The sequence below is a fragment of the Peromyscus maniculatus genome, chromosome 17 (genome assembly GCF_049852395.1).
Source record: "Peromyscus maniculatus bairdii isolate BWxNUB_F1_BW_parent chromosome 17, HU_Pman_BW_mat_3.1, whole genome shotgun sequence".
NCBI classification, from domain to species: domain Eukaryota; kingdom Metazoa; phylum Chordata; class Mammalia; order Rodentia; family Cricetidae; genus Peromyscus; species Peromyscus maniculatus.
Window position 1 is genome coordinate 62314759 of NC_134868.1, and position 71754 is coordinate 62386512.

The 71754-nt window shown below is 47.1% G+C and overlaps 2 long non-coding RNA genes across 3 annotated transcripts in view; both read right to left on the reverse strand.

Annotated features, from left to right (window-relative positions):
- Nucleotides 1–22245: 22245 nt before the first annotated feature.
- On the reverse strand, nucleotides 22246–24151 carry LOC143269127 (uncharacterized). The gene is made up of 2 exons (XR_013045493.1): nucleotides 24014–24151; nucleotides 22246–22741 (listed from the first exon to the last, which is right to left on the reverse strand). It is a non-coding gene; the product is annotated as an uncharacterized LOC143269127 (long non-coding RNA).
- A 42176-nt stretch (nucleotides 24152–66327) lies between these two features.
- LOC121823470 (uncharacterized) overlaps nucleotides 66328–71754 on the reverse strand; it is a 6402-nt gene continuing 975 nt past the window's right edge. The window contains exons 1-3 of one of the 2 annotated variants that reach the window (XR_013045438.1): nucleotides 70780–71754; nucleotides 69644–69798; nucleotides 66328–68745 (exon numbers count right to left, since the gene is read on the reverse strand). The exon at nucleotides 70780–71754 is cut by the window's right edge and continues 975 nt beyond it. This is a non-coding gene — a long non-coding RNA (uncharacterized LOC121823470). Of the gene's footprint in view, nucleotides 68746–68856; nucleotides 69799–70779 lie in introns of those variants that run through there. The other variant, XR_013045439.1, reaches the window with a different exon arrangement.

The window sequence follows — 71754 nt, forward strand, 5'->3', positions numbered from 1 at the left end:
TAAGAGACAATGGAGACAGACTGCCTAGCTAGTTAGTGGTATTTGGAAATGGCTCAAAGAGAGTCAGAGAGTTTTGGAAGAAATAGCAATAGCTGATTTGTGTGTCTCTCTCTGTGTGTAGACCAGAGGTTGGCATTGAGTACAATTCTTCAATGTTGTGTGTTATGCTTTGCTTAAAAAAAAAAGAAAAAAAAAAAAGGCAAGGTCTCCCACCATCCTGGAATTGGTCAGTTAGGCTAGGCTGGCTGACCATCTCTAGCATTATAAATACTCATTCCCATGCCTGGCTTTTTATGTGGGTACTGGCACCAAACTCAAGTCCTCATGCTCACATCCCAGCCCAGGAGAGCTGTTTTTCCAGTCTGTCCACCAGACTCTGCATTGTCCAGTTTGACAACAAATACACAAGGTAGCTTTTTTTTGTTTTTTATGTCAGTGTTGGGGAGTTAAAGAAGACCTGTAGATGAATGAATTGGCCAGAGCTATTTATTCCCTTTCAAGCAGGGAGAAGCCTTTAACCGCACACGGCTTTAACCTCCCCCTGCAGGGGTCCTGCTTTACTTTCTTTTCTATTCTGTTGTTCTTTGGGCTTTGGCCTTGTGGGTAGTTTAATGATCACTTCGCACCCACTGCCCTGCTACTTCATCAGCTAACCTGACAAAGACACTGGGCGGAGCAAGGACGTTTTTCTTCTTCCTCCTGCTTTTGGAGGTTTTTGTCCATCCATGTGTGGGGAAGGAAAGGTGAGACTCACAGTGGTGGGAACACGTGGGTAGACAGGAGACAGAAGAAAAGAGAGAAGAAGCAGGGTTGGCTGTAGCTATCAGGACAAGAGGGTAGTGGCCGGTCTCAAACCGCTAACCTCGTATGGCCCCATAGCCTTCCAAAACAGTGTCACCAGCTGGGGACCGAGTGTAAAAACAAATGGGTCTGCAGTGGATGTTTCATATCCAAACCATAACAAGCACCAAAAGCAAAACAAAAACAAAAACCCCCAAACAAAAGAAAAGAAAACAACAACAAAAGAACAAAAGAAGGTAAGAGGTATAAACTTCAGGAGAACTTCTTTTAAAAAAAGGTTTTGACTAAAATCTATGCTTTTCAAACACGGCAATAAGAAGTCTCCCATCACAATAAACCTTTATATAAATTGTAACTAAAAGAGTTTTAATTTTAGGGAATGAAAAGACACCCCGGGAGTCTTCCTGCTGGAGAAAAACAAACCAGTTTATTGGACCCATTGGGAAACACATCAAGAGACCCAGGTCTGTAAAGAGCTGCATATGGCATCAGGCCATCTAGCTGGTCCTGTGGTCAGTCACCAACATGGCTTCCCACCCTGCAGTGGCAGCCTTTCCTAGCAGGTGGTGGAGAGTAGGGCTGGGGGTGTGCATGGAGGGTCATCTGTCACTGCTGAGTCTCTGCTGGAGTTGAAAGGGCCTGGGTGTCTTAACAACACTCATCCGTTGTCACTTTCAGCTTACACAGCAAATGAGGTTGCCGGTCACCCATTATCAGGTCCTGTGTCCCGGAGGACACAAGGACAGCAGGGTGCAGAGGCCGAGGCCCTGGGGGAGGCACCTGTCTTCCTCGTTATCAGTCCACACTGCCTTTCAACCAACGGCATGTAGAAAAGCCAGGCTGAGAACTTTCAGTGCTTGTCAAATAGGCAAACGTTTACAGGCAGCATCCTTGTAAGTGCTCTCAGAAGCCCATCACGTCTTCAGGTGGAGAGTGATTTAGAGTAATTAAATATAGTAGTCAGTGGGACAGAACACAGAAAATTACTAGAATAAATTGAATACGTTTTCCCACTTGGAAAAGAAAACAGACACCTTTGGTGATCTGGAGCACTCTCTTTAAGAAGAGACAATTAACTCCTTTTCTATCCGTTTCTCAAAAAAGATATTTAATGGCAGGGTCCTCTGCCTTGCAATTCAACATGGAGCATTTTGTCAATCACTCGATTTAATGACAGATGTTTGCATTTTCAGAACAAACTTTAAGAAAGCTACAAATCAGGTGTTCTCAATATTGTTATTTTGAGAGGGGAAAATGTTTATTTTCACCCCGTCACAGATGAAACAATAATCTGTCGACATAGCTGAAGAATGACCCAGAGCGCCGCCGGCTTGGAGAAGTATCCGTAATCAAGCTGGTGTTCTGCCAATGGAAGGAAACCACCCTAAATTTGGATTTTCTGGAAATTCAGGTATCAAATTGACTTTCTTGTGACTTCAGGGTTATTCTGGGTAAGTGAAATCTGAGTGCCTGTGGTCATCAGAAATGGTAAAAGCTCAGTGATTGGAGCTGTGAGGGCAGGAGGTGATGGAGAGCAAAAGGAACCCACCCCTGTTCACCCTGAGCCCCACCCACTTCTCCTATGGTCCCCTAGGGTAAAGCAAAGGACTCACCCAGTGTTTCGTGATCTTTTGACCTGACCAGCAAGGAGTAGGTGGAGGAAATGTAAAATGCACTTTTAATGAGCAGGTTTATCCCGGGCACAGCCGGCTCCACACTTGATTATATCTGTGTGGTGTGTTACCCTCCCCTTTTCTTTCTCAAAACCACTTGGAAAGTGCATGGTAACTAACTTTCTCTCATAAAACACAAGAGAGGCAGAGACAGTGAATCCCAGTCCTGGCAGCATCTCTCCTGAACCTCAACTCATTTCTAGTCCCCAACACAGAAAAACAAAATAAAACAACAACAAAAACCCAAACTGAAAAAACACCACAAACACACACACACAAGAAAAAGGCCACCTAGGTGTCAATTGTCATTTGTTTTCTGCGTCATCGTCAGCATGTAATAACCCAGGAACATGAAGTCTTAAGAAAGATGTTTTTAATGTAGATAGCTACATTTAGAAGGCAAAATGGATGATTCAACTGCTACAACAAGTGGATTTTCAGTGTGTTGGAATAGACTAGGTGAGTGTTCTAAGAACAAGCCCCCAAATGTTACTGACTTTAAACAACAAACTTGATATCGCTCTTGGGTGTCAGTGTCCTTCTGTATCCCGATGGAAACTGATGTCTTTTTTTTTTTTTTTTCTCAGAGCTGAGGACCGAACCCAGGGCCTTGTGCTTGCTAGGCAAGTGCTTTACCACTGAGCTAAATCCACAACCCCCTCCCCACCCCACCCCCAGCCGGAAGCTGATGTCTTGAACACAGCAGGCTTTGAACTCAGGACAAAAAGGTCTGTTTGACCTTGGGTAACCACCTCCATTCAGGGGTTGCTTTTAGAAATAGAAATACCGAGCCGGGCGTTGGTGGCGCACGCCTTTAATCCCAGCACTCGGGAGGCAGAGCCAGGCGGATCTCTGTGAGTTCGAGGCCAGCCTGGGCTACCAAGTGAGCTCCAGGAAAGGCGCAAAGCTACACAGAGAAACCCTGTCTCGAAAAACCAAAAAAAAAAAAAAAAAAAAAAAAAAAAAAAAAAAGAAATAGAAATACCTATTTTGCTAAGGCAGACATGGTCACCAGGCCTTTTCATTTTCCTTTATTAGGTGGTAAAGGAATAAAAAGTACAGCAGTCTTTGTTACTGTGATGGTACAGCTTCATTTGCTGTACCGAACCTCGACAGCAATCAGCTGTCAGGATATTTCGATAAAACGGAAGGTGGGGAATCTAAAATGACATTCGCAGTTGGACACAGTTCTGTTAGTTTGTTCCTGAGGAATGTTCATAGCCTCAATTCGTTTCTTAAATTTGTGATCTCGATAAAAAGCATCTGGGGCTTGGGCTGCAGCTCGCCCTTTTGTAAACACTTGTCCTACCATATATCAGGCCCTGGTTGCATCCCTAGAATGTTGGGGATCTGGGGGTGGGGTGGGGCAGAGGTAACACATCTAGAGAAAGATGGCTTAAAATGAACACGTTGCTTTAGGAAATGGACTCTGCTCTTCTGTAGGTCTCCCATTGGGCTAAAATGCTAGAGATGACTTTTCCTTCTTAGAAAATTTAGAAAGATTCTTTTTGTGTAACTGTTGCCTTTTCCAGCATGCCAGGGGGCTCTCTCCCAGCTCTGTGAATTGAGCTCAGCCTCACAGGGATGAGAGGACAGCCCTGCCTGCCACATCATCTATTTTTGTTTCACTAACTACATTCTGTAAAGACACTTCATAATTGCAACATAACAGCAGCTTTATGCTCCAACATAATGATTAAAGAATATCAATAATGCAGGCTCCAAGCAGAGCACAGACAGGACCATTTCCTTTTCAGTCTGGAGGAAGCCAAAAGGAGCTATCAATGAAGGCTACAGCCCATCAGCCAGCCTAGAAATCAATAGACTGAGCCATTGCACACACAGCACAATCCATTCAAACCATCCTGGCCTTTTTACCATCTCCAGGAGTGGGGATCCATCTTCCCAAATAGACTTTGATTTTAGAGCATTTTTAGGGAACCAGACAACAAAATCCTGTTCTCTCAACTGCTGCAATAGCGGAACAGTCACGAAGAAGTTAGGCATTTGAAGTTTATTTTCTTAGTACGAAGCAAACCACAGACTAGATAAAACCGTTTTATGACCCACATCTGGTTGGATCATAAAACATATGGCCGTACAGTCAAGAATGTGCAGCTGTGAGTACTGTAAACCCCCGACTCATGATAGCAACCTTGATAAGCACAGGGCTTGAGGCGAGGCAGCTCCCTGCTGCCTCCTTGGGTATTTACGATGTGTAGATGTTGGAACAAGGGGGCTTACTAATTAATCATGTGTCTTGTTGTTATTGTTCTTTGTTTGAATTGTTTTACTTTGTTCTAGATAGAGCTATTCTGCCCCCATAAAACTTCCATACTTAATATGTATGTCAGGATTCTCTTTTCTTTTCTTTCTTTCTTTCTTTTTTTTTAGATTTGCTTTTACTTTTAATTATATGTATGTCTATGTATGGGTATGTGCACACGAATGCAGGTTTTCAAAGTGTCAGACCCTGCCAGAGCTGGAGTTACAGGCAGTACTGAGGCATACCCAGTGTGAGGTGCTGAGAACTGAACTGGTGTCCTCTGCAAGAGCAGCCTGGACTCTTAGCCACTGAGCCACCGCTCCAGCCCCATATGCCAGGATTCTCGATAGCCGGTCTCCAGATAAATCCGATGGTTATTCCAAGGCCTGGGAAAATCTTAACTCAAATATTTTCATGTCTGGAAGAGAGGTATTGTGTTAGTAGGTGAAGTACAGGACACTTGCGAAATTGCCGTGGGGAAGGTGAATTCATAAAGAGGGTTCAGCAGTGCAACAGGAAGATCATATCTCCACACCTGGACAATTATTCTCCATGTCACCAGCATCTGGTACAAGCCAACAGCCAACTGCCGATCATTTATTTATCAGGAGAAGTGGGAGCACTGAACAACAACAACAAAAATTATTTCCAGTCTGTGACATAAAAACATGGTGTCTGCACAAAACTGTAATATACACTAACCTTCCTTTCTTTTATCAAAGTGGGTCTTATGTAGCCCAGGCTAGCCTTGAACTCATTATATAGCTTAGCTTATCCTTGAACTTTTGGTCCTCTTGCATTCATCTTCCAAGTGCTGGGATTGAAGGTGTGTGCCACCACACACAGCTATCCTCATCTGCATTCTTTTTTTTTTTTTTTGTTTTTTTTGTTTTTTGAGACAGGGTTTCTCTGTAGCTTTGGAGCGTGTCCTGGACTAGCTCTGTAGACCAGGCTGGCCTCGAACTCACAGAGATCCACCTGCCTCTGCCTCCCGAGTGCTGGGATTACAGGCGTGCACCACCACTGCCCAGCTCATCTGCATTCTTAAGAGCTGTCTTCGACTTACAGTAAACAGTGGAAGCAGGGAGGGGCTCTTAAGCAGCCCTGGCTTGTGTGTGACTCATGGAATGGTGGCCCCCTGGTGGCCCCCATCCTGCTTCTTGGAAATGTGGGGTGTGGTAGGTGTGGAAAGCAGCAAAGGCTCTTTTGAACCCCTCTGCTCCACCAAGGTGAGAAGACACCAGCAGGCTGTGTGAGGCACAGATGGATACAGGCTGGGGATGCATCAGTGAGCAGGGTAAAGGAGTTTCATAACTGCAGGAGAGCATAGAATGCAGAGAAACTGATGTAATAGATGTGTAAGTTGCACATAAGTGCAGCGGGTCCATGGAGTCCATGGGAGAGAAGAAAACGCAGTGTGTGTGGATGTGTGGGAGGAGATGACATAAAGTAGATGAGGAACAAGGATGCTATCAGTTGGAAGATGGGCAGAGAAGGCCAGCATGGGCACTGGCCACTTGAGCAATCATTTTAAGAGAGCAAAGGATGGTGCTATAGATACCTAAGAACAGCCTAACAGGAGGCACAGTGGATATTAAATCCTTCAGGGGTGTGTGTGTGTGTGTCTTGCTGTCTGTGGACAGTAAGAAAGTGGATGTAGAGTAAGCAGTGATGAATTTCATCTGAGTGATGTGAACCCATTTAGATTTGGAAGATATCCTTCAGGCTGTTGAGTTACAGAAACTCAGGGGTTAAAACAAAGCACATTATCTGGCTGCTAGGGTAGGAGTCTATGGGAGAGAGGTGGATGGGGTCAGGCTAAGGCTGTGGCGGCTGGGGAAACACTGGGTTCTTGGTGTATTTTGAAGATAGAAGAGTAAGATTTTCTTCTCAGCTGGACAATAGAGGACAAGATCGAGAGAGAGAGAGAGAGAGAGAGAGAGAGAGAGAGAGAGAGAGAGAGAGATTATCAAGTGACCTGTTGACTTCTGATGTTACCCGCAGTTAGACTGCTGCTGTGACCAGTGGTTAGGGTCTGCCCGGTGGTTTCCAGGTCTTGACATCTTATTCAAGAATGCTTCACTGCCTCCAACTAGGGTAGAAATATTGACTCCAGAACAAACTCGGGGAAGGCAATGGAACACAGAGACGGAAGGCAGGGTGTGGATCAGTGGTAGAGTGCTTGCCTTGGATGCATGAGGGCAGAACTGGAAAACCCAAACCCAAACCAGACCAAACCAAGCAAACAGCCACCGAAGGCCGGGGAGATAGCTCAGTCAATCAGGTATTTGGCATGCAACCAAGAAGGCCTGGGTTCAGTTTCTAGGACCACATTTAGAACATCAGGTGTGGGTTGTGTGCACTTGTAATCCCAGTGTGAGGAAGTTTCCTTAGGTAGCTATCTGGTGCTCTATGGCAAGCCAACATAGTACTTGGTGAGCTCCAAGCCAATGAGAGACGCTGTCTCACAAAACAGAGTGGTCACAGCCCTGAGGGATGACAACCAAGGTTGTTCTCTGACCTCCAGATACTCATGCATATGTAAACTCATGCATCTATGTACACATTAACATGCACACACAATACAATGGATAAATGGTTTACTAGTTATCTGGGGTCTTTAGTGAAATATTTCTCTTTAAAGGTATTTCAAAGTTGGACTATAAGTAGCTTTCATAAATGACTTAAAAGGGGTCCTCAGCTATAACTAGCTAAGGTTCTGTTAGTATTCCAGAATTCCTGTTCAGGTGAACATACCAGCACTCTGTGAGCCTTCAGAGGAAGCAAACTGCCCAGGTGGACTTCTTTGACAGTGCCAATTTGCACCCAACTCCTCTACATCCTTGCCGGTTAGGAAAAAAGGTTGAGTGTTTTGTCAGAGGCAAAACAAAATGTTTTCGGTTACCTCAGTGGAGGAGCGAAGGGCGAGAGGAAGTTGTACCTGTCTGGGTTTCCTGGCCCCATCTGTGGGAGTTACCTCCGGTGTTTGTTGATGTGGATCAGAGGAGGCAGTTGGGATGGTAGAATGGAATGGAGAGCCCACCTGAGGGGAAAAGATGAGGGAGCAGGGCTGTTCCTGAAGACTGTGAAGAATGTTTAAAAACACCAGAAAAAAAGATAAAGCTTACATTCCTAGATAGAAGATGGATAACATTCCTGACATCTAAAATGACTGGGAATTGCCAGAAGGCAGAGCAGGCCTCCCAAACGGCCAGTGAGAATTTCTGTCAAAATACCAGGCTTGCCTCTCAAGGTTGGCTCTGCCTAGCATGGAGAAGCCAGCGCACAGTGGGTACTAACTATGAGGGACTGTAGTCACACAACATGGAAATTCTACAAAGAGAAATGGAGCGAGTGGTTTTCCTTTGGACCCAGTGAGGTTCAACTCCCAGATTCTGTTCCTTGGGGGAGAAAAACTCTAAAATAACCCTTCCACATGGTCAGCACAGACAGCTGCTGGGTGTGTCTTCCCCTGGCCAATGTCCACAGCCCTAAGTGTTCAAGAAGTTGAGTTGTGAGCTTGACAAGGGTCTGTAGGCTGGCTTGTGGCAGTTTTATTAGCTATTGAGATCACATGGCTTAGTCACCCAGAAGGCGAAATAATGATGGTCTGAAGGTGAGAAAGTGGTTGTTCCTGTGATATTAGTGAACACTTTGGACAATAGCAACACAACACAACAAAACAAAACACTGCTGCATTAGCTGTGGAAGAGAAGACTCCTAAGACACAGAGAAATGTAAAATCCAAGGAGGCTTTGCCATTAGATTGTAGTTCTTGATGCTCTATTTAAAAACAAATGAACCTTTAAAATGCGTGCGGTGTTGGGAGCTGAATTGTGCGCCCTCTAAATACATATTGAAATCCCAACCTGAGTACCTCAGCATGTAACCGTATCCAAATACGGGTAATTAGGCAAAGAGGTAATTAAATTAAAATAAGGTTGTAGTTAACCAATATGATTGCTGTCCATTTGCAAAGACAAAGAAACCCTAGCAACATTCACACACAGAGAAAAAGACCGGGTTGAGAGGCAACCGAGGGCAGCCATCTATAGTCCAAGGACAGAGGCCTCAGAAGAAACCAGCTTGGCTGCCGCCCTGATCTGCATGCCGAGCTGAACTGGGAGAAAATGAATTTCTGCTCTTTAATCTGTGTGGCCCCAGGTATTTGTTATGGCAGCTGAACAGTCTAACCACGACTGTGTTATTGGGTGTTATGCAAACAAACAAGACAAAATGCCAGTTATAGAACCCAACTCCTGAATTTGGTGAACAAGCTTAAGTGTTAGATTTAATATTTAAAGTTAATTTAAATTAATATTTAAAAATAAATATTAAAATATTTATTCAAAATCACACAGGGTGGTACACATCTGCAATCCTTGCTCTTAGAGGCTGAGACAAGAGAATGCCTAGATCCAGACAAGGCTCGGCTACCTTGGGAGATCGTGTCTAAAACAAACAAACAAACAAACAAATCAAAAACCCAAAAGCCAGATGTGGTGGTAGATATTTATAAACTGAGACTGAGGCAGGACGATTACCACCAGTCCAGGCTAGCTTATGTTACACAATGAAAACTTGATTTCAAACAAAACAAAACAAACAAAGAGACCTAAGCAGTTATTGGTTATGACCAACTATCTTAGATTTGCACTGATAAATTTCCCACCCAATCTAGTGCCCAATCTAGATAGAAGGTGTCTGCTGTGTGCAAGATCACTCTTACTCCATTACAAACATTTTGTTAAAGACTTATATGTATCATGGCGTTGGCAGTGTATCATGTATCATGGCAGTCATATGACATGTCGGAAGTGAAGGGAGATATCTGCTGTTTAAGCATCAGTAATAAATGGTGTGAGTTGGGCTACAGAGCATTCCTCACAGAGCATGAACTGGCCGGGGATATGTGACCATTTTGGTTGAGATGATCTTTTGAATTCATGACTTAGATCCGAAGATAAGATTTGAACCCATGGAAATATCAGTCATCTACATGGAAGGACTGTTTTGCCCAAAGGCCCTGAATTTGGAGCTATCACAGGCTGTGTAGAGTAGTCTCGTGATCTGTGATGTTGGGGCTCACAGGTCCTCCTTGTATGGCTCTGCCCAGAGGCTCCAGCCTGGCTTCTGCTACCTGCCTTCACTTTGTACTTGGGGAATGTTCTATGCTGTCCTCATGGGGGAAGTACTTGGGCACCTCTCTGTGCAGCTTGGTACAAATTCCCTATGGGAACTCAACTTAGGCTGCAGTGTCTCTGGGGAAATGCTTGTTTAGTAAATCATAACATTGCACTTAAAAACACTCAGGTTTAAGCCGGGCAGTGGTGACACACGCCTTTAATCCCAGGACTCGGGAGGCAGAGACAGGCAGATAGATTGCTGTGAGTTCAAGGCCAGCCAGGGCTACAGAGTGAGTTCCAGGAAAGGTGCAAAGCTACACAGAGAAACCCTGTCTCGAAAAACCAAAAATCCCCTCAGGTTTGTGATCTTACGGTTCTCTCCAGACCAGAAGCCTGAACCAGCCATACTGGATTCAAATCAAGGTGTCATCCAGGACATGTCCTTCCAGGAGGCCCCAGGGAACAATCTCCTTGTTTGCTTTCCCACATCTGGAAGTCCCCAGCTAACAGCCCATGGCCAGCTCTATCTGGTCAGCAAGAGCAGGGAAGGTCTTCATTCAGACCACTGATACCCCTCTGCCATCCCCACAGCACGGTCCTCAGGTTCCTATCATCTTCATGTCCCCTCTTCCACAAAGTTCCCTGAGCCTGAGGTATAGTGGTTGTGTTATAGATGTTCCATGTGGGGCTGGGGACACCACGGTCACTTGCTTTTTGACCAGTTGTGGATTTTTGTAATAGCCTCTGTCTATTGCAAAAAGGAAGCTTCTTTGATGAGATTCGAGGGCTGCACTTATGATGGGTGTAAGATTGAGTGTTTAGAGCCAGGTGGTGGTGGCGCACGCCTTTAATCCCAGGACTCGAGAAGCAGAGACAGGCAGATCTCTGTGAGTTCAAGGCCAGCCTGGTCTACAGAGTGAGTTCCAGGAAAAGTGCAAAACTACATAGAGAAACCCTATCTTGAGAAACAAACAAACAAACAAACAAACAAAAAATCGAATGTTTAGGAGGCAGTTGGAAACTATCTTATCTTAGTAATATGGCAGTAGAAGGTTCTTCTCCAGGGTCCATCACTTCTCCAGCCACAGGCTTTGGGTAGGTTGACAGTACTGGGTGTGAGTTCCCGCCAAGTGATCAGGAAGGCTCTACATCTCATTGGACAGCTTTTGGTTGCCTGCAAGATGCATGTGCCACTATTACACCACTGGAGATATCTTGCTGGACCTGTCCTTATTCTGGTTTTCAGGCTATGAGGATGGACGGGCAGGAACGTAGATAGTAACTTTTGTCCCTTGGCATCTTGCATATCACTTTCTGACTTCATGAGGGCTCATCCTCGGGGAAGAGGCTTCCAGGTCAATACTAGCTTGATTTCTCCAAGTCCTGTAACCAAAGCATGTGGTTTTAAAACAATAGGGTCTTACTCTCATGCACTGGCAGGCAACCAAGAGCCATGGCACCAGCCAATACTGTTTTTGGGGGGTGTCTTTTGGATTCCTTCACCCAGCCCACAACCGGAAGGGAAATAATCTCTGCTTGGCACTGAGGGTTTTTGTAAGATAGCCTACTGCTCCTGGAAGGATTAGCTCACTGTGTAGATTAACTACATATTAAAACTATATGTGTGTGTATTTGTATATATTATTAGTGCATTTTTAAATAAGCTTATAAAATAATAGGTTCCCCCCCCCCTTTTTTTTTGAGGGCCATTGTTGGTGCGCTGGGTCTACCTGGGTCATCCAGGACATTGTGTATCACAGATGCTCTTACTTCTTCACCCATCCTTCACTCCCCTCTGCCATGTGCACAGGACTAGAGGATTAGTGTACGGACACCGTGCGGAGTGACATGAATCTGTCTGCTTTAGAGACGTCACCTACATTCTCCTGTCAGACCCCAGTGTTCTGGCCTGCTGCCTCCCTCCCCCTCTGTCTCTCTGTCTCTCCAGAGGCTCCTGCCTTTCTGCCATGCTCCCCTGCTCACCTTCCTTTTCTGGTGATTTCGAGCTCATCCCAGGTATGTTGCTTTTCAGTGTGGGTGCACAGCCTCCGTCCCCCAGTGTTTCACACTCACCACTACCTCAGAATTCCTCAAAGATATTCTATGATTCAAATCTCAGAGGTGATCATCTTCCAAACTGAAATAACCTTTTCAAAGGTGCACGGTCAGCTGCTGGGCTACCTATCCTGTCGTCTGAACCCACTGGCCTCACTTCTGGGCACACTGCAGTGTGTGTAGATAGATGGATCGGCTAGGGATGCAGGATAGCTGTAGAGAGCGAGAAAACCATTCAGGGAGATAAATGGCAGCTGGTCTTTGAAACGGCTGCTTGAACTTCACTTCTCAGATTGAAACCTTGTCTTCCCCTCAACATGCCCATCTTCCCACTGTCTCAGAATCTTTGCAAGAAATAAAAAGAAGACCAAACAAAAGTCCTGGGGTAGCTTTCACCTCAAAGGGAAGGAAACAGCTTTATTCTTTAGCCAAACATGAGTGACCATGGCTTGGGAATACAGATTTGGGTTGCCTCCAAAGACATGATTCCAAAGACATGACCATGGTGTCGTGAAGTTTTCACAGTAGGTACAAAACAAAAAGCAAAGCAGGACATCTTCCAAATATGTTGGTGAAGACACCCAGGGGGCAGGGTATAGCAAAGCTGGGGAATATCTGCCCCAGTGTTGGATATTATCTGGTGACAGTCTTAGCTTTGGAGTTGGTGGATGAGAGTGGTTTGCCAAGTTAGTACATTTCCAAAGGTTTTACCGAAAGTCACAAGGTTGTTAAGCTAGGCACGGAGTTGGGCAATGGATGTCTATTGAATCCACCAAAGATAGCCCAAGACAATTTGATTCTTGAGCTACAGAATTCCAACTCTCCACAATCATGGCATTCTAATCGTCTGTCTTTTCTGCATGTTTTCTGGGAGTTTCAGTTTCCAGCAATCAAATAGAAGGAACTGTGTTGTTCTCATCAAGAGTGTGTTGGGCTTGAGGCACAGTTCAGCTGTTGGAAGCCCTGGCTGATCTTCCATAGGTCCCAGGTTCGATTCCCAGCGCTGACATTGCAGCTTACAACCATCCGTGACTCCACTTCCAGGATATCTGACAACGTTTTCTGACCTCTGTGGGCACCTCAAGCCTGTGATGCAGGCAGAGGACTCATACACATAAAGTAGATAAATCTAAAAAGGTGCTTTCTTCTTTTTCTTTTTATTGAAGACAATTTTATACACTATATTCTGATCATGATTTTCTCTTTCCCTCACTCCTCCCAGATCGTCCCCACGTGCCCACCCACCCAACTTTACTCCCTTTCTTTAAAAAATAAACAAACAAAACAAGAAACACATCCACACACCCAAAAATCTTGCACAAAACCCACAAAATTGGAACCCTAAATACAGGACGAGTAAAAGGCTGCTAAAATAAAGATGCACAGGCAAAGCAGAATGAGATAAATAGTGCACAAAAACACCATTCAGGGAGTTTTGTGTTGGCCAAGTACTCCTGGGCATGGGGCCCACCCTAAAGTGTGGCCAATGTGCTCAGCGAGACTCCACTGGAGAAAACTCATTTTTCCTTTACCAGTGGGTATCAATTACAGATACCTTCTTGGTCAGGGGTGGGAGCCTGTGCCCACTTTTCCCACTCAGTGCTTGGACCCCATCTGGTTTGAACCTGTGCGGGCCCTGTGCATGCTCTCACAGTCTCTGAGTTCATATGTGCACCGGTCCTGTTTTGACTGGAAGACACTGTTTCCTCAGAGCACAATGTTTCTTTGGAGTCATTGATCACCTCTGGCTCTTACAATTTTTCTGCCTCCTCGTCTACATAGCTCCCTGATCCCTGGGAAGGGGAGTGTTTGATTGAGACATCCCTTTTCTGACTGAGTGCTCCCAAGTCTTCCTCTCTGCCCATTGTCCAATTGTGGGTCTCTGTCCACGGAGAAGCTTCTCTGGTGATGGCTGAATGAGACGTTGATCTATAGGTGTAGCAATATGTCAGTAGGAGTCATTTTATTGCGATGTTCAATCAGTAGAACAACAGTATTGGGCTTTTCCCTATGCCCATGGCCTATCCAGCCTTGGGTTCTTGGTCACCCAAGCAGTATGTTAGAAGCACCTTTGGAATCATTTACAAGGATGGCTTAGTCAACATCTGAGGTGGGTTGAACTTTTCCCCTTCATACCGTCCAAAGAGAGCAGCATCCTTCCATTGGCACTGGGGACATGTTGACATTGTCCCCCCTCTGCCACGGGTTGCTGCCATGGTGCTGTTGGCCTTAATGTCCTCAGAATGTGCCAGCAGCCTGTTGCTCTTACATCATTGTCTTTGTTGGGAGAACCTGGTGAAGGTGGAAGCGATCAGTATTCCAAGGACACGTGGACCACGAGCACCCTCCCGGGGTGTGTGTGCCACAGGAAAAATGAGTGGTGATGGATCTTCTGAAGCCGAGCACGCCTCTCCGCACACATTCCCTGACCTTCAAAGAAGGCTTCAGCTTTGATTTTGCAGGGGAGAGGTATAGAGTCAGAGGTTTCCTTCTTTGCTTTCAACACTACCTTCATGAAAAGGGTCTGTCAGTCCAGATGTTTAATGTCTTTTAAGGTCGGTTTCCCTGAAAATAATCAACAGAAATGAAGTAAATAAAGAGTTGGCCCCAACCCTTTCAGGTTGTCCTGAAGCAGGCCAGCTTTTTAGGAAAATAAAAATACGCGTATAAGCACACCTTCAAAACACAGCCGCTGCATGAGCCCCACGAGAAAGCTGAGTGGTTCACAACAACGACAGCCCGTGGAGCTCGTCCCCGCGTTTACCCTGTCACCGACTCACTAATTGCTAGGAAGTCGGAGACTCAAACGAGATCAATGCACATCCACCTCCAGCGCAGGCGACAAAAACCAGCTTATCAATAAACTGCGGCAACGCACGCGAGGAAAACAAATGAAATGCAGATCTGACAAATTAGCCCGGAGCTCCGCGCACAGTGGGATCACTGTAGGCATTTAGTCTTGCCACTTGCCCAGATGAAATCCTACTGGGAGTTAACCGCTGCCTCAGCACTGGCTGGCGGGGACTCATGAAAGAGACTCACCGACAGCACAGAATTCACAGCCCTTGCTTTCAAAGCAGCAGCTTGAAAAATAAATTTGTGTGTTAAACATTAAGATGAAGTTTAATACCCACTTGTTAGGAAGCTTTGAAGGGAGAAAATAGGATACTTTGTTCTGGAGCAGATCACTGGCTCGAACTTGACATCACTTTCATCACATTTCCTTTGAAAGATGTTTCTGACTTCACACTTGACCCCTCGGAGAAGATAAAAGTGCTGTATCCTATTGACAAAAACGTGTGTTTGTGCAAATTAAACACACCCTTGAATCACACACACACACAAAAAAATAGAGCTTAGTGGCTTCAAAAGTCAATGATTTAAAGCCAAGTTTAAAAACTCAAGCTCCCTGCCCTACGCTAATGAATGTGTTGATGAGTGCGCACCACATAGGTGTGATGTGTGTCTGTAATAACTTACACGTAGTTTCTTTATTTAGGATTTTCAGGATGACACGTAAGTCATTCTGGATGCATAGTCGTGCTTTATTTGTTGGGGAGCAAGGAAAGAGAGAGGACAAAGCCACACACGTGTATCCTTGTCATTAAGACAAAACTCTACAAGCCAGATACCGTATCCTAAGGAAACATTCAGGAAGATTTAAAAATCACTGACGTCTGGGTTTTCCCTCAGATAGTGTCACATACATCAGCCTGTTGTACAGTGCAGGGCAACAGGAAGTTGGAAGCATCCTAAGTGAGTCTTCCCAGGTAGCAACATCGAGGATTAGTGTGTATGGGCTCTGCATGTCGTCAGCATGAGCTCCAGGTTCCTCAGACTCGGACAATCACGTGTGTTTAAGGACACTTGACACCCTAGCTACAGCCTGCCCTTCTCACGCTGTGGGGAGCCACCACAGTCACTGGGAGGGCTGGCTGGTGTGTGTTGCCTGTTTGCACACGCCCCGCGGGAGCACACGCCACAGTGTGTGTGCAGCCTGATCCCACCGTCCTCTCTGTGTTCACTGCCGTGTCTACCATGTTATCGGCCCGCGAGGTTGAGGCAGCTCTCTGGTCTTGACGTCCTGTCCCCCAACAGGGCGCACGGAGATTAAGGACACGGACCTGCACCGCTGCACGGGATCCTTAGGTGGCTGCACAGCTGCACGGGGATCCCTAGGTGTGCAGGACAGGCCCCTCCCTCGTCACGCCTGTATTGGAATTCTGCAAGACGTGGCGACTTTTTCTCATTACCGAGGTTCTAACTTTTCAGGATAGCTTCTCTTTGTAGTTTTTAGCTATACCGATGTATTTGGGAGGATTCTGGTTTTCATGGAAACTGCCACATGCAAATCGGGAGCTGTGGCATGTTTACTGTGCCCATTTGTTAGATTTATTTTTTTAAAAAAGGAATTCATGTGTATTTAGGAAAATCTGTGCAGCTACCATGTAAAGCCTGGGATATTTTGCTAGATGCCATTGTAAAAAACATTTTGTGAACGTCATCAAGTATAACGATGTTATTCCTGGGGTTGAAGTAAATATTTAGGTTTTTAAAAAGTGGCCTACATTAAGGAAACACTAAGGAGTAAGAACATAGACATTATTCTCATGTAATAATGAATGTGCAAGCGTTAACATTTGGGGAATACTGATTTTTACTTTATCCAGATTTTATTCAGACTTTATTTAGGTAATGCAGTGTTTTTTTTTTTTTTCCGAGACAGGGTTTCTCTGTGTAGCTTTTCACCTCTCCTGGAACTCACTTGGTAGCACAGGCTGGCCTCGAACTCACAGAGATCCGCCTGACTCTGCCTCCTGAGTGCTGGGATTAAAGGTGTGCGCCACCACCGCCCGGCTGGTAATGCAGTTTTTAATACTAATTAGCATGTCAAATGGTTTATGGGAGTGGTTGACCTAGGGAAGAGTTAGAATTTCCCTTTCACTGTGGGTGTGCATACATGTGTGTACTGTGTGTATATTTGCGTGTGCATGTGTGTCTCTGTATGTGCACGTATATGTTTGCACATGTGTGTGTGTATGTGTTGTATAATATCCTTTTTTTAAAGGCTGTGTTACAAGAAGTTTTATGGAATGGCCATAATTCATCACAGATCTTTTTTTAAATGAAAATGATTTCAAGGAAGACAGAGAATTTTCTTCTCTTCCTCTTTCCTCAAACGGGACGATATTCTGCTCCCTAAAGTGGGATTTCTCGACGTTTACAGCACTGGCGACAAGGTCGTAATTTCTGTCATAATGAGATGCTGTTTAATAACACGAGGCCCCCCCACGCAGAAAGGCCCCCTCCCCCAGCATGCGGAGCTCATGGCCAGTATTCCCATTAAGTTTGGAGGGACTCTGAGGAGGTCACCTGTGCACACGCGGTCCCAGTGACGCTGAGTCTGTGCGTGTGCCGTGATCCGAGGCTCTTCACACTGTGGTTTAACAGGCAGATGTTTCCAGCCGAGAATTCTGGAAATTTCCAGCTCTTACTTTAGGGGATGGTGAGTGAGAGCTGCAGGTATTCACATGACGTCACGGCCGCAGCTGAGAATGAGGCAGTGAGAGGACTGGGTTTGAGTTTGGGAAATACATGGCTGTTTTTCTGGTTTTGAATTATGTCACACGCAAAGGGACTGCCATGTTGTGAGAAGAAAGATCATGTGCATGTGTGTGCATATGTGTGCGTGCATATGGGTGTGTGTGTATGGGTGTGTGTGTATGTATGTACATGTATGTACCTCTATGTATATATGTATGTATGTGTGTGTGCATGAATGTGTGCATGTATGTATATGTGTGTGCATGTGTGTGTGCCTGAAACCAGCTAGCCTTCCTCTCTAACCAGTATGTCACCTGGTGTGCTCACTTAGTGGATTTGTTAAGTCGTTCTTGTCCGTTCTGTCTGACCTGTCGTCATATTCAGAATGCTCCCAGCGTGAACACTGTTTCAGTTCCAGCCGTGGTGTGAACCCTCAGTAAGACTCCGTCCTGCAGCCCTTAGGAGTTCACGCTCTTGCAGAGGACCCGATTGGTTGGGTGTCTCACAACTTCCTGTGAAGCACGTTCCAGGGGATCTGACGCCCTCTCGTGGCCTCCTCGGACACAACAGCCTCAGGCGTGCACATATATTATGCTGATACTCACACATACAAACGTTGAAAATGGAATCTTTACAAGCAGTAGAAAACAGCGCACACAGGCAGTAAAAATTGCAGCACTCCTAACGAACGCGAGAAGGAAAGAAAAACACTGCTAGTTTCTCCGTGGCGCCGTGTGGCCTACGTGTGTGTCTCACGTCAGCTGTAACTCGGTGGACATGGTGACCGAACGCCTTCACACCCAGCCCCGTAGGCCGAGGGTTCGGCTGCTGTTAAATATGGTGAAAAACAGAATTTGCTATTTTTCGGGCAGAAAAGAACCAGGTCATCCATGTGAATTTTTAAATATATTCCGATTCACAGCTACATGCATGTAGATAACATTGACATATCAGTCACCTGTCTTTGCATACATGCGAGACGTGTAGAGATGGTGGCTAAGGACTGGGCAGAGCGCCCATCGCACAGGTGTGAGCACCCGTGTTTGGAGCCCTGGAACTACGTGACATCCGAGCATGGGGTTTCCGTGGCACGCGATGGGAGTGGAACCGGGAGGGTCTCTATCGCTCACTGACCAGCTCGGCCGAGACCTGGTCTCCCAAAATGAGGGGGCGTGCCACAGAGGAAGACACTAACGTTGAAGTCTGCACGTGCATGCATATACACAGGCACACACGTGTAGTCGTGTGCACTTTCTCACACATAAATAGAAGTGCTGCACAGAAGGACGGCACGCTGCGGGGTTGGTCCGCGTTTATCAGCTCACTTAGCTCAGTACTCAGCACCCGATACCTGCTACCTACCATGAAGTGATTCCCAAGGCGCCTCCTGCTGTGACGTCAGTGGGTCCCCCACACCACAACTGTCCATCCCCCCGCCACCGCCGTCCGTGTTCTGGTCTCACATGGATCGCGGGGGGCCGATGGTGCTGCCAACCGTCTGCCTCAGTTTACTCGAGTCTATGTTGTCTTAATGACGGTGCAGTCAGAGTCCGCAGTGCACAGGCCCAGGAAGCGGCCGGCAGCTTCATCAGCACCAAACGTCTCTTTTTTGGTATGGATTTTCTTTGTGGATTACTTTAAATAGTTCCAGTCCCTCCCATGCAGTTTGTGACGTTCTTTCTAGAGTGTTTCTAGCATAAAGGTACTAGAGATGTTAGTTTTTCAATCATCGCTCTGCAGTTGTAGATATTTCCGTTCCTTACTTAACATCTAAAATTTTGTTTTTAATTTAATTTTATTTAACATTTTTTTAACATTTATTTTATGTACCGACCACAGTTTCCCCTCCTTTCTCTCCTCCCATTCTCTCTCGCCCCAGACTCTCATTTAACCCTTTTCCCTACATTCTTAACATTTTAATGGTTTGTGTCTCTCTTAGGCAGATCTGCAGCTTCCTCGGTGGAGATGGGAGGTGTGGTCATTCCTTAAGCCCCTCCAGCTTGCCTCTTCCTCTGGATGGAGCCCAGGCGGGGAGGACTGCGTGAAGACACACAGCTGCTGCGGCTTTGATGTTTCCTGCCGCACATGGTAGCAGCTCCTCTTTTTTTTTCCTACCAAGACATTAAAGCCGGACTTGAATGTAAACAGCGTTGTGTACCTGCTTCATATTTAGGGTATATTCATCACCTGTCTGGAAACAGCCCCGGGCTCTTTTAATTAAGTTAGTCACTGACGTCCAGGAAATACCCCAGGTCACAGTTATCCTTGCAACTCTGGGAACTTATAGAAAGAAAAACAAGTCAATTACTTTTGGGAGTTTAAATTAATTTGATTTACACTTTGCTCCAGATGAAAGAGGCAGAGTGGGGTGGTACAGGCCTGAGAGCACTTTGGATGCCGATGCAGGGGTATAGTTCAAGGCCAGTCTGAGCTACCTGAGATCCTGCCTTAAAAAGCCAAAGCAAACAAAAGAATGGACGGGATATTTGTTCTTTAAGTCCGTTCTCCTCGTTACAAATGGAATGTTCTCTGCGCAACGCACAAAATTGGCACGAAGTAGCAGATGTACCTACCAACTTCAGACTCACTTTATTTATGCAGTTTCTTTGTTGAATATAATTATATATGAAATTCTTACAGAGATATTAAGTTTTTCTTGGAGAATTATTCTTGAGACAATTCTGAGGCTCTAGAGTTCTGTTAGACTGTTAGGAGGAGAGAGAACATGCACATACAAACATTCCTCTGAGTTTGTGATCTGAAAGTATCTCTGATGTTTGTAGCAGAAAAGGAACTCTAACTCTGACGTTTGTAGTTTGAAGCTTGCAGTTCAAAATCCCGCCTAGCCCGCACAGTGTCAGTGTTCCCAGATGAGCGGGACAGCCCTTCTGCATTCTCGATTTTCACATGACCAGACCCGTTCATAATTCTTCAGTCACTCCACTAGGAATGAGTGTGTCTTCTAATGCCAACCTGGGGAGGTCATGTAAGCGAGGCCCTTGCAGGAGGCCTAGGCGACAGGTCAACGGGGAAGTCTTGGCTTATCTTCCCTGGGTCCAAAGCATCATGGCTCTGTGCTCAGTGCTGTGGGGAGTATCAATCTCTCTGACGGTGCTCGGTGATGCCTAAGCATGAAGGTCAGCCTCGGGCATCCTTTCCACTTCACCTCATCTGTGTCAGGACAGACAGTGCTAGAGAGCTCAGCATATTCTGATGGCTGGCTCCTCCTGTGCCACTAGTGATGTCTGTGTATCACCTCAAGACACCGGCCCAGCACGGCAAGGATTTCTGTGGGCTTTGCTCTGTGGGCTTTGCTTCCTTGGTGCTCAGTCCCTGGTCTCTGTGGCTCTCCTTTGGCATGGCACCATTGTAGAGTGAAACTTTTCCAGGTGACGGCCCATTCCCCCCATGTATCCAGTAACAGAAATAAATGCTTTATGTTTCTCTAATGATATTTCCAACTGAGTAGAAATGTTATAATTATGAGAGATACTAACTTTGTGTTTATCAATATTTTCTTTGCTGTATATTAGCATCAAAAAGAACTGCTATTCAGTGGGGGTGAAATCCCATTAACTCCAGGTGTGGTGGCAGACACCTTTAATCCCAGCACTTAGGAGGTAGAGACATGCTGTGGGATGGTCTGTATGTGCTCTGATTGGTCAATAAATAAAACACTGGTTGGCCAGTGGCTAGGCAGGAAGTATAGGCGGGACTAACAGAGAGGAAGGAGAACTAAGAGAACAGGAAGGGAAAGGGAGACACTGCCAGCCGCCGCCATGGCAAGCAGCCTGGTCTATGTAGAGATTTTTTTAAGCTAAGTCAGGGCTACATAGTAAAACTCTGTCTTAAAACAAATGCCATTAATGATTTTGGTCAAGACAGAAACAGTGGAGCTCTCAAGATGGCTCATCAGGTAGAAGTTCTTGCCACACAGGTCTAGTGACCTGAGTTTGATCCCCAGAATCCATACAAAAAAAGGCAGATGTGGTGGCTTGCACCTGTTGGGACGTAGAGCCAGGAGAATCACCCAGAAGCTTGTAGAGCTGAAGCCTGGAGCAGGCATCAAGGGAGAAAGGATGAGACAGAACCCTAACTCCTGAAAATTGTCCTCTGACCTCCACACGTGTGTCATGGCTTGGCCAAGCCTGTGCTCACCTAAGCACCCCACTCCACACATTCTAATACATCAAAAATGTTAAAGCAAATTTAATAATACCCAGGACCAAAATGTATTCATCATGTGGACAGAGCTGGATCGCACCCTCCGCATGCGAAAGCATCTCGCTCCCTGCGTTCTAGTTGATTTCTTTGAAAGAGTCCAGTGTAATACTTTTGATTTTATAGGAAAAACAAGGAGTGGGAGTGGTGTTTTCCTGTCTGTCATCCCAGTGTGAATTTCCACAGTGGGGCTGGGGAGATGACTCAGTTGGTAGGATGCCTGCCTGGTGAGCTTGAAGCCCGATGTCAATCTGCAGAACCCACATAGGAAGCCTGGTATGGTGTGACGTCCTTGTAACCGCAGCACTGGAGAGGTAGACGCAGACGAATCCCATTCCCAAGGGCTCAGTGATTAGCCAGCCCAGCCTACCAGGTGAGTTCCAAATCAGTGAGAGACCCTGCCTTACATGCACGCACGCATGCATGCATGCATGCACGCACGCACGGACATGATAACTCCTGAGAATGACAGCTGGAGTTGTCCTCTGGTCTCCACAAGCACTTGTACACACACACACACACACACACACACACACACACACACACACACACACACACTCGGAGAAAGAGAGATTTATTTCTAAGATAGTATAACTCTTTTGCAAGTCGTATTTTCCCTTGAGTGAAAGAATTACGTTTTTTTAGTATTAAGAAAAGTACGAGGGTTGGTTCCTGGGAACACAGTGGCTTAGATCTCCAAGGGACACTGAGATAATGAAGGAGTAACTTTTATGATTGGTGAACAATGACTCAAGATACTGCCATTGACCCAGAGATTACAGCGGATGTCACAATAGGCTTCTCACGGTCCCTCTCCCCAGCAGTTCAATCCTGTCTTCACCAGGCTTTCTCTGCGGGCACGCAGCTTTACTGCCAACTGTTTTCTTCCCTTTGATTCTTGATCTAGCTTCCGGTGCTGTGTTGGGGTCTGCCACGTGTCTAGAGAAGCAAGCTGGCCAGAACCTTCCTTGGTTGAAACTCTATTTCCTCTGTTCTAGGAAACAATGAAAAGATCCATCCAGTTGCATCTGTGTGTTCCAGGATTGCCATCTGGCCTGAAATATATAATACATTCTCATTTTGCCACAAGGCTGGCTCCACAGGGGAATGAGTCTCCCGATGAAATGAAATGACAGCCTCAGTTCTTGTAGGTTTCGAAGGAATGCTGACGTAGACCTAATGTGCCCTCCAGAGACAGGGCCTCGGAGATACTGGGATTAGCCCAGATTTACTAGGTTCACTTTGAAAACGCACTCCCCCCCCCCATTTTTTTTTATAAAATTGTAATTTGCATGTCTGGAAATGTCTATTTTTTCTCATTTCCATCAGTTCTGGAAAACCCATTTGGCTCACTGGACAGAGGAAATCTCTGCTTCTCCCATGCAGCAGCTGAGCTGGAGCAATGCATTTTCCTAGAAAGAAGAACAGACGTGCTACCTGGCTCATTCTCTCTTCATGAATTGTATATTGATTTATATTTTACTGAAACTTTGGCCCATCTACTAAGTGTAAGTTTCCCGGAGACAAGATGTTAATCTGTATTTAATGTGTGCATCATAAGGTTAAATCTGGCATGAAAGGCGACAGAGATTACCACAGTCCTCTGCTTCAGTGCTTCACGGGAGAGAGCGGGCACACAAATCTAATTTTATAAGGAAATCGCTGAAAGAATTGATGTAATAGAATGGATGTAATAGAACAAGGCATTTAAAATTTGCATGCTCAGGTGAATAATAAGCCCTCAGAAATCATCTCTGGACACTGAAAGAGGCACGTTTGTGGAAATACTACCACTAAGGTTTTTTGATAGCCGTGACTCAGGTTATTAACTTTGACTTTTTACAATTTGATTTTTACTATTAAGGTTGCTTTACTCCAAATCATATTTTATTGCAGATGTTGCAAATGAGCGCATGCATTTGTGAATTTGAATATCTGTGAAATACATGAAAAACAGAGAGAAAGAGAGAGAGAAGGAAGAAAAGAGAGGGGAAGAGGGGGAGAGAGGTAGAAAGGGTGAGATGGATCCAGAGAGATACACAGAGAGATATACAGGAGATAGAGACACATGCAGAGAGATAGAGAAGATGACCTCTAAAATTACCAGGTCGAACACCAGCACAATGCTGCTGTTGGGGAAGCAGAATTCCATGGACTCTCTGGGAAGAAGTCTATGGGTGTGGAGGACATGGGCTGACATATGACTTAATCAAATGAACCTATTTATGAATTAGGATTTTGATCAGAGACGTCCCCAAAGGCTCACGCTGCCAGCATGGTTGTCCATCCTTTGGGGAAGGGACTGGCCACTGACAACTCTGACTTACCTGGTGACTTCAGGGAGGTGACTGGATCCTGACAGGCTTCTGATCTCATTACTTGGTCAGTCCCATGGTGGATTCATAATCTGACGATCTTACCAGGGGAAGGGGACCTGTTTGGAGGAAATGGGTCCACAGGGTCCTGCTCAGAAACGGTACAGCTTGTTGAGGGCTAGTGGCCATGGTGTTGCTCGGCCTCCTCCTCCTCATGGTCACTCAGGAGCAAGGAAGCTTCGTGACTGTGGACTGAGACCTCTGCAGCTTCACCCCAACAAACCTTCCTCCTTTAAGGAGTTTATCAGATGCGTTTTGTTATAGCAGCAGAGAGCTGACTGACAGACTGTGCCTGCTTCTTGGGAGGAAAACATGTGCATATTAACCTTTTGTAATAGTGTCAGTACATCATATAAACACACATCATGCTAATTTGGAAGGGAATATGTTGCCTCCCTTGGAATTGCCTTCTGAATTTTAAAATAAAATTTAAAAAGTGAGAGGGGGAACTGAGTGATTTCCAAATTCATAAAAAAAAATGTGTTGTAGTTTTGATTCCAGTTCCCAGAGACTTTATGGGTTCTGAGAGTTCCCCCAGGGCTGGCGCCATGCCGCTGAGCAAGGGACAGGGAAGCGGCAGGACTTGCAGGGGGCAGGGTGTGACACACTCAACATTAAGATGCCATCTCACTAAAGCCACGGGCTATAGTGACTTAGACTCCAGCTAGGTCAGCAGTGACCCAGCTGAGCTCTGGAGACCATGGGTGATGAAGAAAACAGCCTACCTCTACCTCTAGTTCTAGTGGAGCAGAGACCGCCTGTGGGCGCTGTGAAGGAGCTGAGATCGGCAAGCAAGAGAGGTCAGATTCCATGGTACAGACAATCACTGACGTATCTACTGTCCTTTCTACTGGAGCAGCCTGGGTCTGCCTCTGAAATACAGTGGATTCCCCACAATTTCTGTAGAGGGCTCAGTGGTTTTGTTTGTTTGTTTTTTCTGTTTATTTTTGCTGTGCTGGGTACTGAAGCTAGGTCTTCACTGTGCTAGGCCAGTACTTTATTCTCAGTGGTGACTGTATACATACACACACACACACACACACGCACACGCACACGCACACGCACACGCACACGCGCGCACACACATGCGCACACGCACGCACACAGAAAGAAATAAAACAGAACACGTTTTCTGACACTCCCTCCCCTCACTGCCCCGCAGTGGTTGCTGGGAGCCTTTATAATCATGACTCTATTTCCCAGCGGATGTAAGCTGACTGTAGGTGACATTGCTTGGTTTGAATGTCCATGTTCCTCTAATGTTCATGTCTCAACTTACAGAGGGTATTAGATCCTGCAATAAAGGACCCAAGGCAATTTCACTGTCTTTTTCGCCCTTCTGTCCTCTGAGGAGACTTAACAGCATCAGGGCTGAGGAACAGTCCCAACCAGACACGGCACTCACCGGCTTCCAGGCCTGTGAAAATAAACTTACTTTCTAGGTGCACAATCTGAGGTGTTTGTGATAGCGAGAGGAATATTCACTCAGAACTTTTACTGTCTCACCTGGGGACCCTGAGGTCTAAACAAAGAGGCAGTAGGTATAGTGATTTTATTCAGAGTTATGGCTAATCCCTGAGTTATGGCTAATGATATATCTGCAGACTGGAGGTTCTGGGTGCAGTGGGTCCTGGTAAGATCCTGTTCCCGAAACAAGCCATCAGAAAATGAACACTGCCAGACTTCTCGGTGGGTCTGTTGAGTTCTGCCTTTCAGTATCATGCGCTCTTTCTTCATGGGCTTGCACTGGCTTTAGACACAACGTCACTGACCTCTGAAGACCCCAGAGTTCTTGAGACCCAGGGTCACTAGTGTCTGAGGGCCTCAGAGTTGCCACAGATACTTCGTGGCAGTTACCTCTCAAACAAGAGAGAATTCTGCCGTGGCCTGTGACCTGCCACCTTGGAAGGGACCTAAGTATGACTCGACTGCCTGCTGGAGGTGGGTTTCCATGGTTGACTAACTCTCCACGCAGGTGGGTTCTGCAGCAGGATTTGACCCCCCAGGAGGGTTTGAAATGTTTAAGGCACCGTGGATGACTTGAAGAACAGTGTCATACAGCAGTTTGAATGGCAGACTGCTCAGACACTGTCTGTGGAACAGAATGCCGAGGCCAGTATGAGCGGTGTCTGGGAGCAGAAGTGGAGAGGACTAGGGGCCTTGTCCTGTGGCTCAGCAGGCCAGGAGGCTACCATCTTCCGCCTTCTCCCCGACTTCCAGGCAGACAGGCATCGGGGACTGTAGGCTGGGGCAGCGTCAAAGGCTGATGTTTATCAGATGGTTCTGTTGTGAAAAGCAGGTTCTGTTTAGTGTGTGGGGAGAGGCCAGACCGAGGTGCCAAGAACAGAGACTGGGTTGTAAGGAACAGCGTGGTGCTGTGGGGGAGATGTCGGGGCTCTGGGAGGTGAGGCTTGCCTCTCTCTGTGCATGTCCCAAAGGGAATGGAAAGGATGTGTGTGTGGTGAGCTGAGTTGGGCCCCCCTCAGGTTCCTGTGTTGAAGGCCCATCCCTGAGTACCTCAGAATGTGACCTGATTTGGAAATAAGGTCCATACATGTGGCAACTGGTTAAAGTGAGGTCATACTGAAGTGGGGCAAGACCCTGATTCAATACGACTGCTTTGTTCCCATCAAAAGGAGGACATGTGGACACAGATGTGACCACGGAAAGAACACTGTGACCACGATGACACACACTGGGTGAAGCTTTCCTCTGCTAAGGAATGCCAGCAAACCACCAGCAGCTGGGAGAGGAGGCTGGGGCGGGTTCTCCTTCTGGCCACCGAAGGTATCAGCCATGCAGTCTTACAGCTTTCAGAACTGGAGAGAGTACATTCCAGTTGCTTAAGCCACACAGCTTGTGGCTCTTTGTTACAGCTGCCCAGGAAAATGATTATAGCCAAGATACAATGAATTATTCAAACCCAAGGTTAGGGAATTCTTTCTTAAAAAAGCATAGGCTCAAAATTCCCTTGCTGTCATGAGCTGTCTGTCCCTCCTGTGCCCGTCTGTCATACAAAAGTGGCCATGTACCTACTTTATGGAACTGTGGGCAGATGAAATGTGTCCCTATAATGAGAACATTCTCAGAGTGTCTGACATCAACGGCCGGTGATACACAATGGGTGTAACCATTGAGATCTTCTCACAGTTGCACAATCGATATTCAATGAGTGGACATGGAGACCCAGGACCCCATACAGCTGCGGGAAGAATGGTTTGAGTCTGGAAAGGCTAGACAGAGAAAGCAGCCAGCCTAGATGGGGGGCCTGATTACGAGGCCATTTGTTTGATGGCGGCGAGTTCCGAGTGTGTGTTCTGCGTGGTGTGTGCTAGGTTCCCCGCAACAGCCGTATTCCCACCAGCTCTCGCTGGGGACCGTGCTCAGCAGTTCCTTCTCACACGGCTTGAGGTTCGCGTAGACATTCTCCTGGTACAGGGGGAAGAGTCCACACTCGGGAATCTGCCTCTGTACAGCTGCATGCAGTGAGCTCATGGTGAGCAAGCGCGGCTAGGAAATAGAGGTGTGGGGAGAGATTTATCAGCTGTCGTGGGTAAGGAGAACATGGGTGTTATTTTCAAAGCCACATCCTCTTGAAACAAAGGAAGCTGGGGGGGGGGTTTATTTGGGAAGTTACATATATTCATACTGGAAAGTCCATTAGGGGCCCATACACTGGAGTCACATGTTTGCTAACATAGTACATTCCCAAGCACGCTCAGTTTAAGGTCATAGTTCAAGAAAGGAGCACTATGAAACACGTTTTGGGCCGTACTTAGCTCAAGGTCTCATGTCTGAATGGTCAAAGCTGCTCTCGGGCACGTTCATTTGTATCATATGTAACATTGCGACTGGGCATTAACATTGCTGTGGAAAATGGTGTTCTGTAATACGTTGTGAGACCAGGGGGCACACACCTGTGTGTATGTAATTCCAGGCAGGGGGATCACGATCTTCAAGTCAGTCTGGGCCACATAGCGTAGAGAAGCCCATCTCAAAACAAACAAACAAAAAACTCTGTCTCAGGTTTGTGAAGAAGAGAATGGGGGAGAAGGAGAGAACACCTAAAAGAAGAAAGAGAGGTGGTGAGGCGTGTGGACAGCCTGAGGGGTTCTAGCCACCTCGCGGTGGGGCTCAGCAGAAGCGGAGATGAAAGGATGTTGCCCCAGCCTATCATTTACCATCAGATATCCCAGAGCACACCTCCAGCCACAAGGTCCCTCAGGTCAGAAGGGAGGAAAGCCACTGACCCGTCAGGCCAGCCTGGCTCTGATCTCGATCTGAGGGGCGAAGAGGGCTGAGGAGGGCAAGAGGTTAATATTCTGTGGACTACCTAAATGCTCCTTAAATGTGGAATGTGATAGAGATGTGCTGATGACCCCAAAGCGGAGTCTCCTGTGTCTGTGTAAAGCAATCCAAAGACAACAGAGACCTGAGTGGGGCGTCCTCAGAGAGAAGCCCGGTTCTGCTGACGAGGCAATTCTATTTGAGGCAACCTCTTCTGTACAGTAACAGGGTTCATCTTAAAATACCAGTGGGGAGATGTCTGGAGTGTGGCTAGCCAGCTCTATGAGAAATGTTAGGCACAGGACAAGGAAGAGACAGATATTCAAACGCAGAGAGGAGGGCCTTGCTGAGGAGTCCAGAGAGGGAGGGGACGGACTGAAGGGAGCTGAGGTGTCCTGATCTCACCCTTGGCTCTGGCAAAACCAAGACTTCCTTCTTTTCTGGCAATCTGGCAATCCTAAAGCATTTTTTTGTTAGATTGCATTTACTAACTACCCCACGTTTATTTATCTTACAGAATCTTTCAAAGTTTCAAACCCAAATGAAAATATGGTCACTTGCCAAAGTCCCCGAGTCTACTGGTTTTCTGTTTGTTTGTTTGTTTTGTTTTTAATTCAACTAATTTTCTTCAGAAAATTGCTTTTTCAAAGGTTTGGTTATGTGTTTGCACTGTTCTTGCAGGTATTCTCTTTATACCTGTTTGAAGAGCTCTTTCAGCCAGGACTCTGGCCTGGGGCTACTGACGTCCAGTCTCTCAGCAACTGCTCAGCCCTTCCGTGAGCCTCTAAATCCTTCCTCCCCTTGACAGTCCTGTGCAGTCTTCTGAGGGTGATACATTCCTGCCTTTGTCCTTCCTACTAATCTCAGTGCTGGAGGTGCTGGGCAAGGGGCTGAATGAATATTCCACAAGCACTCTCAGTCCTTTATGTTTAAGAACTAGGTCCTGCTTCCCTCTCTCCTTGCCTTACTGCTGTGGGAAGGCTCTTCTTTAAGTCCTTAGCAGGATGGAGGGTAACAGGACTCCTTGGTTTACTGGGTGCAGGACAAGACAGTTTGCATTTGAGACAGCAGCCTAGGAGAAAGGACCGGAAGTCACAGATGTGCACAAAGCATGGTGATGTGCAAAGATCCAAAAGCAGACACAAGTAGACAGTTATAATTGTTCTGGATTGCTATTTCACAGTGCAGGAGAGATTTTATTTATATTATTTATTTATTTATTTAAAAAAACTGAAAAACTCCTGAGATTTTCTCAGCTCTAATTGTGAGTGTTTGTAAGGTAGCAGAGGCATGGTTAAGCTGACAAATTCCACTGCTGGGAGATGTTTCTTCTCCTTTCTTTCTTCTTCTCTTTTTTTTTGTTTTTGTTTTTGGGGATAGCATTCCTCTGTGTAATCCTGCCTGTCCTGGAACTCACAATCCAAAAAAGACTTTGAGCTTTTAAAGAGATTTTGGAGTTTTACAAAGATTTTTAATTTTTAAAAGAGATTGAAGATTTTAAAGAGACTGGATTGTCAAACATTTGAATTTTTAAAGACTGTGGTACTTTTAAAATTTGGAGTATTTATATTGTCACACGGATAGTCATATGTGGTCTTGGGGATAAACAAGATAGGAAAGGTTATGGCTTAACCATAATACATTTGTCGAGTTGACAAGGGGTCAGTTGTGCTGGCTGGTTTTATATCCTCTGACACAAGCTGGAGTCACCTGAAAGGAGGGAACCTCAGCTGAGAAAATAACTCCATAAGATGGAGCTGTAAGGCATTTTCTTAATTAACGATTGATGGGTTAGGGCCCAGCCCATTATGGGTGGTTCCATCCCTGGGTTGGTGGTCCCAGGTGCTAAAAGAATGCAGGCTGAGCCAGCCGTGAGGAACAAGTCAGTAACCAGTACCCCTCCATGACCTCTACATCAGCTCCTGCCTCCAGGTTCCTGCCCTGTTTCAGTTCCTGTCCTGACTTCCTTCAATAATGAACAGTGGAGTGTAAGCCAAACAAACCCTTTTCTCCCCAGATTGCTTTTGGTTGTGGTGTTTCATCACAGTAATTGTAATAACCCTAAGTAGGACAGGTCACAAGGACTCTGATCTGGTCAATGATTAACCCAATGATGGCTTGCATTATTTGGAGGTAGTGGGAGCTAGGCAGTGTGGACTGGCTGGAGGCAGTGATCACTGGGAGCACGACTTTGAAGGTGTATATTGTCTCTGTATCCTTCTGGTCTACCTCTCTCTCTCTGTTCCTGGCTTCCATGAGACAAGAAGCTCCCTTCTACATGCCTTCCCACCATGATGCTTGCTCACCATACATCCGGAAACAATGGTGCCAGTTGACCATGGATTGTAACCTCTGAAACACGGAACTAAATTAAATCCTTTAAAACCTTTAAAGTGGTTTCTCTCAGATAGTCTGTCATAGCAAGGGAGAAAAGAACTAAGGTATCATCCTTGCTGGCTTATGTTGGGAGAGTCCCTGATACCTTCTGGGTCCAACCTGACTTATAGCATATAAACTATATGCTATAGCTTATATGATATATAACGATGAGCTATTTAAATTGAATCTAAATTGAATTAGGGATGAAGAGATGGCTTAGCAGGTAAAAGCTGTTGACCTGAGTCCAATCCTTGGGAACCGTGTTGGAAGGAGAGAACTGACTCTTGAAAGCTACCCTCTGACCTCCATGCATACACTGTAATAGGCACGTCCCCGCACTCACACAATAACAAATACTATAAAGTAAGCAAATAAAGAGATACCTGTGTATGTATATACACATACCTGTACATATATATGTCTGAACTACCTGGTTCCCATCCAGATGGTCCTCCACATACAGCCAGGCCTCTACTTCCCCATCCAAATTCTACCCCAGGGTATTGAGCTTCATTTCTGCCAGGGAACTCTTCCTCTTTGCCTACATTTCCACAGCGGGCTGGCCTAGATTCCTCAGATATGGGCATTCCTGTTAACCTGGCGCTTTTGCATTACACTGATCACAGCAACAATTACTCATCATTGTTCAGCAGCTGGTGAGATGATGAAATTCCTAAGAGCTGAATTTCCTAGATATCTGGGAGTGGGCAGTAGGCCACTGTGGAGCAGATTTTGCAAATTATGTGGAAAATATCATTTGACTTCCTTCCCAGGACCACGTGGTGGTGACACAGGTGACCCCTGGCTGGTGAGCCGGGGAGCTGACTCACTGGCAGACTCTTCTGTGTTCTCTGCCGTCCTAGAGACTCGCCTCCTCGGAGTCTGTAATGCCAGGGAAAGGAGACAGGGACTTTCATCAAGGACGCTATGACCTCTGGGGAGTGGGGGAATGGAGAGTCTAAGAATAGCCTTGCCTTTCAAAATCAGGGGCCCTGGGGTGGGCACGGATAGCCTGCCAATGTCTGCAGTAGGAGGGAAGATGGGCACCCAGGAAGCTGGGGGGTAGACTGAGGTCTCCTCACTTAAAACACTGTCAGTGCCCGTTTGTTGGAAGCTGGGGCCACCCGTGTGCCCACCTGGATGCGGAGTTAGTCTGTGGAGCGATAACTGGACATGTGAGTTTGGAATATTTACTGACGTTGAGACGTAGTGGTCAAGTCTGGGGACTGGGACTGAGGCGAGGCTGGGCTTAGTGTCTAGCAGTCCCCACGACAGGAAGACCAGAGCGGTGCAGTGGATGTGTGCAACCATTGAGTGAAGCAGATCACGCGGGACAGATGGGGCCGCCGTTCTTAATGTCTGCTGGACCAGCTTAGACCAGCAGCGTCTTCAAAGCTGTGTTTACTGGCTTGACATGCCTCCTCCTCCTTTGCACTGCCTGGGAGGTTATTTTGTTACTTGACTGAGGAAAATAACATGGTATTTAAAATAGCTATTAAATACCAGTCTCTCCGTTGAACTCCATGAATATTCCCAATTTCCCCATTCAGTTCAGTGAGCATGCAGGAACGTTCTCCATCCACCCACCCACCCATCCTTCCATCTGCCTGTCTAACTATATCTCTCTGTATGTAAATATCATACGTGTATAATAAGAGGTACAATGTGTTCTTAGTGTCTTTTCAGAGAGTAGATATGAGCTCAGAAATCCCCTCAAAGGAGGACACTTGCAGAACTGTTTTCAGTCCACTCAGTGTTCATATAGGAAGAATGGGCAACAGCTTCTGCAGTGCAGTATTTGGGTGTTTAGGAAGCTGTATTCTCATCTTGTGAGTCAGCTTGTTGTCACTTCGACAGATAACCAAGATACATTTCATCGAGAGAAAGGGTTTCTTCGGCTTACTGTGTTAGAGGCTTCAGTCCATGTGGTTTCATCTTATTGCTTTGGGCCTGGATCTCGGATTATCTGTCAGAGAGGCAGGAGCTGGTTCCCAAAAGTGGGAAACTCCTTGTCTGCCAGCTTGTCCTTGATCTGAACCTCTGATCCACCACAGCCACCCCATGCTCACCTGCAGCCATCCTGCACCAGATCAGGTGCTAAGCGGGTATACACAGCAGGGCAAAAGTGCTCACCTCCTGGTCAGGATTGAAAGAGAAAGGGCAAGAGACTGAGCAACCTCTGGACCGTCAAGGGCACCAAAAACCTCCTACCAGATCCCCTGTCTCAGGTTCCAATATTTCTCAATAACATCAAGCTGGAGACTAAACTTTGAGGGGGAGGCACTCCAGTTTCAACCTGTAAGTTTCTCATTAGCAGAGATTTCCCATTAGCAGAGAGAAAAACATTCACTCCATGATTAAAAACAAGACAATTAAAGTACCCCTAGCTCTCAGTCCCCCTCGGCTGTGGTTCACTGCTGGGCTGCTCTGGCCTGACCGGCTGTGAGCTAGAGGAGCATTCTCAGGAAGGGAGCTTGGACCTCCCCCCCACCCCGGGGTGGGGGGGGGGCAGAAGGACTGGGCCTCGAGCAGGAACCAAAGGTGCCAGCCATGGAGTTCACCAAGTTCACAGCTGTGTGCTGGGTGGGGGCTGCTCCTCCCACGAAGAGCTCTGTAACTCTCTGGCCAGCTGGTGTGGAAGTCTGTACCAAGCCCCCTTATTTAATAAGGGCTGACCTTGATCTTTCTCCAGGACCACAGTGGAAATATTCAATAGGAGAAAGTCTGTTTAATAAATACACTTTGTAAACGTTAAATTGAATTCACGAGAAGTTTTTCTCCTGCTTTCCTATGCAGTTCTGTGCAATAAGTTCCATCTGGGAAAGCCGCATTTTCCCGGGGTGGGAATGAAGTTCTATTTTATTCCCAGGAAAATGTGAATCCACCCGTCTTTCTGGTTCGTTTAACCAGAGACACTAAACTTTACAAAGAGACGCAAGGCGGGGCCCCATTACTATGAATTGTAACAGCTTCTGTTTGATTTTTTTTTTATTCCCAGGACTAACATTTTAGCCAGAGAGGGACTACTGGCAAACACATGCCTCTGCACTGCATTAATTATCTAAAGACATTGTTCTATCCCTTCTAGTATTCCACTCTCCACGTGTGTGTCTTTACCAAATGGTAGCTTTTGTCTGGGTGGTTTGCATTTCAACAAGACAAAAAGCAGGGCATCAGATGTCAGAGAGATGAGGAATCAAAAGCATAGCCTCTTCTAAGAAAATGAGAAGCCCCATGTTAAATAGAAAGAACTCATCAAGCCCCATGGCAAGGCTCCAAACACTGGGTTATTTCTAGGGTTTCCTTTGCACTGTGTGTTGATAAACAGATTCTTCTTGCGTCTTGGCGATTACAAGCGATTCTCAGAGACTTAATTTGCTTTCCCAGTGACAGAAAAATATTCATATCCATATCCAAACTCACAAATTAAACCCAGAAATTAACTGAGACCTAAGAAGCATACTGTACGGGTAACAGGCTTCAACCGTGGGAAAGCCAGAACTCTACAGTACGTGAAAGGAGCTGGTGTCAGGCCCAAGTTTGTGTCTCCCCTTTTCCTCTGTCCCTGTGCTCACACTTGCGGCTTCCCCGTGGTGTGGTGAGGGTGTTTACGTGAATGTAGGGGTGGGTAGGATCTCTGCCATGCCCACGTCTGGGCACAGACAGCCCCAAAACCCGGGGGCATGTCCCCTTTCAGAGAGAATATGCTAGACTCACAAGACAACCGCATTCTCTGATGTCTGTCAGAACTGTAGAAGCTGATCCCCAAATACGGGGAAACCTCATCCTTGAATGACCGAGCCTCTGATTCAAATGTAGTCAATCCTATGTTGACCTGCAGCCCTGGACCTCTGTCTTCAGTGAATCAGAGGCCCACCCAGAGTGTCTTGGGAATCTGCAAATTTAAGGGAATGAGAGAACCATAAGCCTTGGCTATGTGGCTGTGGGCCCTGTTCCTCCAAAGCTTTTCAGCAACCTCTCTGTGTATCTACTCTGTTCTTGCACATTAATCCATGTCAAAATCAGGTAGCCTGAGGATTCCGTGTCAGGAGATTCTACCTCTTGTGTTGTTTCTGGGGTTCACCTTGAGCTGCATTAAGATGAATGTTGGCTGGAGTTGAAGGTCCAAGTGGATCTTTCTCACAGTAGTTCTGTCCACTCAGCATCCCTTGTCTCCACGTGGCCCGCTTGGCCTTCTCACGGTTTGCTGGTTGTCAAGGTGACCCCTGTGTCCTCAGACCTGGCTGAATAGTGGGTGAATTCCAGGAAGAAGGACACAGAGGTGCAAAGGCTGAAAGCAGGTGCCATCAACCACGCTGAGCTGTAGCCCACCACTCTCGAGTCCAAGGCTGTCAGAATGTAAGGACAGAAGGATCAGGGTGTGTTCAGAGAAGTAAAGGATGAACAGATGCTGCTTGGCTGAACCCACGCCACATTGTATGATGTTCTCACTACCTGCTGTAGAGCTCAGTTGTGCCTGCGTGCAAGACCCCACCCACAGCCGGCTGGCGGCTGCCCGTGAGCGATTCCAACGTGTCTCGGCCAGGGCTCTTTGGAATTACTGTTGGACAGAAGAGATTTCTTATTTACCTTTTATTTCTTACTATTGCATATGTGGGCACAAGTACTACAGCATGCTTATGGAGGTCAGAGGACAGCTTTAAGGGGATCCTCTTGCCTTCATGTGGATTCTGAGGATTGAACTCAGGTCATCAGGCAAGAGCCTTTGTCCGCTGAGCCATCCTGCCAGCCTGAGAACGGCTGTCTTATTTTTTGTTTGTTTGTTTGTTTTTCAAGACAGGGTTTCTCTGTGTAGCTTTGCGCCTTTCCTGGATCTCGCTCTGTAGACCAAGCTGGCCTCGAACTCACAGAGATCCGCCTGCCTCTGCCTCCCGAGTGCTGGGATTAAAGGCATGTGCCACTACCACCCGGCCTTTTGTTTTCATTATAAAAATTCAAATTAAGGGCCAGAGAGACCACTCAGAGATTGAGAGCACTGACTGCTCTTCCAGAGGACCCTGGGTTCGATTCCCAGCACCCACATGGCAGCTCACAACTGTCTGTAACTCCGAGGTCTGACACCACCGCTGCCCGCCGGGCATGAGAATGGCTTTCTTAGCAAACAGGGACTGGGACTCTCTCTTGAGCTTGTGCTGTGTAAGTCTCAGAGATCAATCACTTACCGCTTGCTGGTTCTTTTGAAAATCCTTTTATTTCCCCCCTCAGACTCAGGTTCTGACAACTGAGCTAGCCAGGCACCTGCGCTCTCTCTTTAGAATTAAGTTTTTTGACAATTTCATGTATGCGTAATACCTTCTTGTTCTTTCCCATGACCTTTTCTTATATCCCTCCCAGCCCTGTCAACCCTCAGCTTCCCTGTCTATCATTTTCCCAGATTTGTGACTTTTGATTTTGTGCTGTGATCCTTTAGTTTAACCAGGGCCTCCTGTGTGACCATGGGATTGGGACTATGCATGGGGGCCTGATTAGAGTCAACAGTGGGTACAGAGGTGAAGGCAAGGACTCCCCTTTCTCTGAATCTACTAGGAAATAACCAGCAGTGTGTGTGTGTGTTGGGGGGGGGTCCCCCGAGTCCCTCCTGCATTCTGGTGCAGCTCCAGTGCAGCCAGGTGGTGTTGTTCAGAGATTCAGATTGCAATGGCCGTGTGTTGCTTGGGGGGATGATGACCTTTTGAAGACCTTCTCCCTTCTCCCCGTCTCCTGACACACTATTTCAGCCCACTTGCCGGTTCTTGCTCAAAGCAAATGTCATGGACTGCTGTCTGTGCTTGGGCAGGGTGTCTAGTACTTGGAACAAAACAGCGAGAGGTGAGGCCAGTCTACTGAGGTAGCACCATTCCCCTGGGCTGTAGATAGTAGTCGTCTGTCTGTCCATCTGTCCCGTGCTCCCCCAATTTCCCCTCCCCCTGCCCTGTACCCTGCTTCCTCAAACATTCCACATGTGCAGCTCACAGAGGGCAGTAAGGGACATGGCTGGCCTCCCCCCCTGCTACCTCCCTTCCCCAGTCCCTGCCCCCCCCCCCCACTTGTCATCAGCTCCTTCTGACTGAAATGCTGGAGCCTCTCAGCAGGTGCAGTCATCTGGCTTTATTTGAGGGCGGAGGTCTCTTTGTTTATTTTGGTTTTGCTCTGAAGACCTATTCCCCCCTGTCTGGTGTCCACATGCAGTCACATGAGCTTCCCCCAGACACCCTAATGACCAGGCAAGGACCCCGACACCAGTTTTGCTTCCCAGAGAGGAGCTGGTTTGAATTTAAGGTCTGCTTTATTCAGCAGGTTAGGAAGATGGGCCTTCGAATCGGCTTGATCTGCAATTATATTTTCCTGCGCTTTCAAGCCCAGGGCGGGCCCCAGCAGCTCTCCCTCACAGACCCTGATGTGGGGTGGGACATGGCCCCTTGCGCTTCATCCATCAGTCAGCGTTGTGTCTTATGCAAACACAGACAGCTTTGTCATTATTGTAGAAATAGGTGCTTTCAAGGAGGCTGGCGACCCGTTTGTCTCGTTCCTTCCCTGTGGCTGTTTTCACCTGTGGCAGCAGCAACAGCACGCAGCCACCATTTTTCAGTGGGGTCACGTGGTTCTCTGGCCGAAACAAACGACTCCCCTTTAGGCCACACAGTTTACCCACTGGGGAGCACGGTTATTATTGCTGTTTTATATTATTATTGCCTTGTAACATAACTTACCTGTCATGTTGTAGCTTAACTGGGAACGCGGAATGATGAATAATTCAGGAGAATGAATACGATGGTAATGTACATGAGGGGCAAACAAAGCTTGGCCAAGACCCAGTGCCCCTGATGTCACGCCAGGTTTCTGGAATACCGGCATTAAATGGTATTTGGTGCTGTCTGTGTCTCTTTGGATCTTTGATAAAGTCGTTCCTGTCCACGATGTCATCATAAAAATGCTACAAAATATTTTTTTTTTCCATAAGAGCATAAGAATCTCCCCACCGATTTCTTCAGCAGAAGGGTGTTCCCATCACGGCTCTTGCACTATCCTGCTGTGTATGGACGATGGGAACGGGGCCCACTCGTTATCTAATGTGTTGGTTACTTTCCTATTGCCGTAATCAAACACCATGGCCAACGCAACTAATAAGATAAAGAATTTATTTGGGATTACTCATGGTGATATATTGTCTACCTTAATAAACTTGCCTGAGGATCAGAGGACAGAGCCAACCACTAGATTAGACACAGAGCCAGGCAGTGGTGACACACACCTTTAATCCTAGCACTCAGGAGGCAGAGATCCAGACGATTCAAGGCTACACTGGGCTATAGTAGATTGATCCAGTCTAGGAGAGAAAGAGAGCCGGGCAGTGGTGGCACACAACTTTAACCCCAGCACTTGAGACCTCATGTCTTTGCTTGGGAAGCACACATGCCTTTAATCCCAGGAAGTAATATGGCAGGGCAGAGAAAGGTATGTAAGTCATGAGGAAACAGGAACTCACTCTCTTTAGGCTGAGGGTTTCATAGAGGTAAGATCTAGTGGCTGGTTGTTCTGCTTCTCTGATCTTTCAGCTTTCACCCTGATATCTGGCCCTGGGTTTTTTGTTTGTTTGTTTGTTTGTTTTTTTATTAAAAGACCATCTAAGATTTGAACAACAGGGAGGCTTACTTAGCATCAAGGGCCAGGTGTGGCTACAGGAGCATTGAAGCTGAGGGCTCACATCTTGAACGGCTGGCAGGAAACAGAGCATGCTGGGCATGGCTCATGAGACTTTGAAATGTCAAAGCCTGTCCCCTAGTGATACACTTTCCCCAGCAAGGCCACACCTTCTAAACCTACCCAAACAGTTCTGCCGACTGGAGACCAAGAATCCAAACCTCCGAGCCTGTGGGGGCTTTATCCTTCAAAGCACTGCAGCTGCAGAAGAGGTTTAGATTCACCCAGGGAAGCGCGGAACAGAGGGCCTGGTGTGGAGGAAAAAGTGCGGGTGACAGAGAAAGCGCGGAGCCTTTTGCAGTCTTAAACAGAGCCCTGAACAGATGGTGTTTTCCTGTGGGGAGAGGGGGAGGCTGTCTGAGGTGGGGTGTGACTCCCTCTCCATCTTCTGTCTTGGTGGCTGAGCTTCTGCATCCATTTGGCTGGATCATGGTACCCAGACACCGCTCTCACAAAGATGCTGCGAGATCAGGTCTCCTTTGAAAGCAGGCACCTCTCCATGACACAGGTCTCACCCAAGCTGTTGAAGGTTGGAACAAACACCACAGGTTCCCGAAGAAGCAGAGATTTTGTTTCCAGCCTGGAAGACAGGAGCTCTGCCTGGGTTTGCAGCCTGCTACATGCCTTTCAGGATTTGGGCTCAGCACTGACATACCATGCTTCATTCGACTTTCCAGGTACTTTTTCTCTCTAATTGTAGAGAGATACATCCGGTTCATTTTGTTTTGATGGAGAGCCCTGACTAATGTGCTGGTGCACTTGGATTTATTTTAAACCGTGTACATGAGTCATTTTCATAAAAGAACATATTGAATTTCAGATTGCAGAGGGATGTGAGGCAAAGCCTTTGATGCTCTGCATTCAATCCCCAAGCCATGTGATCATGGGAAACGCCAGTCACCCAGACACTTCAGAAGTCACTGGATGGGATATGTCACCTCATGGCTCCTGCCTGGGCATGTACTGAGGAGACTCCAGTTCTAAAAGTTGCCATTGGCTTCTAAATGGTGTCAGCTGTCAATTCTATAATGTGCCTTTTGACTATAATCTGGGCCTATCAGATATCAGCAGGAAATCACCAAAGTATTGTCGTAGGATACGTGATACGGTCACTTGAAGTACAGGGATGACTTGAAGGGTGTCTCTGTGACTGCAGCTGAGTGGTGGGGGAGGGGCTTAGTTTCTAAGTAGTTCTGCAGCCACCGGGGTCCATTAACTTCTGAGCATTGATGCTTCTTGACCACAAGGAAGGTAGAACTAAACTGTGTCATAGTTGGAGCTCTGCAAAGAGAAGAATCCAGCAAACCGCTCACCCTGTGGGTGGGCTACCACTGCCCCGTGTCCCCTGCAGCCAGAACACCTCCTCCCTCGGGGAACTGTGCCTCAAGCCTTGTGTAAGGGACGATGGTTTCAGTTCCTGATTCTGTCCCTGGATAGGGCTAAGGAGGAGCTGAGGTCGTTTGTCCAGAAATGGGCTATTTAGTCACCGTGAAATGGGGAACCAAAAAAAGAGGCTAAAGAGATTAGAGACATTATCTATGGCTTAAGCAAGACGTGGAAGAGAGCTTCATACATGAAGATTATAAGTGTTGAACTCCGAGGCCAACATCACCTATTCTTTCCCATCTCACCTTAGTCTGAAGAGGCTTGGTTGGCTGATATGATCACACTGCAAACACATGAGAATTTGCCACTGTTCAGTGGCTGGGTTGCTCTGGGCAGAACACAGATCATCTTATTGAATATGAACAACCCATGAGATTTGTTTTACTTTCCCAATTGTTTTTTTTTTTTAAAGGGATGATGACGAGGGTCAGATTGTTAAGTAGCTTTTCTAAGATCAAGATATTGAAATGTAGTTGGGGATATAGAGCAGCTGTAGAGTGCTTGTCTAGCATGCCTGTGTTGTGGGTTTGATCCCCAGCAAAACACATGCACACTCAGATATGAATGGTGACCGCGCATTCTGACAATGGTCTTTCTGGCCCCCAAATCCAGATATTTTACTACACACCTGTGTTTTGAATAGTTGAAGAAATAAACGGATGAATGCACATCTGAGTAATGTGTTTGAGAATTGACAGCGGTGTTTTGTCCTCCCTGTATAACACATTTCAGGACGATATTTGGGGCTGTACTTATGAGCCCCATAGATGGGGAGGCACCTGGAGTCAGCGTGGACCTTCATGGCTGCAGTTTCTCTGCTCATGTTATCTTTTTTTTCAATCTGAGAGTTTGGCTGACAGGCCTGGAGGAACCAATTGTGGATGGGAAGGTATTGTGGTCAGAGACTGCACAGGGCCACCCATGCATAAGTGCTCACCACCCTAAATTCTTTGTCCTGGGAGCTGACAGTAAAAATCTCCCCCTTCAGCATCAAGCTGACAAAAGTAGATGAGATAAGTCACATAGACCTGCATCATCAAGTTTGTCTCCTGGTTAGTCACGCATGCTTGTGTTTATGAATGGCTGTTTGAAGAAAGAATTCATGACCACAGGGCCTGACTGAAGAGCTGGGGATGCAGAGAGGGGCCCAGGTGCTGCATACACAGGGACCCCACAGCTGGGTCTTGGGGAGATGACAGAGCATCTCCAGGTACACACCGATACACACAGACACACTCTCTCACACACAAATGCACACACACAGACACACGCAAATGCACACACACACAAACACAGAGTCTGTTGTTTTTCTGTTATAACAGAGTACCACAGACTGGGTGATTTCTTCCTTCCTTCCTTCCTTCCTTCCTTCCTTCCTTCCTTCCTTCCTTCCTTCCTTCCTTCCTCCCTCCCCCTCCCTCCGTTCCTTCTTCCTTCCTTCCTCCCCTCTCTACTTCCCTCCCTCTCTTCATTCTTTTTTAAAAAAATTATGTATTGTATTTTATATATCTAAAACATACATGTACGCATGTGTGCCATGTGTTTGCTGGGCACCCTCAGAGGCCAGAAGAAAGCATCAGGATCAGATCCCGTGGAACTGGAATTGAGGATGGCCTCGAGCCACCATGTAGGTGCTGGGAACTGAACCAGCGTCCTCTGCAAGAGCAACAAGTGCTGCTAACCACTGAGCCATCTCCAGCCCCGACTGGGCGATTTCTAACGAACAGAAAAATTTGACTCTCGACTTCTGGATGCTGGGAAGTCTACATTGAGATTCTAGAACCTGACAATGGTCTTCTGCCCAGGGCATCATGTGACACATGAAAGGAAGTAGTGAGAGAGGGAGACGGACAGAAACAAGGAGGGAAGGACAGAGGGACTGGAAGAAGGGGAAACATGCAAGAGGGACCCAGAGCCACTTTAAAACTTCGTGTGTGTGTGTGTGTGTGTGTGTGTGTGTGTGTGTGTGTGTGTGTGTTAGGCACACTCATGGCACTGTGCACACGGAGAGGTCAAAGGACAACGGTCAGGGCTTGGTTCTCTCCTCCCGTCATGGGCCTCAAGGACCGAACTCAGGTCATCAGGCTTGTGTGGCGCTGTTTTTGCCCACGGAGCCATCGGCCTGGTGCACAGAGTCACATTTTTATGAAGACCAATCCCGTCCACGCCTCCATGGTCTGACCACCTCTTAAAGGTCTGTCCTGATGGAATATGGAATCTCCTTCATGGGTCTGCATGCTGAACATTTCTTTCCCGCCTGGTTGGCACTGCTCTAGAGGGCTCTGGAAACTGGAAGTGGGGGCCTGGTGGGACCAGCAGCTTACTGTACGTGTGGGAGGCCCTGTCTTGCCCTGGCCCCTTCCTGTGCCCACCTCTCCACGTGAGATGAGCAGCCGCATCTGTATTAAACTTTGCTGCCGTGACGTTCGACTCAGGTGCATTTGGAAAGTAGCCCTTAGAGATCCTGAAGAGGAAAGGCGAAATCTGACCAAGTACGTTAAAAGCTCAACACTGGTTAGAAATGTACAGTGCTCCTTTTGAATTTTGAAATATTGCCAAACTAATTCAGTTTTTAATGTTTTAAAGTCTTTGGCAGGTGTCTGGCGTGTGTATGTGTGCACACGGTGTGTCTGTGGTGGTCTGAGGAGAACCGTGGGTCCTCAGCCGTCACCTTGTGTGAGGCGGGGTCTCTTATGGTCTGCATAGGCCAGACTAGCTGGCCGGCGAGTGTCCAGGGATTCTCCCATCTCTGTCTTACCCTCCACAGAGGAGCGCTGGTGTCACAGACGCCATCCCATCACGCTTTACATGGGTTCTGTGGCTTTGAACTTCAGTCTTCATGCGAGGACAGCAAACGCCCCACTGGCTGGGCCATCTACCCAGTTCTGCGGGTCAGAGTTTTCAGAAAGTTACAGCTGCCCTCCTTGGAAGTGAGTATGAATCGTGTGTGATCCAGGCGCAGCAGCCATGCGCTCCTCTTTTCCCTCTCGGTCTGGTTGATCTACCCTGTGGGGATCGGGGCCGAAGCTCAGATCTTGCCTTCTGTAAATGCATTTTGCTTTTAGACAAGCGTATTTCCCCCCATCTCAACATCGTCCATGGGCTAAGGAGGACGGAGGAGATGATGACATTTTTTTTTTCCCCCGAGTCAGAAACATTGTGATTACCCAAAGCGTCCCCACCCATTTGAACAGGGAAAGTGGAAGAGAAAAGGGAAATAGGAAAGTAAGAAAGAGAACCAAGCCTCATAGTTCCACCCCACTGAGTGATGAAAGCAGGGAGCAGAGTCATGGCCCCCATCTTAACTGTGAACACACCCTAATGATGACTGCAGGGAGCAATCATGGTTCCCATCCTAGAGTTATGAATACACCGAGTAAGCCTCTGTCCAAGGTCACGTCATCAGTGTGATGTGAGGATCTGTATACCAGCAGAATCCAGTTCCTGGTTCATAGATGGCAGCCTTCTCACTGTGGGAGAGGCAAGGGACCTTTGGAAATGAAGGTACAAGGGCACCAATCTCTCTACGAGTGCTCTGCCCTACCACCTAATCACCTGCTGAAGGTGTTACCTGTTAATGCTGCCTACGGTCACTTCGGAGGTTAGGTTTCAACGTGTGCTTCCTTGGGTGTGTGGGGCGGGGTGCGGCGAGGGTGGCACATGACATTCTGTCCATAGCAGTAGCCCAGGCCATCACACACACAACACAGGTCCTGGTGACTTCGGAATTCATGTTCTCTCCTAGCCTCAGCATTGCAGCCATGGGTACTGTCTCTAAAGAGGGGAAGAAAGAGAGATAAATAAAGTTAAGAGTGTGGGTGAGAAGGCAGGAGAGGCAGCAGGACCAGACCAGACCCAGGTGTTACAGATGAATCACAGTGGCTCTTGCTAATGCTAACAGATGCCTCGGTACAAAGCACGCCACTTTGTTCTCGTCGCTGAGCACAGGCTGAGAGGTACAGCCCAAGGCAATGTGACTCTTCCAGTCCCAGCTCCTCACAGGCCTGTGCTCTGTGCCCAGAATTTGCCAGGGAGATGTGCAGGCTTTCATAACAGCATATTTCTTTCTCAAAAATTATATCTTTATTTATTCAGAGAGTGTGTGTTTGTCTGTGTGTGTCTTGTGTTTGTCTCTGTATGTGTATCTGTGTATGTGTGTCTCTGTGTGTCTTGTGTGTGTGTCTGTGTGTGTTTGTTTGTCTCTGTGTGTGTGTCTGTGTATATGTCTCTGTGTGTGTGTCTTGTGTGTGTGTGTCTTGTGTGTGTGTCTGTGTGTATCTCTGTGTGTGTGTCTGTGTTTGTCTCTGTGTGTGTCTGTGTATATATGTCTCTCTATGTGTGTTTGTGTCTTGTGTGTGTGTGTCGTGTGTGTGTTTGTGTGTGTGTTTGTCTCTGTGTGTGTCTGTGTGTGTGTCTCTGTGTGTGTGTGTTTGTCTCTGTGTGTGTCTCTGTGTGTGTGTCTGTGTTTGTCTCTGTGTGTGTGTCTGTGTCTTGTGTGTGTGTGTGTGTGTGTGTGTGTGTGTGTGTGTGCTGGGGCAGATGTGTTACCATGGGCATGTGGAGGTCAGAGGAAAACCCAAGGTGTCACTCCTTCCACCAAGTGGGTCCTGGGGATCCAGCTCGGTCGTCAGGCTTGGTGGTGAGTGCCTTTACCCGCTGAGCCACCTTGCCAGCCCCATGATGTCATCTTGCTTTTAGAGAAGACTAGAGAGGTTGCGAAGGGGAAGGAGCTGCTAGAGAACCTGGCAGGAAATGAAGACAAAGACGCGAATATTGTGTTCTTTTGATTCCGGAGCCCAGGCTGGCCTTGGATTTGTAGCCACCAGTCTTGCAAGCGCTGGCACCACAAGTGTGCGCCATCATGCTTCCTGCAAACACTTATTCCTTACTCCTCTCTCTCCCTCTCTGCTGTACCATTAACGTTAAGGCTGCGTGAACTATTCTAAGAAGGCAAGCTTCTGTCGTAAGGTTTTAAATCCAACATGTCAATCAGCAGCTTCATTCTCCAAGGTTTCTTTGTTCTCATTCTGAGGTGTGGGAGGAACACGGGGTGAAGGCATTTCTGGTGGGGTTGTGGGTCCCTGCTGAGACAGGACCCAGGGTTCATTCTTGTGAGCCAATCATGAGCCCATTTCCAGCAGGCAAGGGGCCACAGGAAAGAGGTAGGGTCATAGATCAGCACACCCCACTGCCGACTCTCAGGTCCCCTTCACTCAGAGCAAGGAGGTTAACACAGTGTGTTTCCTCAGTCCCAGTTTGAGTCATTCTATTAATGATCTCCCAATTCTCCCTCTGGATTCCCTTGTGTCGGCCACCTTCCACTTCCTGCCTTTACAAAGCACCATGTTAGCTCAGCCTGGGCTGAGGGAAAACTTTCCCGTATCCTCTAGGTGCTGTGTCCCTGGTTTCACTCCAGCTGGCGATTCCCCGATCTCTGTACACAGCTTTTCTTGAGTCCTGAACAATCACTGTGAGGACAGACAAACACCAGGTTTGAGACTCCTTCATGGATTTGGATTTGCTTCTGGTCGACTTCTGAAATGAGACAGGTGATAAGCGGGGGGTGAGGGCTGTATTCCTGTGCCAGGGCATCCTTTCTGGACCTAGGCAGAGGGATGGCCAGTGAGAGGTGTTGTGGAATATTACTTTAACTGTTTAAAGGTGTGTTACACTTGTTTATACTTCAGAACATTAACTATGTAAAGGTGTGCTACACCTTTGTTTCTGCTGCCTTTGTTAACGATGTAAAGATGTGTTGCTTTGCCTGCCTAAGGCACCTGATTGGTCTAATAAAAAGCTGAATGGCCAATAGCTAAGCAGTAGAGGGGTAGGTGGGGCTGGCGGGCAGAGAGAATAAGGAGGAGGAGGAATCTAGGCTGAGGAAGAACGAGAGAAGGGAGAATGAGGGAGAAAGAGAGGGAGATACCCAGGGCCAGCCAGCCAGCCACTTGTCAGACAGACACGGAGTAGGATACAGAAAGAAAGGTAAAAAGCCCTGAGGCAAAATGTAGATGAGGAGCTAGCAAGAAATGAGCCTAAGCTAAAGCCCCCAGAACTGAGGAGGTGGAGACGGACAGATTCCTGAAGCTGGTTGTCCAGACAGCCTAGGCTACTTGGAGTTTTGGGACAGTGAAAGACTCCATCTTTCAAAACAAGGTAAATGATGACTGAGTAATGATGCCCAAAGTTGACCTCTGGCTTCTACATGGGCACACACATATCCGAGCACCTGCATACACATATCTGTATACACAAAGGGTGGGGGAAAAGAGGCAAGGGAATAGGCAAACTGTTCTTGAACTTCAGTTGGCATCTTGTCCAGTGGCTACCTGCATGGTGAGATGCCAAGTAGTTTCTGGAATACATGGGCCATACCAAGGGCCAAAGGTATGACATCTGGGTTTGCCAATTGCTGGTATATTTGAGTGGTTGACACAGGAAGCCAACTGTCTACCCGCCATAGTCACAGGTGAGTCCTGGCTGCCGCAATCCTGCTGGAACTGTACTCAGGGAGCCACCCTTCAGTTTGTGAGCCGCTACAAGCCCTTCGGGACTGACAACCTTCTCTGTTCTGCCACCACTATGACTTGGGCTGTTGTCCCCAGAGTCGGTCTACCCTGCTGGTCCCACGGTGACCATGCAAGCTGCTGACTTTGTCACAGTGTGTTTGTGAGTTTTGGTTATCATAAACAAAAAGGTTTTCTAGATTCTTTAAGTTTTAACAGAAGAAATACTCTTTGTCTAGAAGACAAATGACTGGTTCTTTCTCTCCCTTTAAATTACTTAGCTGGAGACATACCTACACTTGGCTAGTCTCATGTCTGGGAAGATGCCATCACTTATAGGAGAGCCCAGGACTTCAAGAATAGCAACACAGTGATTTGTCTTTCAAACACTATTTTACTTATGCCTGCAAGAACAGGACACGTGCTATTTTTCAGTGTTATAATCCGATTCCTCCTTTGATATAAACAGCTTTATCTCATCTCATTGTTTATATCACATTCCTATTCCTCTGGAAAGAATAATATTTTCCCCCCGAAAAGTCATATATTCTTGTCTAAGGATGGCTTAAATAGGTAACAGATGGTCCTTTTTTGGTGCATCCCCCATCCCCCATGCCTAGCCTCCATCAGATACTAAGATCAACATCTTTGAAATTTTCTCTGTCCATGAACTTAGGGATTTGTTACCACCTTGCTTTCTTTTATTGAAAGGGTGGCATGTTGGGTAGGGTTAGAAGACAGGCTATTGGATGGATTTGTTTGCACCTGTCAAATGGCATGTGTTTGAACAAACCTGCTTCCTGGAACACAGTTACCCAGGGCAACCACAGGGAAGAGAGTCTAGAACCCTCAATGTGGGCCACATGATCAGTGTCCAGAAACAGCTCTGTACCCAGCCAAACATCTCATTCATAATTTAGTTCTGGTGTTTTGATTTGTCTGAGATCTTTTTTTCAAGAAGACGTTTGGTTTGTTTTACAGGAGAGACATAAGATTAGAACCTTGGAGATTTCCCTCATCATCTTTTAAGCTTGTTAGTTTGGGAAGGCTGGAAGACAATCTCAGCTCTCTTCCTACAGACTGTGTATGTATGCCTCTCTCCCTCTGCAAAAGTTGCTGAGGACGTACCATGAGATAGTAGTTGTGAAATGCTTTAAAAACTCAAAAGCAACCAGACACAGTGACAAATACCTGGTAACCCAGCCTGTAGGCAGCCAAGGCAGGAGGATCAGGAGTTCAAGGCTAGCCTGGGCCACTTTGTTAGATTTTTGTCTAAAAAAATAAATAAAACAAAAGATAAGCTGAATGTGGTGAGGTATACCTCTGTGGGATCCTCCATGCCTCTGTGGGATCCTCCAGTCCCAGAGGCTGAGGAAAGAACATCATGAATTGGAGGCTAGCCTGGGCTACATATTGAATTCGAAGCCACCTGAGCTACATGGGGAGACCTTGTCTCAAAACAACAAACCAATCCCAAATCAATCAACTAGTAAACTTCAAAAACAAGTGACCAAAATGTTACTACTCACTGTTAAAATCCAGCCATTAAGCAAGTGTGCCATGTAAGAAGGGGCTTTGTCTGCAACACTGTAATTTAGACTCTGTTGTCAGCCTTCTGTACAATGGGGACTTCAAGAGAAAACCCACAAGTGTGCATATGTTTCTCACTGAAAACATCTATAAACTGTCACCATGGAGCAGTGGGACAATCTCATGTCTGTACTTGGGCAATGTGGTCCCTAGAGCCCAGAATGTGCTTATGTATATAGTGAATAAAAGCATGAATGTTGCTGTAGAGCTAAGTTTTGCTTAAAAATGCTCACATTTTGAGCAAAGCAATTTGTCTTTTCATTTGCCCATTTAAAAATAATAATTGAAATTACTCCCCCCCCCCCTTTGATAGAAGGTTGGGGCTGATCTTTCTTATGACTTCTTCTGCGTGTTTTATGATCTTTAAATAACCTTTCATGTGTGTGTTATTATAGATATTTATATGATTGTTATAAAAAAGTTGAAAAATACCCATGTCCACAAAAAGAAATAACCACCCCCATCTTTTCACGGTGTCATAGGGACAGGTCTCCAAGCTAATATACCAAGAGCATTTGAAGTGTCAAGTTACATAGCAATATTTACATGTAATAGTAACCTCTCTCTGTCTCTCTGTCTTTCCCCCTCTCTCTCTGTCTTAGTCTCTGTCTCTGTTTCTGTCTCAGTCTCTGTCTCTCTCTCTGTCTCTATCTCTGTCTCTCTGTCTCTCCCTCTCTCTATCTCTCCTTCTCTCTGTCTCTCCCTCTGTCTCTCAGTCTCTGTCTCTCTCTCACACACAGGTGTTTACACGTCTAAGGAACTTATCTATGCATGTGGATAAAATAACAAAGATAGTAAGGCTATATTGAAATTCATAGATTAATTCAAGAGAGGAGGATGCCACATACTCCTTCCTATATGGGAGCAGTGTCTTTTCCTTTTTGTTCCATTTTATATATTGATTTTGGTGAAATGAAATCTTGTTACAAGTAGCCAAGGTTGAGTTGATGATCCTGCTTTTATCCTCTCAAGTTGTGGGATTCCCAGCGTGTGCCACTGAGGCCATGTTGGGAGCAATCACTCTTATGGAGGAGGTTGGTGGGAAGCTGTGTTGAGGTTTGCAAGCTGATCTGAAGCATTGCTAGGGGTGCTAAGAGTAGCCCCGGGTGAGCTCAGGGCACGCAGAAGAAAGCAAGCATCTGGGGAAATACACAAGGCCGCATGACTTCAGATAGTGCCACTGGTGGGAGTCCGGAAAGTGACTCTGTGTTGTGTAAGAAGCCTGGTGATTATATTTGTGACTGGAAGAGATCTGAATGTCAAGAGTCGGTATGTGGTTTTTAAGTTGTCAAGATTTTAGATGATGGGTTCTCGGAAGTGTGATAAAAAAAATGCCACAATATAGGGCGTGCTGCAAATTAAGTTTATTGATTTGGTATTGTCGAGAAGCTTAGCACTTGAAAGCTAGGCAGAGTGAAGGAGATGCTCACAGGCAGGTGAAGTGTGACTGTGTGACTTTCTAACAGGGAACCACAAACTAGAGCACCCTACTGGCTAGGCACATACCACCTGGCCTCCCCATCTTAGCCCCGAGTGTTCTGATGCATGTGACAGTTCTTAATGTCATGTGGAGAGGACACGTGAGCTGCCCCCCCCTTTCTTTTCCTCCGTGAGGTTTCACAGATATGCAGTAAGAGTGACTTATTTTTGACTCAGAAAAAAGGGGGCTACCACAGGTGGTCATCTGCTAAGGACAAAGGGGAAGCCCCAGGGAAGATGAGTCAGGCTGACCAAGCAGGGTGTGGGGTGTGGGAATGTATTTACTGGCTTCCTGGGGTACTCCTGGCTTTTATTGCTCGGGGCCCCATGTTGGCTTCGGACTAACACAGCTGTCTTTTAATAACAAAGGGGTTGGGGATGGGAGTCAGGGTAGGGTTGTGTGTCAGAGAGTCTGGTGAGAATGTTTGTGTCTTTCAGTATGTTTGTGCTGGTTATGGATCACACCTTTTGGCTATTTACTTAGCTGGGACAATATTGTAAAGCATTTTCTGCAGATTAATGTAGCACAAACAAAGAAGATACAAATGCCTTAGAGTGGGGGGAAATCCTCTGGCTTTATGTCTTGAGAAGGCGAGAGCATCCGTGATCACTGAAATGCTACTATTTTGCAATGAAAAGAATTGATGTATCTATTACTATTATTTCATTTGTTAGTGTGAGACATGGTATTGTTACGTGGTTTTGGAGAGAAGGGGGGGGGTAAGTGTTGGTTTCCACTCATGCCATCCACTGGGACCCAGAGCTCTGTCCTTCGAAGGCACTGTTACCTAGACCCTTCCTAATACCCTCTTGTCTACCCTCCAGACCATTTGCTGCCTTAGCCAAGGTCCATCTCAGGAGTGCCTGATCCCGAAGCACTGGAGGTTAGCTCAGGAAGTTCTGGAAGCGGAAGTATCCCTCCTGAGACACACCCCAGCAGTTATTGCTAGCGGGCAGTTGCTTTCCTAGCTTCAAAGTTATCCTCTCAAGTCTTGGTGATTTTTTATTGCATTTTGAGACAAGATCTCACCTGTCTTCAAAAATTACTGTGCAGCTGAGGATGACCTCGACTTTGAGTTTCTGACCATCCCCTCCTGAGATAATGGATGTGAACCGCCATGACTGTTTTATGCAGGGCTGAAGGTTGAACCAGGGCTCCCTGCATGTTACGTCATAACATTTTCGACTGAGCCACATCCTTACTCAGATTTGCTCCAGCCTTTGAAGGATATCCAGCATATGTTCCACACTAATTTCAAGCTGCTGTCCAAATCTATTAATGGTAATACATGTAGGATAAGCAGGTGAATATATACATTTTAATTACATGTTAAACTATAAAAGCATATAAGATTAATACCTAGGTTCTAAACAGATATTCTTAAAAATAAACTAAAATCGCCGGGCGGTGGTGGCGCACGCCTTTAATCCCAGCACTTGGGAGGCAGAGCCAGGTGGATCTCTGTGAGTTCGAGGCCAGCCTGGGCTACCAAGTGAGTTCCAGGAAAGGCGCAAAGCTACACAGAGAAACCCTGTCTCGAAAAACCAAAAAAAAAAAAAAAAAAAAAAATAAGCTAAAATCAATCTGACAGACCTAAGGTTTACCACAGCTGGTTTTCCTGGCCAGCCTTCAGTGAGTGGAGCCATCGTTCAATTCACTAATAGCTTTAGTTTTTAGCTGCAAGTTACACGTGTTCAAGCTAATTATCTATACAGCCTTTCTTCTCTTCATAATTCTTCATTGTTGGTTACTAATTTTTCATCCGAAGGATCAAAATAATAGCACCGCACATGTGTGCTAATTTCCTCCTTAAAATAAATGGTTTTGTGCTATCACCTCGGACAATTTTAACATCCTTGCTCTTAGCGCTCTTTCCAAATAAACACAGGAAGCGTCCTGTGTTTGAGAATCGGCTACGAAACCCCCTTAGAATGTTCTCTTTGGCCATCAGCGATTCAACATCTAACTGTTAATCTTTCCTAAGAAAAACAAGACTGTTTTTGGAAGTTTGAAATATTAAAAATAATAACATAGAGCATTCTTAATGTGTAAGCGGTCATAATAAATTCTTGTTTTTCCTGAATCCCACTGCGTCTCTTGGGAAAGAACAGGACAAGGGAGACGTGTGGCCACCCACCCAGGACACTGCAGTTCCCACTCTATAAACACTTCCTAGGAGGACTGTGTTTTCTCCACCGGGTGACCCTGATCTGTGGGCTAGTTTTTAGAGAACACACCTCTCATGGGAAAGACACCCCCGCTTGGCCAAAGCTTGAAGAAAAAGCTAAGCTCTGTTGAAAATCAAGATCCTTTGACCCAAGGGCCAAAAGTTCTTTCTGTAATGACTGGGATGTGGGTCCCATGACTGTGTGAACACAGCAGCTGCAGATTGGTTTTCAGGAAGCAGGACGGCAACTCCTGTCACCAAGGACCCAATCACATGTGCTTTGTTAAAAAAGGAGGCCTATGAGTTGATAGAGATTCCTCTTTTCCTGGCCAACGTCTTCTGCTGTTGGAAGAATGATGGACACTTTTGGGATGCAAAACTTGATGAAAACAAGAGAAATGCTGGTGGGCGAACACATGGACATTGTGTCCATGTACTCCAAATGCTCACAAGCCCAACAAGTGCCACCTCTCTGCAGGTGATCCATTTCTGAGGCTGTGGAATTCTGTATCAATGATGAAACAGTTGAGACAATATTCCCACTTGAGACAGCACAGGAGAAGACAAGTGCATTTCCATTGGGACGGGCTTTGCTGACTTCATCTATTGATGCCATAGTCCAATGGGAATATCAGCTTAAATCATGGAAACATCTACTCTCTCATCTCTTCTGGAGGCCTGGAACCAAGCCAGAGTCAAGTTCAAGGCCTTCAGCATGTTGGAGGCCTGGGTGGTACAAAGAGTATTCAAGCCAGCACTCCCTGATACAACAAAAGAAAAAAAAATAAAGATCATGTTAACTAACTCATCAACTAAATTAGCTTGTTTTGTGTTCAAGGTCATGGAGACAATGGTTCCTGTGTCAGGGAATGGAGGGTTCTCCAAGTGTGTTCTTAGCAAGATAGCAAAAGTTGAGGAAACAGAGGTTCATAGTTAATTTGGGAATACTTAACTCAGCAAGGAAAACATCTTAAATTAGACACCAGCCCTTTGAACCATCAAAGACTATCAATTAGGTTCACTCAGAAGTTAAACTCCATGTTAGAAGACATCACCATGTCAAAACACCAAAAGAATTGGAAATAAAAACAGAAACACAGTGGGTAGTAATCGCTGTTTATGGTAAGTAGTGATATTTTTTAAAGTCTATGATAAAACACCATGACAGAAAAACAGACAAATGATAGACACAACGTAACTAGAATAAAAAGTGAAAATGTGCACTATAAAACCTTCAAAGCCCCATGAAGTCTAAGTCTCTGTAAATGGCGTATTTTGAGTTAGAAAGATAAATATAGATTGTTATATTTGATTTTTCTCAATTAGGCGCTTGGGGCAACAATCTCTCCATATACTCTATATAGATATACAAGTTAGTATTTGATTCATCTGTTGTCATTTCAAGTGTTCATAACTGAAACATCCCAGACACTCCAATTCCAAGGACTAGTCTTTGACACTCCTCACAGTGTCGGGGATAAGGATATACACATGCAATAATTACTTGTGATGGTAAAGAGAATCAACCCCAGTGTCTGTAACTGAATAATTATGAAAAATATGTATTTATGTACTCTATAGTTGCTCATACAAGACACAGAGCCACATTTACTGAAATGAAATGGTTTTAGGATAACATTTTTGGGGTCATTTTCAAAGCTGTAAGATCCTATTTTCAGGTCGGAGAGAGGGACCAACAGGTGAAGGTGGTTGCCACCAAGACTGATGACCTGAATTTGTTCCCAAAATCCACATGGTAGAAGGAGAGAGTCAGCTCCTGTAATTTGTCTCTGTTCTCCACAGGTGCATGCTTGAATACTCACACACATGCACACTCACGCATGCACACATGTACACACACACACACACACTCACATGTACACATACATTACACATTCACACACAGGTACACCTATACTATGCACACACACATACACACCCACATTCTCATATGCACATACACACACTCACATATACACACAATAAATAAATGTGGGGAAAAAAAGATCTTGATAGATGTGTTGATAGAGGCCTGCAATCCCAGCACTTGGGAAACTGAGGCAGAGTGCTTGCAAGTTCAAGGCCAGCCTGGGCTGTATTGTGGGACCTCATCTAACACAGTGGTAGCTCACTTGCCTAGTATGCACAGGGGCCTGGGGTCTACCCCTAGCACAGCACAATTCCATTTCTGTTTACACTGCCCTCATCAAACAACCCTGTACAAAATCCCTCTGGACTTAGTGTTGGTTGCCTTGACCATGAGAGGTGAGTAGAGCTGAGGAGTGAGGAAGATTTAGTATTATTTATTTTGAGACAGGATCTCACTATGTATCTCTGGGTAGCCTCTGCTTTCATGTGCTGGGATTAAAAGTGTGGCACACTTGGCTCAAGGAGGAGAGACTTTACCCTCTTAAAATTTCATACTTCTGGGCTGGAGAGATGACTCAGTGGTTAAGAGCACTGGCTATTGTTCCAGAGGTCCTGAGTTCAATTCCCAGCAACCACATGGTAGCTTACTATCATCTATAATGGGATCTGATAACCCTCTTCTGTCATGCAGGCATGCATACAGACAGAACACTGTATACAATAATACATAAATCTTTAAATTTTTCACATTTCTTAGACACTGGAGAGAAAGTCCAGCAGTTAAGAATGCATACTGCTCCTCCAGAGGACCTGAGTTCAGGACTCAGCACCCACATGTGGCATCACAATTTCCTGTAACTTCAGCTCTAGGCAATCCTAAACCCTTTGGGGCTTCTGCAGGAACCCACAGATGTGACACATATACACAAACACATAATAAACAAAGTTTTAAATTACATTTCTCTCTATCAATGGCATGTTAGTTTTCTAAAGATAATAAAATGTTGCTATTAAAAGAAGAAGAGGGAGGGGGAGGAGAAGGAGGAGAAAGGAGGAGGAGGAAGAAGAAAAGGAAGGAAGAAGAAGAGGGAAGAGAAGGAAGAAGAAGACAAAGAAGAAAAAGAAGAAAAAGGAGGAGGAGAAGACAGGAGGAGGAAGAAGAAGAGGAAGAAGAAGAAGAAAAGAAGAAGAGGAGGAGGAGGAGAAGAAGAAGAGGAAGAAGAAGGGGAAGGGGAAAGGGAAGGAGAAGGGGAAGGAGAAGGAGAAGGAGAAGGAGAAGGAGAAGGAGAAGGAGAAGGAGAAGGAGAAGGAGAAGGAGAAGGAGGAGAAGGAGAAGGAGAAGGAGAAGGAGGAGACAAAGGATGATGATGGCAAGCCAGACATCTCTGAGGAAAGAGTTGTCTTTGGGCATGTCACCATGGCTGTTTTCCTAACCTACCATCTGAGTTCCCTGGAAACATGTGACCTCCTGTTTGTTTTGTGTTTTTCTTTCCTCCAGGTGATGAAGAGCACCCGACTGTGCTAACTAGGGGCCCAGTTTCTCTGCTCATCGCTGATCTTTCCCAAAGCGACAGAGTCATAGGTTCTAAAGGGCAGAACTGGCTAAAGACACACGTGTTGGTGTTTGGTAAATATGGGTCGGTGATTAGCTATACTGGTCAATATATAATTCTGCCCAGAGAGTGCTGGTCACCCCACTTGGGCTAATTTCCTTTTTTTGGTTTGATTTTCTGCATTTTTGACCTAGGGTTTCACTGTGTAGCCCAGGCTGGTCATGAATGTGTGAGCCTCTGCCTCAGTTTCGCCAGTGCTGGGGTTACAGGCCTATGCCTCCATGCCAGGCTTAGGGTTACTTGGAGTAAGTCTTGTTAGGATGGTATCATATCAAGTTCCAGCTTTCCTTCTCTTCATCCTGGCTATCCCCAGAGAGCTCCTCATTCCATTCTCCTTTATATCGTATCTTGGAATCATTCCTTTCATTTATTTAAGAACTTCTACTGCTATTGAAGCTTGTGAGAATGATCATTTAAATTCTTCCCAGTGAGGTGCAAATGACTGTTAATAGCTTAAAATGTTACTCCTTTATGAAGTGTGTGCATAGAGCTAAATCAAACAATCAATTATTTAACATATTTTAACAGCAAATATATTAGTTTCTAGTGGCGACAATGCTGCCATCGTTGAACTAATGGCAGAATTCCTTCGTGGACTATGGGGAAGGGTTGGGAAGAGTAGGAGAGCTGCCTCTGAAATTAGCATTTAACACACTCAAGTCTTGGGGCTTTGTCCTGGTGAATTTTGCATTGGTGTGTACTGTGAGGCTCCTTTCAATATGCAGACACAGCTGATTTTTAAAATTTTATTTCTTAAATTAATGTATGGTATTTCCTTTCTAGTCTATGAATTCCAGTGCACGTACACACATGTGTGTACCCTTTCCCTCTATCAGTATGCCGAACACTAACATCCCACCAAATTCTCACGCTGTACATGTTCATGGTTACAGCTGTTCACACCCTGGTGTCCACTGATCTGCCATTCAGCTCTGCTGTGTGAGCTTTCCTGTTGGGGAATGCCATAGGCAGGGAAAAGTACCGTCCATGCAGGCTGGCTTCTTTATTGAGCTCAGGATTGTTGCTCAGTAGTAGTCCACTGTATGGAAACTCACGGACTAGTCTTCAGCTGGAGAATACTGGGGCTGCCTTCCACGGTGGTGATTGGGAGCTGATGTACCACACACATTTGCTTCTATTCTTCCGTATGAAAGAAGTTTTCATTTCTCTGGAGTAAATAACCAGGAGATGGATTACTGGACCCTACAGTGGCTGTATTTTTGAGTTCATAAGAAATAGTTTTTGCAAACCTTGGTTGGTTGGCAAGAGACCCTTCTTCACCCCACTTCTGACAAGAATGTAGAAAGGCTGTAACCTTTCCCCCATGAGGATAAATGCGTCCCTCTACAGATAGGCTGGGAAGTGTCCGGTTCATTATGGGCTGCCTGGCCTTGTTCCCTTCAGGCTGTAGTCTCTGTTTGGTGACGTCCTGCTGTCAGATTCCAGGTATGGTTTGACCTCCTTCTTTCTCTGAGTGTCTCTCAGGAGGAAGATGTTCTACGCCGGAGGGTCATTTGTCTAGAAGGAAGTTCAAGGCTATCCTGTTCCACACCATTTCTTTAACATGGACACCAGTGTTAAGTGATTGGCTCTGAGTAAACATGGCTGTCGATGGACATCCCCCAGCTGCTGGTGGAGCCTATGACCTTTCCCTCCTGGAGGGATTTGTGCATGTGTTTTCTGGGCTCCTGTCAACCCTATTTATACCACACAGAGGAGAGCAGAAGACAAATACACACACGGAGCCTGATTCCTAGGGGTAATGTGAGTGTTTATGTAAAAGATTATTTCCTCCGTTTCTGAGTCCGGTTCTTAGTGGAAAATCAATAACTGTGTTGTGACTTGCACTGACATTAGCCACCCTCTGGAAAATTGTATATTCAGAACAATACGCTGGCTTTCAATTTGAAAATACTGATTGAAGTCCTGGCATGCAGTAAACACAGTGCTTGACTCTTGGGCCCAAACAGCCAATGGATGGATAGCCTGACCTGTCGTCAGTATCACGATTCGGAGAAGAGACAGGTGGGAATCAGTAGTAATCAACAGAATAATGGCTGCATAGCGATGTGTGTGTGTGTGTGTGTGTGTGTGTGGGGAACAAAACAAAACAGGTGCATTATGCAAGGTCGTCTTCCTGCAGACTTCAAGGCCCAGCTAACTGACCTTTGAAGACCACGAGTCTGCTGTCCAGAGGCCCAAAGGTATCTCTCCACAGTAGAGATCCAAAGAGAAAAGAATATGGGAAATGCTTTGAACACTTTACAAATCTTGTTGCCAACCTCAGAAAGGACACAGGGATTCCCAGAGAAATTCCCCAAAGATTAACATTTCCTCTCAAAAGTGTGTGTGTGTGTGTGTGTGTGTGTGTGTGTGTGTGTGTGTGTTTGTGTTTGTGTATGCACACTGCATGTGAGTAGGGACACAGGTATGCCAGGGTGCATGTGTGGAGGTCCAAGGGCAGCCTGTGAGAATGGTTCTCTCCCTCCATGTGGGTTCCTGGGACTGGATTCTGGCCACTGTGCAAGCAAAGCACGTTTATCTGCTGTGCCTGCCTGCCAGCCCATCACTTTCTGAACTTGGGTTTACCCTACAGTAGTGAAGCACATCCGAAAAGCAAACACATCTGACTTTGGTCGCACACTCTGGCCTCTGCTGTGCATGTGCATTTCCTGACAGACGTTCTGACACGTGGGCTTGGGTGCCAGCTTGGGTATTTCTCCTGATCACTGAACTTGGGTCTTTTTGTTCTCCTACAGGGCTGGAATTGAAATTCACTTGGTCAGGGGTGCTGGGATTAAAGAATTTAATGAATTGCAGAAGTACCCTATTAAGGAACAGGGATCATTCTTATAAACCATGAATTAATTTTTATGAATTAGGTCCAAAGAGCTTAAGTAAAATACAGCTGATATTTCATAAGTGATTTCAGCCCTCTTTAATAGTACAAGTCTCTGGTGTGTAATATTTAGATAATGATTATCATAAAACAGACATCTTTTGAGGGCAATTACGTGTTCTCGATAATTCTCTGTGTGAGAGCTGGGAGGATGTCATTATATCTGGCAGTGTATTTATCTCACCTAACGTTCATGGTATTTGGAAGTATCTGACTGTGTAGGAGTGTGTTCTCGGAGGTGTCCGATGCGGGTTTCATCACCAAGTCTTCTCAGATGTAAGCAGTGGCACAGACTGGCTTTTGGAGACTGGGTATGTCTTTGTTTAGGAAGCCAGAGTACTTCATGAGTGAGAGTGTGGCATTAGGCCCCCCCAAAAGAGCAAAGAGGATGCCAGACTTCAGCTGAGCAAGCTACATCAGGAAGTGATGAGATGAGAGTGTTTCAAGGTACCCAGGCTTGGCATCTGCTTTGTTAGGGAAAAATGGAGCTGGTAGCTCAAGGCAGAGGGCCGCCTGAGCACCTCACCCCACTTCTTCACATTTAGGGATCAATGTGACATAGAGGATATTTTATCTTTCTTGTTGCTGTGGCAAAGTACCAGGGAAAAAGCAACTTACGGGAAGAAGGGTTTGGGCTCACTGTTTCTGAGTACAGTCCTTCACCCTGGGGAGGCATGGTGACGGAGGTCTAAAGCAGCTGCTCATGTCCCCAGTGAGCAAGCACAGACCAGGACCCCAGCCCACAAGGTTGGTGCCGCCCACATTTAGGGTGGGGTTTCCCTTCTCCGTCAGGTCTCCCTGGAAACACCCATTTAGATACATCTGGAGTTTCCATGGTGATGCTAAAATCTAGTCATGTTGGTAATGAAAATTAACCCTCATGGAAGACGCCATAGAAATTTGTATTTCTACCGAGCTTTCAACTGCTTTGAGCGTTTTGTTTGAACCTCCCGAGTTCTGTGGATATAAGGAAGGTCTTGTTTTTCCTACTTATGAAGAGAAAGTCAAAGTTTGAAATGTAACCCCAGTCAGTGTATTGTGAAGATAAACCCTGGACCCCCAAATCCAGAGTCTGCTGTGACCTGTGTACCACTTAAAAAAATAAGCAATGCAAATAATCAGCAGGTAAAATTTAGAGTAAAAATTTTAAAGTAATGACGTAAAACACCTGCAGCAAACACTGTGTGCGCCAGTGACTGCGCTCTGCCCCTCTTCCCACCAAGTCCCCTCTGAGGTTGTTCACCTGTTCTCCTAGACACGGGGCCTGCCCTGTTCTGGGGGTGGATCCTGGTGTGAGGCTGATCCTGTGGGTGGGTGTGCTCTCACAGGAGGACCATGTGCACAGCAGGAGAAAGCTTGTGTCCAGCAACCAAAACCAGAAGGAAGTATGTCAAGGGTCGGGGAGATGTACAGCTAAGCCCTGCCTCATAGCTGTGGCTCTTCCTGGGCAGCGGCTCAGCATGGGTTCTCAGTGAGCTGCATCTGCCTCTCGTACAGACGGCATCGTTTTCTGCCACACTTATGATCTGTTTTAAAGTAGCTAATGATGTAAAATGATAAGCTTCGTTGTAGAGAATATTGGATTGCAGCAAAATAACTCACTTGTGGACCACAGTTTTCCAAATAGGGATGTCACACCCCCTGTCTGCAGCTTTTCACCCTGTGGATTCTTCGCTGTCCCCTGACATTCTTCTGTCTTTGGCACTGTGTCTGCACACGCCCTGGGCTATCGTGTCTTATTCTGAAGCTACTATTGGAGGGCTAGAATATTTGGGATCTCAGAGGTGGGGGCCGTGAGAGCGATTGAGGCTGGCGGCAGTGTGACATTTTTAGGAAGGAATTCTAGACACCGAATGACAGAGATTCCAGGTGAGACTGTGCCAGCAATACTCACACTTCTTTTCTTGAAGGGTGAACACACCTGCCACCCCAGCACTCACGAGGCTGAGGCAGGAAGACTGCTATGAGTTCAAAGCCAGCTTACCGCGTGAGACCATACCCCAAGAAACAAAAACAGACAATACAATGTGCTAATGTGAAACTCATGCATGCAATGAAACCACTGTCATTATGTACTTGGGGACAAGTCCCAGGAGTGTCTTATCACTTACATCAAGCGCTGCTTGTACTTGGAGACCACAGAGGCAGATTGTGTGGTGGCTTTTCCCTGTATCCATTATGTATTGGCTCCCTGTTCTGTCCCTGGTCCGACAGTTTCTTTTCACTACTGTTCCATGGGGTACTTGTGGCTACCAGCCTCCTCAAGGTCCTGGGGGAAACTGGCCCCAGGTCAAGGCAGTGGGAATAGAACCAGGTCATGATTTCCAGAGTATTGTATGGGGTTTCTGGAAGGAACAGTCAAGTCTTGTGGCCATATCTGACATGGTGCTCCCAGTCATTGTGACTGAAGAGTCCGCCATGCCATCTGTCCTCTGTCCTCAGCCTGTCCTGTCCAAAGAGGTGTAGTTCTCTAGCCCCAATCCCCAAGCTGTCCTGGCGTCTGCCTCCTACTGGGTTTGGCAACAGGAATCCTGGAGGACAGCATTTTCCCACCCTGAGTTTTATTCACCTCCACCACCATCTTTTACCGCCTCTGCCTCTTCTGGTCCCTTTCAGGCACGGGTCAGGGACTGCTCTTTCTTTTGTCAATCTCCGTCCCTCTCGGTGTCCCTGAGAACATCTCCAGCCCCCGCCTGGCTTTCCCAGCAATCACTCCAGGAAGCTGCTGCATGGGGCCATCTGCTGTCGCCACTCGGCCTGACTTGATAGATCATTATTTCCTTGTTATTTCAATGACTTCTTCACCAGCAGATGTTGTCCCTGAGCCTGCTCAAAGACTACCATTGGCGTCTCAATATTTTTCTGAGTCTTTGTGAGGTTTTTCAGGATGTCAGATTCCTTGAGAGGTTCTGTGTTCCCTGGTGTTGGGTCTTACTAAATGCCCTCTGAGAGGTGATTACCAAATGCTACAGGGTTTGAACTTATGTAATCTTTTCTGAAACTGTTCTCTGCGGGTTCTGCTTCTCAGGTACTTTCCCACAGGCATCAGGCCCACAGCCCTTCCCTCGGCCCTTTATCACCCGACCCACCAGAATCCACCTTGTTCTGCTACTTGTCCGGAAGTAGAGACAGCTCACTTCTGTCCTCAGCACCCTCCTTCCTGCCTCAGTTTCTCTCCCAGGTCTTCAGCTGAGGAGACCAGCTCTCTACTTTGCTGGAAGGCCTGTAAGCCAAGCAAGCGTGCCACCTCTGTCCTTCCTTGATGCGTGGAAGTGGAGGCGTGGAGAGGAATTAGCACAAATAATAAACAAGAGAGGGTTAAAGAGACAAGACACCCTAGAAAGTATTAGTCACGGCTCTTTAGTCTTCTTCCAAAGAAAAATAGCTCTGTGTGCAGCTGCTGTCCTTGTCGTCTTTATAGACATTCCCACGGGAGCCAGCATCTTCCCTGGGACGAAGGGTTTGCCCGACACACCTTGGCAGGGAGCTGAGTCAGAGATCCAGGCTGTGACCCCAGCAGTGGGTGCCCAGTGTCAGGACTGTGGGAGCTTCCCACTGACGCTGGTCGTACCCTTGATTTCACAGCCTTCTGGACGTGAGATGGGCTTGTTTTTTGGTTAACTACGTTTTTCTTGCCTGGGGTTTGACTGATGTCTAGAGCTACCAGACTTTCAAACACTGTTAGCTTGTGCTGTGTGTGTGTGTGTGTGTGTGGAATACCACAAGCTAACCATGGGATGTGTTTCCCCAGTTCTCAGGCAGAAGTCCAAGATTTAGCTGTGGGCAGTGGTTTCTCCTAGAACTTTGCTCCTGACTCAGGTGGGTTTCCTCGTGTTGGCTCTTGTTCCCTCCCCCTTGACCTCTTCTTCTCATAATGACACCCTTCCTGTGGGTGAGGACTCCGCCACAATGGTCTCATTTTAATTGCCTCCTTGAAGGCCTTATACAGGAACAGTCAAATGGAAGAGGATGCTCAACGGGAGCTGGTAAGGACAGTATTCACACTGTAGCGAGAACCTGCCCCTGGTGTCTGTGATCGTTAGCTCTGGTGGTCATGCCACAGGAACAGGCAGCGGCAGAACTTCGGCTGTGTGGCGGGGCAATGTGCATTCTCCTCCGTCCCTGAGCTTGGCTAGTTCTTTGTCATGTTTTGGGGCAGTTGTTCTCTTGTGGTAACCCAGCAGGCCCTACCAACTCAGTTTTAGGAGGCTGCGAAGGCAGCCGGGGAAGGAGGGCATGAGCTTTGTCCCAGAAGGTCATGTACAACTCAGCTGCTCTGGGGAGGATGGAGCTGGTTGTGTGGTCCTCCCAACAGCAGAACCTGGAAGGTGAACACCAGAGGGTCTTAGAGAAAGGGGGGCCCAGTGCTGTGTGGATGAGGATGCCACTCACGGCGGTCTGTGAGATCATTTGTACTTTGGGTCTTTCATGGCACATCTTGTGGCCAGCACCACGCCCAGCAGCGCACATACACTGTTCAGTGCTTGGCGTTAAAATTCCTTTTTATTTTTTTTTAAGTTCTAAAATTAACATTCAAAGTAACAAATTTCATATGGGCATTTTCATGCATACTCAGTGTTGACTGATGCTGCTCCCCCCCCACACACCTGCTTTCCGCATGCACACACACACTTTCTCCCTGCACTCGCACACTCACACACACTCCCCTATCTCCCTGTCCCGACCTGTGTTCTCGTCCCTCTGGTATCCCCCCCTTCCACTTTCACGTGTTCTAGTCCTCGCCCCTCCCCGCAAAGTCTCTTTTTTTCTTGCTCTCAGGCTCCTTTCTGGCCTCTGCCCACGCTCACTCCTACATAAATACCCATGCATAAAAATTAAAAGCTAATTATTAAAGACATTATTTTACCAATTCCTTAAAACAGCTCAAAAATTAGCCTCACGTGGGAACAAACCATCCCAGAAGGACAGTGGAGCTGAGGATTCACAGGGACACAGTACTTGAGATTCTTTAAACAAACAAACAAATAAAAAAATATTTTATTTTTCAGTGATTGTGTGTGTGTGTGTGTGTGTGTGTGTGTGTGTGTGTGTGTATGTGTGTGTGTGTGTATGTATGTATGTATGTATTAGTATATGCCATGCTTGTTTGGGTGTCCCTGTGTGGTCTTCTGAGGTGGGAGTAACAGGTGGCTGTGAGTTGCCCATAGGCAGACTTCCTCTGTGTTAAGTAGCCACTTCCAAATAACCACACAGAGGCTTAATATGAACTATAAATGCTCAGTCGATATCTCAGGCTTATTTTTTAAAAAGATATTTTATTTTGTATACAGCATGTATGACCAGAAGAGGGCACCAGATCTCGTTACAGACGGTTGTGAGCCACCGTATGGTTGCTGGGAACTGAACTCAGGACCTCTGGAGGAGCAGTCAGTGCTCTTAACTGCTGAGCCATCTCTCCAGCCCCTCAGGCTTATTACTAACTAGCTCTTACAACTTCAATCAGCCCATTTCTATTTATCTGCATTCTGCCACGTGCTGTTACCTCTCTTTCATCTTGTACCTTCTGTTTCCGGCAACTCCCCTGACTCCACACTCCTTCTTCCCAGCATTCTCTCCGCCCTGAAAATCCTGCCTAGTCATTTTTGTTAACAATGAGAGCGATACGTATTTACAGTGTACAAAGACTGTTCCACAGCAGCTGCCTGATATTTGTCGTCCCTAACAGCAATATGTGTTTCTAACCACTGAGCCACCTCTCCAGGCTGTGTTTAGAATTCTTGAGGTAGCTGTAGTCACTTTGAAAACTAACTCAAGCTCTGGAACAGGAGTTGAGGAGTTGCTAGGGCTAGAGCGGTCAGGGAGCTGGCGGCAAGTGGCCGGTGAGGAGTTCCCTGGGTCCAGGATGGAAATGAGTGTGTGGTCTGTCATCAGTTCTCTTTCCTTGCCTGGTGGAGATTGCCGTTTGTTACACCAGCCTCTCAACAAAGGCCCTTGGAGTCCAGAGAGAAGCATGGAGTTTGCTTGGTGGACGGTCCAGGGCCGTGGCTGGCCAGTGCACAGCGGAGCCAGCCCTAGAGCAGCATGCTGTACCGACTCCACATGAAATGACAAAATAAGGAGGGGTGAGCGAGCCAAAGCCATCACTTCCTACGTCAGTGAGATGGCAGACCTTGTCAGAGCAGTGTGCCCCGACCCCAGTGTGTGCCCCACCCCCAGTGTGTGCCCTGACCCCAGTGTGTGCCCCGACCCCCAGTGTGTGCCCGACCCCAGTGTGTGTGTGTGTGTGTGCCCCGACCCCAGTGTGTGAGCCCCGCCCCCAGTGTGTGTGCCCCGCCCCCAGTGTGTGAGCCCCGCCCCCAGTGTGTGTGCCCCGACCCCAGTGTGTGCCCCGACCCCCAGTGTGTGCCCCGACCCCAGTGTGTGCCCCGACCCCAGTGTGTGCCCCGACCCCCAGTGTGTGCCCCGACCCCAGTGTGTGCCCCGACCCCCAGTGTGTGCCCCGACCCCCAGTGTGTGTGCCCTGCCCCCAGTGTGTGCCCCGCCCCCAGTGTGTGTGCCCTGACCCCAGTGTGTGCCCCGACCCCCAGTGTGTGTGCCCTGCCCCCAGTGTGTGTGCCCTGACCCCAGTGTGTGCCCCGACCCCAGTGTGTGCCCCGACCCCCAGTGTGTGCCCCGACCCCAGTGTGTGCCCCGACCCCCAGTGTGTGCCCCGACCCCCAGTGTGTGTGCCCTGCCCCCAGTGTGTGCCCCGCCCCCAGTGTGTGCCCTGACCCCCAGTGTGTGCCCCGACCCCAGTGTGTGCCCCGCCCCCAGTGTGTGTGTGTGTGTGTGCCCCAACGCCAGTGTGTGTGTGCCCCACCCCCAGTGTGTGTGCCCCGCCCCCAGTGTGTGTGCCCCGCCCCCAGTGTGTGTGCCCCGCCCCCAGTGTGTGTGCCCCGACCCCCAGTGTGTGCCCCGCCCCCAGTGTGTGTGCCCTGACCCCAGTGTGTGCCCCGACCCCAGTGTGTGCCCCGACCCCCAGTGTGTGCCCCGACCCCCAGTGTGTGTGTGTGTGTGTGCCCCGCCCCCAGTGTGTGTGCCCCGCCCCCAGTGTGTGTGCCCCGCTCCCAGTGTGTGCCCCGACCCCCAGTGTGCGCCCCGACCCCAGTGTCCGCCACGCCACACCCCTCCACACACCCCCGCATGTGCTCCTGAACCCAGGGCCGGAGCTTGGTGCTGGTTCTGCTGAGAAGTGGCTTTGAGCCACGTCTTGGCTTCCAGAAGACTGGGGAGCCTTTGGGTCTTGAGGCAGCAGATCCTGATTGTGTGGATAAAAATAATGATGGAGTTTCAGTTTTTTGTGTGTTCCAGAAAAGTTCTCATGCTGAGGTGGATAAATGTCTGTGAATGGAGGCTGGAGAGATGGTTCAGCAGTTAAGAGCACTTACTGCTCTTGTAGAGGACCCCGTTCCGTTCCCAGGACCCACGTGGTGGATCACCGCCGCCTGTAACTGCAGTTCTAGGTGATCTGACATTGTCTTCTGGCCTCTTGGGCACCAGGCGTACATACAATATGCTTACATACGTGCATGCACTCTCAGGCACACATAGGATGCAAAAATAAAAGTAAGCCAATGGGTTTCCTCTACTCACAGCGTCTTCAAAAAATTCTGTGATGACAGAATCCTTGAGACTGGGTAAGTACAGAGAGCAGAAGTTTCCTCCTCACGGGTCCTAGAGCTGTGAATGGGGGGAGGAATGAGAGAGAGAGAGAGAGAGAGAGAGAGAGAGAGAGAGAGAGAGAGAGAGAGAGAGAAGGGGGGAGAGGGAGGGAAGAAGTGGAAGGGGGAGAGAGCGCTGACTTTGTGTTCTTCCCACATCATGGATTCAATGTGCAATGTCCCCCCCCCACTCCTGTGTTCCATGTGCTTGATCCACTACTTGTGAAGGTGTGTGTGTGTGTGTGTGTCTGTGTGTCTGTGTGTCTGTGTCGGCCACTAGGGGGCGGTACAAAGGTTTTACGGCCTATTTGCCCTTCCTGTTCTTGCTTTGCTTCCTGATCCATGGAGACGTGAGGAATCCCCACCCACCATGACTTGGTCTCCTCCAACCTTTCCTGGAAGTTGCCTCTTGGGTATTTGTTCACAGTGAGGAGAAAGGGAACACCTCAGCTTGGCTGAGTATCGGTCCTTCCCCTTCGTCCTCGTCACTAACCACCTCCCACTAGATGCCGCCGTGGTACCGGGACGTAAGTTCCCGACCCCAGCCTTGGGTGGACGTGTTCACACAGTAGCGGATGGCTCGCCCAAGTGTGTGGAGATCCTCCCGACTCTGCGCCGTCTCCTCGGCCATTAGCTCCGTGTCTACTGTGCGCCCTGCTTCAGTGTGCTGGGCACTCACACATCCAGCACATCGCTAGCCGCTCTATGCCAGTTCTGGGTGCGGCATTCCATTTTCTGCAACAGCAAATAAGAAAATTAACTCATTTAATTATAATGGAGCAGATGCTGTGGTCTGTGTCCACAGTCTTACAGAAAAGCTCTGTCGATCTTATTTTAAATTTTCTTTCTTTCTCTCTCTCTCTTTCTTTCTTTCTTTTTTTTTTTTTTCCAAGACAGGGTTTCTCTGTGTAGCTTTGCGCCTTTCCTGGAACTCACTTTGTAGACCAGGCTGGCCTGGAATTCACAGAGATCCGCCTGCCTCTGCCTCCCGAGTGCTGGGGTTAAAGGTGTGTGCCACCACCGCCCGGCTTGCTTTTTTTTTTTTTCCAAGATGAAAAAGTGAAAATGGGAGATGCCATGTGTATTTGGCTTCTTCCTTTCCAACTTGGAATAGTGGCAGCAAGTGGCACCTATTGGTGAAGTTATTAAGGTCATTCCATGTAGTTAAAAGGGAGGTTTATTTTGTGGGGTAACTTACAAGTGAAGGGATAGGCTACAGGGTCTGGGAAAGGCACAGTCCGGCAGTGTTCTCTGGAGAACTCTGCTCAGTCTACCTTCAGAGTCCAGGGTCCAGGAACCAAGAGAGCCTGCACATTCACATCTCAGGTCTTGGCCCCACCTTGTAGGCATGACAGTTACCGAAGCCTCATTGGGAGTTGGAACTTCCAGATTAAGGCTGGAATGGCTACCCACTACAGGCACCCACATCAAGGACACAGTCTTTGAGATGCTCTGCCTGGCCACCCTGTGCCCAGTGAGTTCCTAGCCTAAGCTGCCTTTTGATGATCCAGCAGGAGATTGGCCCATAGGACTCACTGATTCAGGGTAACAAGAGGTCAGTCTGGAGAGATGGATGGTAATCCATCATGGGAGAGGACGATGGGGTTAAGAGCATTCTTGGTAAGGTTGTGTCTACAAAGTAATAAGCTGTCACAGTCGGGTTGATTTAACAGGGCTGAGTGGAAGGCCTCGCCTGCTGGGCTGCACTGAGGCAGTGAAGTGGGATGTTCAAACACGGCTTCCATTTTTTTATTCTAAGAATAAAATGTTTGGAGATAAATCTCATAATCTCCCTGGAATGAGTGCTTAAAGAATTTGTGAATGAAAAAAAAAATTAGTCTATAATCTTCAGTCTGAACGGTATATATACTAAAATGTGCTCAGCCACTGAAGGCATGTTTGATGTTTGTGTAGACTCACTCTGTAGATAGCTTCAGTCACCTTGTGTATCTTTAGTGTGTCTTCTTAAGAGAATCGATAGGCTTGTGTGTGTGTGTGTGTGTGTGTGTGTGTGTGTGTGTATGAGAGAGAGAGAGAGAGAGCACACTAGCTGTGTGTGTGCCCCCATTTGTGTGTGACTGTGGGTGCCTGTGTGCCATCATGTATGTGTGGAGGTCAGAGGACGGCCTTCAGTTATCAGTCTTCACTTTCCTACCTTGCTTGAGATAGGTTTCTTTGTTGTCATACAAGTCAGGCTGGCAGACTCTTGAGCCTCTGGACTCAATCCTGTCCCCATCTGCCAATCATCAGAGACACATGGGAGAACAGCTTCGACATAGGTTCTGTGTCCTACAACCCAGGTGGCCTCGCTTGTGTGGCAAACAGCTTGCCTGGGATTTGACTTACAGAGAACTGAGTAGCAGGTGAAGTTCTCAGCCCCCGCCCCCTTCCCTCACTCACCATTTCTCTTATTATCAAGGTTGTGTGTTCTGGTTGTGTGTATTCTACCTGTGATCAGTCAGCATCGATGCACCATGATTATGTAGTTTACATTAGCCTTCACTCTGCTTACATTCTGAGGACTTTGACAGATGTGTAACATCATGTATCCATCACCATTATATCCATCCTGCTGCCTGAAAGATCCCCATTATTCACGCCTTCATCCTTCACCCCGGCACCTTGCACCATGGGAAACAGACCTCTCATTGCCTCCTCATTCACTTTGCCTTTTCTAGAACATATAATGGAAGCACACAGCTTGCTCTCTTTCCAGATTGCCTTTTGCATCCAGTGATGCGCACCAAAAGTCCCTCCATGTCTTTTTGTGGCTTGTGAGCTCCTTTCTCTTCTTATGGCCAAGTAACACTCCATTGTCTGCACACGGCACACCTTGTCTATCCAATCGCTGACTGCAGGGCATCTGGATTTCTTCCACGTTTTGGCAATTCTGGAGAAAGTTGCTGCTGTAAATAGTTCTGCTCAGGTTTGGTAAGGATGTAAGTTATGGCCGGGAGCCCAAAAGCCAGACCAAAAGGTAACGCTGTGTGTAATTAGGGCCAGGAAGATGGTTCAGTGGATAAAGGTGCTGGCCACCAAGCCAGATAACCTGAATTTGACTCCCCACCATCCCCATGGTGAGAGAATCTACTCCTGACTGCTGTACTCTGACTTCCACAGATGTGCCTTGGAATATGCTCCTAAGCCTGCACAGAGACACACATGATAAATGAACAAGTGAAAAAATTTCAAGACTATATATATATATATATATATATATGAAATATAATCATGTAAGAAGCTGCCAAAATGCCTGATAATTTTTATCCTATTGATAGGTAATCGTAAAATTTGTGAATTGCCTATTGCTTACCAATGTCCTAAATTTTACAAGAGGATCTTAGATGGGAAAGAAGCGTGAGAATTTTTTTGTGTGTATATGTATGTATGTACTAGTTCACTTTTAAAGTAAATTTTTAATTTAAATTTCTGATTTTTTCAGACAGTTCCCAGAAGTGTTCTCAAGGACACTGGCCAACACTTCTCCCCCGTACTGTTCTGTTTTTGCCTCAGTTTACCAGGTAGTTAAGGGATCCCAGGACAGTGACCCTCAGCCCCTCTTGCTAAGTGAGCGGCCAAGCTAAGCCCTGGGGGTGGGGTTTTGCAGCAGTTTGTGGGCTCACACGGTGTCTAGACTTCAGGGCTCCACTTTCGGGTTTGGGTACTTTATCAATTAGACTCCCTTGCTTCTCAGGAGGGAGCTCTCAAAGGTATGTGTCCGTCTACCTAACTGCCCAACTCCAGATCAGAGAGAACTTTCATTTTGGTCTGATAAAGGCTTATCAGGCAGAGGGGAACAAAACAACAGGAAATTTGAATGATACGGCGATTAGCTCCTTTTCAAGGGCACTTCCTGCAGACCAGCCAGCCGCTGCCGTCTTCACCCAGGTCCAGATGAGAGATGCCTGCCCTTGATCACATCAGTGACGTCTGCTCTGCTGTCAGGAGGACACTGCAGACTCTGGGTGGCCAGGGCCCGCTGGCCTGGGCGAGTGATGGACTGTGAGCCCGCCCGCCCAGGGAAAAAGAAGAGTCTGTGCTTACCTCGGGAATTTGTCAGGAATTCAAAGATGGTTTCCTGGCTAGAAACAGTTCATCTATCAGGGGAGAGTGAGAAGCCTGATTTTACCAAGTAGGTTCTGGCCGATAACAATAATGTGGAGAGAATTTCAGCTCTTTGTTCAAGTCATGGGAAAACTCTGGAGAGAGAGAGAGAGAGACAGAAACCAGTGAAAGTCAGGGAAAATGAAATGAAACTCGAGGGCTGGGACAGGACCGCCCCCTTCTCTGCTCTGGGGGTGGAGGGGGCCTTGTACATGCCAGGCAAGGCCTTTGGCACTGGCCTACCCACATAGCCTCAGGATTGGGAGTCTAGGGAAGAAATGAAAAGACACACAGCCTTCAGGGGAGCCAGGATACATGGTCACAGAATGACATTCATGGCTGGACACCAGAGTGGGACAACTTCCTCCAACTGTAGTGAAATCCGTTCGTTTCAAGACCCAGAAGTTACCAGCCTAGTGTGATTGGGGATAGACAAGGGCATAGTGATTCTCTAATGTGATAAGTCAGAGGTCCTGGGCAGCTGGAGGGGAAGTCTCAGTGGACGAGAGTAGTCTCCTGGGTGCCCTCATAATTCTGCAGAAAAACCCACACTTGTTTTTCTGGAAACAAGTATTTTGAAGGATTTCAGAGGACAAAATTGTACCCATGGTCACAAAGATTGACCATGAAGCCCCAGCACGACCAGGCGGCCAGGGCTTTTGGTGCCTTTAAGTAATGTTTCAGGGAGGGGAAAACCGCTTGTGATTAAGTATCAAGTTTACGTGGCAGATTCCTCTGTGAAGGACCTGCTTTTATACAAGGTGCATGGAGGCAGGCTGCCCGCCTGGGAGGCGAGCAGTGGAGAAGAGCAAGCATCATTTGCTCTAAATTGCACCCTGGTCCAATCCATGGACTCCTCAGGGTTGGGGCTGCCAGGAGCATCCGGGGCACAAAGGAAAAGCGCGCAGGCAGGCTGCACCTCCTTTGATATAGATTTTGCCACCATTGTTCCAGGTGTCTCGGGAGAGAGCTTATTTCCATATGTATAGAGAAACGGTGTGCTTTCTCCTGCCCGTTAACGTGTCAGGGAATGTATTTTTAGCTATACATAAAGCAGCTGTAGTGAGGCATCTTACCGCAGGGTCTCAAGGTTTGAACATCCTTTGCCACCGGAGGAATGCTAATGAGATGATACTTCATTCCACTTATTTTAATTGCCAAACGACACTTAATTTCCCCCCTGGCTTAAAAAAAAAAAATCAAACAAATCGCTTTTGTGCATCATCGGGTTTGCTCTTGCAAGAGCTGGGTGGCTGGGAAGACCTCAGCCTCCGGTGTGGAAGGTTCGAGACCCGGACCGTTCCCTGTGCTGTATAGTGTGTGGTGTCAGTGTCTGTCCCCCGGCCCCCTCTCCAATGGCTTGGAGGATGCTGAGTGGAGATGCCTGTGGTTGTCAGAGAAACACGGGGATGTATTATTAGATCTTTCATAATTAAGCGTTGCTGATGTGTGCCAAAGATTCCAAGCTTAATCAAAAACGTTATCACCCAGGCTGCTGCTGGGGTGGGGGGTAGGGGATCTGGGAAGCCAAAGGCTGTCGCTCCGGGTGCTGGTTCTGTAAGATAACAAACGCGAGACAAAGGCAGACAGCTCCTGCCTGAGGTTCTGAGCAGGCTCAAGCTTTGGTGAATCACGTGACTCACGGATTGGCGGTGGGTTCTGAAAACCCGAAGCCCCTCCTCGTTCCTGATTTCTGAGTCACTCCACCGACCAGGTGCTGACTAAGGCTGCCGGCTGTGGGAACCTGATTGAATGTGTCTGCCAAGCATTTCCAGGTAGAGCTTGACCCCCCGGGGGAGCCCTCGAGGTCCCTCCCTGGGTCACAGCAGGCCCGCCTGGCTGCGAATTTCAAAGAGTGTATCTCAGCCTTTAGATAAACCTGGCCGACGTCCCCTGGCAGTGAAGCCAGGGGAGGGCCACGGGGACAGCCAGTTCGCAGAGCCCAGGGCTGTTTGGACAAACCATGCTATGTTTTTTCTGCCCGTATCTGGGCGTGCAGGTGAATCCTGGTCCCGCTGGTATCTTGGCTGGCCACTCTCTCTCAGGCTCTG